The sequence below is a fragment of the Pistacia vera genome, unplaced genomic scaffold (assembly GCF_008641045.1).
Source record: "Pistacia vera cultivar Batoury unplaced genomic scaffold, PisVer_v2 Contig63, whole genome shotgun sequence".
In the NCBI taxonomy this organism is placed as follows: Eukaryota; Viridiplantae; Streptophyta; class Magnoliopsida; order Sapindales; family Anacardiaceae; genus Pistacia; species Pistacia vera.
In genome coordinates, this window is record NW_022196479.1 from 433,830 (window position 1) to 484,740 (window position 50,911).

Consider the following 50,911-nt stretch of genomic DNA (forward strand, 5'->3'; position numbering starts at 1 on the left):
AATCCATTTTATATCTACTAAGAATTTACTTTCAAATATATATAGGATTAAATGGAAATAATAATTTTAGGTATGAGAAATGTATAGTTTTAGAATAACAAATATATATTTTCTATTTATTAATTTACTAGAGATGTAAATTGTAGTTTAAATCAGATTATATTCTCATCTATTTGAATATGTAAAAATTAATTATTGGATTGAATTATGAATTTTTTTTTTAATCAAAACAAAAAATAAATCAATTTTAAGGTTTAAATATTATTTAAATTTTTCTAAGAATTTTATGGAAGTGTGAAATATAATAAGGAAAAAAAATTAAGTATAAACTATAAAAGGTATTTTCCATATTAAATAAATAAATAAGGTCTAAAAAGAAATTTAAAAACATAAATATAGTATTTAATAAATTGCACGGGGTTAAATTTTTTTTCCCAAAATCTAAACAAAACCCAAATGAAGAAAGCTAAAGATTTCGAAATATGGATGAGTTGGTAAGAAAATGTGCAAAGAGGGTAGGAGTAAAATTATTAATTTGTACAATTTTTTTTTTCCTCTAAGACAAAAATGCTAATAAAAGGAACAGTGCTCGTATAAAATGTGCTTCAGAATTCAATTTGTAGATTATTCTCAACTCATTTTCTCTCCTGCCAAACGCTTAGTTTTGCTACTTAAAGCTCTGAGAAATCAATTTGAAGAATTTTTAATCTTCACTACCCATTAAAATAAAACGCACTAAAAAAAAAAAAAAATTCAAAAATTCAAAAATTCAAAAACTTAAACATGATTCAAAATTCTAAATTATGTTAGAATATCTATAGTTAAGAGATTGATATGGTTAATACTCTTAGTTATAGGATATTTCCTGTAATATTATGTAATTAATTACTTTGTTATTTCCTTGTAAATATTCTTGTATCTAGCCTGTATATTGTAGAATTGCAATGAATGAAATTGTAAGTTATTTGTCAACTTATGAACCTAAAGTGGTAACTCTCAATCCTAGTATGATCACCTTACCTTGTCTTAGCACAATCAATTTTGTTTAAACTTCTAGTATGATCACCTATGTTTAAGGTGACCACCTTCTCTTGTGTTGGTTATATGCAGTATCGGGCTCTGAGTCAGAGTGATCACCTCGTATCTGACAGTTTTATTTGAGTTACACGTGCTATGCTTCTAGAATGCATGAGCTGTTTTATTCTCTTTTGAGATATTTTTGTGGTCCATAACACCTATCAAATTTATACTCAACATGCTAGAAAGTTTTATTCTCTTTGATAGGTGGCATCTTGATATTGAGATTAACTTTTATAAAGGTAAATTCAATAAAGGTTTTCTTGCTACCTGTCTTTGCATTGGCCGACTGTTTTCCTATATAAACTCTTCTCCATTGCACTTTTCTCAAGCTTGATATCTCTCTGAAAAGTACACTAAAAATTCTCTGATTTTTTACTTTGTTTTTGTCAGGTTTCTATGCTTAGGTAAAACTTTAAAATACCTCCTTCAAAGTACCCATAATACGTCCCTACTCACCTTGAGATGTAGCATGTTGAGCTTCCTCCATTAAAGTGCGTCTTTATTTCTGGTCCTTGGGAGAAGTTCAAGGCTAACCGTGTTGCTTGTGTGCTCCTGCAAGCTCACTATGGTTGTACGTTGTTTAACCAAAGGGTAGAGATTGAAGCGTTGCAAAACAAGGGTGTTTTGGTAACTGAGGCTTAATCTCTGACTTTGTAATTGAACTGAAAAGTAAACCTAGCAGATTGGCTTCATTCTGGACTTGGTCCCATGTTAGGCATTTTGCCAAACCATGTAAAAATCTTGTGCGTTTTTACTTTGTTTTATGTTTGTTGCTTTTTGTTTATGTTTAATGGACTCTTAAAATCAACATAGCAACCATTTCCGCTTAAGTTTTAATTCACTTGGTAAATTTAAAACTTTCATTTGATGTCAGAGTATGTTCTGGAAAGTTATTTCAGTTGATCATTGCTTGTTGATTTATTTTTATTGCTTTTGCTCCGCTTATTCTGGTTTATTTTTTGCATTTTTTTCTTCAAACCTTGTGTGACCCCCTTGGGGACTGTGTGATCACCCCGTGTTGTTTCTATTTCTTTTGCCTTCCGTTTTTCTTTGTAGGTGACCACCGTAATCTTATGTGATCACACTTATGGTATACCTTTGTTGAAGGGAACCAACTATACGTTTTGGAAGCCTAGGATGCGTGCTTTCCTAAAATCTATTGATGAGAGGGCTTGGCATGCGTGTTTGGTTGGTTGGCAAGAACCTAAAACTGATGAAGCTAGTGGGGGTCAAGAAAAGTCACTTGATAAATGGACTAAGGAAGAGTTAGAAGCATCTAATTTTAACTCTAAAGCACTTCGTGCCATTTTTAATGCTATTAGTATAGGAAAATGAAAAACATTGAAAATTGTGAAACAGCTAAAGATGCATGGGATAGACACCAAATTAAAAATCATGGAACTGACATTGTGAAAAAGACCAGACTAAAAAAATGAATCATGGATTATGAAAATATTGTTGTGCATGATAATGAAACCATTACTGATTTTCATGGTAGATTTTGTGATATCACTAATGAGTGGTTTGCTTTAAGATAAATCTTTTCTGATGCTAAACTTGTTAGGAAGGTGTTATGCTCCTTACCTCAAAGATTTATGTCCAAAGTAACCTCTATTGAAGAATGCTGCAACCTTGATGAATTGATTGGATCTTTGCAGACCTTCGAACATGACCTGAATCGATGGGAAAACAAATTAGGTAAAGGGCTTGCGTTAAAACATGAGGTAACTTCTGATTCTCCAGTTATTTGTGATGTTAGTGATAATTAAGATGATGAACTTGCCTTAATCACTAAAAACTTTTCAAAATTCTTGAAAAAGAACATGAGAAAGCTGAATGTGGCTAAAAAGGGAAAACAATCTTTTGTCAAAAGATTTTCTGACCAATCTGGTTAAGGAGGATTTTCGAAAAGATTTTTAAGGGAAAATGAAAAGAAAAATAAAGGAATTAGATGTTTTGAGTGTGAAGGCTATGGTCATATTCAATCTAAGTGTGCAAACACTCTTAAGAAAAAGGGAAAAGTCATGGCTGCCACATTGAGTGAAAGTGATGACTCTGAAAGTGAGGGTTATGACACTAGAAAATGAACAATTTCTAGACTTTAAAGCTATTCAAAAGGATAGTAACAGTGTGTCCTCGGATGATTCTAGTGATGTTTACAAAGAGCGACATGAGACTTATGACAAGATATATGAAGTTTGGTTAAAAGGCTTTAAGAGAATTAAATCTCTTGAATATGAAAAATCTCACTTTTTAGAAGATAATAAAATTTTGAATGACAAAATAAAAGTATTGTTTTCTGAGTTGTCCAATAAAGAAATTTTGTTGAATCAAGCTTTAAATGAACTAACTGAGGCCAAGGTCATCGTTGAAAGCTTAAATGTAGGTTTATACAAGCTTGATTTGATGAAGTTCTTGGACAAAGGAAGATGTTTGGTGATAAAACATGTTTGGGATTCTATCATGGTGCTAGCACTTCCAAACCTAGAGTGACCACCTTTGTGAACGCCACTGAATCAGTTTAGAAATCTGTTACTACCCCACATGATCAGACCTTGATGGTAAAACGTTTCATTCCTATTTGTCATTTTTGCCAAAAGAAAGGTCATATCAGACCAAACTATTTTAAACTCATTTCATATTTGAAAAGATGCATTGGAAATAATGATTTTAATACAGCAAGGTCATCACCTCAGTTTCTCGAGTCATCACATTAGAAAAATTTGTTCAAAAACAATAAAATGTGGAAACCCAAGCTTAGTGCTGATTGTCTTGTTGTCCATACTTCGTTACTTGCTTTTCAAAATGATTTATGGTACTTTGGCAGTGGATGTTCAAGACACATGACAGGTAACAAAGCCTTATTAATCAATCTTGAACTTGTGGAAAAAGGTCATGTTTCTTACGGTGATACGAAAAAGGGTAACATCCTTGGAAAAGTTTCTATTATTTTTCCTAGTTTCCCAATGTTAAATGATGTGTTTTATTTTGAAGGTCTAAAGGCAAATCTTATTGGCATTAGTCAAATATGTGACAAAGATTGTGTTGTTCAATTTTCAAAAAATAAGTGTCAAGTTTTCAATGCTAACGGTTCTTCTTTGCTTGAGGGAAAGAGATCAAATGATAATTGATATCTTTTGTCAAATAATAATTGATATCTTTTGTCAAATAATGTTTCTTGTTTAAGCACCAAATCAAATTATGTTGATCTTTGGCATAAGAAACTTGGACGTATGAACTTCAAAGATATTGTAAAATTTCCAAGAAGAATATTGTGAAAGGATTGCCAAAGTTTGTGTTTGCCAAAGGTAAAGTATGTGGACCTTGTCAACAAGGTAAGCAAACTAAGAGCTCTCACAAACCTTTGTCTCATTTGACTACCTCGTTTTTTAGAGCTTCTCCATATGGATCTCATGGGTCCAATGCAAACTGAAAGTTTAGGTGGTAAGAGATATGTCTATTGTGTGTTGATGATTTTTCTAGATTTTCATGGGTTGATTTCTTAAGAGAAAAATCTGATGCATTTGATGTTTTTAAGTGTCTTGTGAAAAGGTTGTAGGTCGAGTGAAATTGTCGTGTTAAGAAAGTGATAAGGATAAGAAGTGATCATAGGAAGGAGTTTGAAAAATCTGATTTTTCTAACTTCTATGATATGCAAGGCATTTGGCATGAATTTTCTACCCTTAAGACACCACAACAAATTGGTGTTGTGGAAAGAAAGAATAGAGTCCTTCAAGAGATGGCAAGAGTTATGTTAAATGCAAAGAAGTTGCCCCCAAGACTCTGGGCAGAGGCAATCAACACTGTGTGCCATATCTCGAACATAATTTTCTTAAGGAAAGGTACATCTCAAACTCCATAAGAGTTATGGAAAGGTAAGAAGTCAAATGTCTCGTATTTTCATGTTTTTTATTGCAAGTGTTATGTGTTGAATGATAGAGATCATCTAGGAAAGTTTGATGCTAAGAGTGATGAAAGAATTTTCCTCTGGTATTCATCTAATAGTAGGGCATATAGAGTTTTTGTCATAAGAACGGATCGTATCATTGAATCTTTTAACATGGTTTTTTTCTGATTCAAAAGATTTCTCATAGTCTTCATAGGATAAAGAACATGATGATATGATTGCTCCTACTAAAGTGACCACTGATAGTCATGAAGTGCCCATCGTGACTCCTTCTGGAACAAATTCCAAAGATGAAGTGACCACCCCTAAACCTGAAATGAGCACCACTGTTGCTTAGCATGAGTATGCTTCTTAAAGACAAGGAATTGACTTAGTTGTTAATCTATCTAACGAATCACTCAGAGAAGAACTCCCAAGACTAAAGATCCTCCCACCAGGATCAAGAAAGCTCATCCACCATTTTCTATCATTGGAAATCCTGAAGAGATAATGGTTACAAGGAGAAAAAGGTTTAATGAAATTAATCATCTCTGCTATGTTTCTCTTTCAAAACCAAAAAATGCAAAACAAACTCTAGAAGACGAGTGTTGGATTGTTGTCATGCATGAGGAGCTTGAATAAATAATCTATGAAGTTTGGTTTCTAGACCTAAAGGGATCAATATCATAGAAACGAAGTGGATCTTTAAGAACAACACTAACAAATTTGGAAATATTGTTCGGAACAAAGCAAGACTTGTTGCTCAAGGGTACACAGAAGTTGAGGGGATTGATTTTGATGAGACTTTTGCTCCAGTAGCAAGGTTGGAATCAATTTGATTGCTTTTGGGAGTTGCTTGTTGCTTAAAGTTGTAACTCTACCAAATGGATGTGAAAAGTGTATGAATGGCATACTTATGAAAGAAGTTTATATGAAGCAATTAGCTGGATTTCAAGATCCGTTCAAACTAGATCATGTGTTCAAACTAAAGAAAGCATTGTATGGATTGAAACAGGCTCCAAGAGCATGATATGAAAGACTCACATCGTTTTTATTTGAGCACAAATTTAGAAAAGGTAATGCTGATAAAACTCTTTTATTAAGCATGATAATGGTGAGTTTTTTTGTGCTCAAATTTATGTTGATGACATAATCTTTGGTTCCACTTCTCAGACTCAATTGCAAGAGTTCATAACCTTAATGAAAGAAGAGTTTGAAATGACCATGGTAGGAGAATTAAACAAGTTCTTAGGTCTTCAAATTAAGCAATTTGATAGTGGTTTGTTTGTATCACAATAAAAATATGCAAAGAACATGCTTAAATGTTTCAATCTTGAAAGTGCAAAACATGTTAAAACACCTATGAGTTCTACCTTAAAATTGTCTAAGGATGTGAATGGGAAAAAGGTAGATAACAAATTGTTTAGAGGCATGATAGGTAGCCTGTTGTATTTAACTGCAAATAGGTCTGACTTGTGCTTCAGTGTAGGTCTTCGTGCAAGATTTCAAGCTGATCCTACTGAACTTCATCTTACTGCAATAAAGAGAATCATGAAATGTGTTTCAAGAACAATTGACTTTGGATTATGGTTTGCATACGACACTTCTACCTTGGTTGGTTTTAGTGATGCAGATTGGGCTAGTAGCTTGGACGACAGAAAAAGGACTTCTGGAGGATGTTTTTTTCTTGGAAACAACGTGGTAACTTGGTACAGCAAGAAACATAACTCCATCTCTCTCTAAACATCCAAGGCAAAATACATTGTTACAGGAAGTTGCTGTACATAGGTTTTGTGGATCAAACAAATGTTGAGTGACTATAGTTTTGATCAAGAATATATTACTGTTTTTTGTGATAATACGAGTGCAATTAATATTTCAAAGAATCCAGTTCAACACTCTAGAACCAAGCACATTGATATTAGGCATCATTTCATTGGAGACTTAATTGAAGATAAGGTGATCACCCTAGCTCATGTGAACACTGAATCTCAACTTGTTAATTTATTTACAAAGGCTCTAGACATTCAAACTTTTGTGAATTTGAGAAAGTTCATAGGACTAACTCAACTTGAGTAGATTTTATTTTTAAATAAGTTATGAGAACATATTTTCCTTGCTTTTATAAATACAAGTCTATATGATCTATGTGGAGCATTAAAAGAATTGTTTCTGTCTTTGAAATATGTGTGGTAAGTGATGTGTCCACTTTGATTTTCACCTCAAGAAGTTTTACGACTTTCTTTCATTTTTGAGTTCTTAATGCATATTTCTTGTCACCGTGTGAAAGAGCTATCTTGTGTGTAGTGTGAAAGTCATACTTGAGTAATTTCTAGGATGTAGAGACTCCTATGTCCTTAGAAAATCTACCATGTAGAATGCTACCTACTTGCAAGTGTGAAAGCTACACTTGGTTACCTCTTGAGAGTTTTCCCATTAATCTCTTTTCTATGAAAAAGAAGCCAAAATGTTGAGATTAAGTTCAAAATAAAAAGATTGATTCGAATGAAAAAGGGCATGAGGGAAGGCGGAGTTGTTTTCTTTTCAATTTACCAATGAGTCAAACTCACCCCTTGAGGACATTTCACACACATATGATTAAGAATGCTTGCCTTTATGGCTCAATTTTTGAATTAAAGGCGTGATCACTTTGAGTTGTGATTTTTCTTTGATGAGATACTTGTTATGTATTTCTTTCATAGGTTGAGAAATGATTCTTGTGATTATATCAACATGACTTGTCTTCTTAAATCTTATGAAAATTTGGATTGAACTCATGACTATGTTGCTTTCATTTTTTTTAAGTTTAAAATTCTTTTTGTTTGTTGCCTTTGCATATAAGTCACCATCTTAAGGTTTCATGTGCTGACCTGCTAGTTCACAATTATCACTTTACCCTCTTCAGTCTTTATTTTGGCCAAGTTGTTTCTCTGATGCTCACTCTGTGTCACCACCTAATGAATGACATTGTTTACCTTTTATGTTGTGTACTCACCTCTCGAGTATGGTCATCACCTTAACATTGGTGATGCCAGTGAGTGCCCCTTGCACCTACAGTGCTCATTGTGCCTTTAAGTGACGACTTGTTTTAAAACCCCTGAATTTCTCTAAGGTTTTAATTTATAAAGAGTTACCATTTTAACTCTTTCACTTTCACTTGATCATTTGTGCCATCAATCCCTTCTCTTCAAAAACTTCCATTGCTATCATTTTTTTTTTTTTTTTTTTTTGGTGAACTAACCTATTGATTTCTCATGGCTTATTAAGAGGATTTTATTGTTGATATTCGACAAGCAGTCGAATCAAAGAAGAGATCAAGAACTGGGCAGACCTCATGAGTTGATGATGACCACTCTACATCGTCAAGTGACAACTCTCCAACTACAATGAAATCCATGTCTAGATCGTCATTTGCAATTCGACATCCTCTAATGAGCAACTGATCAAGCAATTGAATAAATCAAAGGCACCTCTAGTGAAATCCAAGGGCAAACTACCTCAATTGAAGGAATTCAAAGGCAAAGAGAAAGCTTCTCCTCAAATTGAGGGCATGAGTAAACGAAAAACTTTTAGCTCTCCCATTACTAAATCTAGATTTAGAGATAGCATTATTTTTAGGCCTTTCATTTGTGAATCTCATGTTGAGTTGTTTGATTTTCCTGAAATTGCCCATTTTGTGTCTAAAAGAAAATTGACAAAAATCGTTATTCACCTTGTTGCTCCATGTCAAGGATTCGTCCAAGAGTTTTACTCTAACTTTACGAAAGATCAGGACAAATTAAAGTTTAAGAAAAATAAAATTTGTGTTAGGGGAATCTGGATTGACTTTACTCTTGATGTTATTAGGATTTGCTTGAACTTGCCCCTTGCTAAATTGGTTGATGATTTATCTATCCCTGATAAGGAGTTAAGGACTTTAGCCAGTTAACTCACTGGTGGAGTTGTGATCACCTGGCCCAAGAGCGGTCACATTGCTGCAAACTTACTCACTCCTCTGTACAAGATTTTATTCAAATTTGCTCTTACCAACTGGTCACCCTCTCGGCACAACTCATCCATTAGGCAAGACAAAGCTCAATTTCTTTATGGTACTGTCAAAGGGAAAAACATTGACTTATCTTCCCTAATTTACCAATCCATTAAGTCTGCCACCGAGACTAAAGGCAAGACCTGAGCCTTAGTTTTTCCATCTCTAATTCATCGGATTGTTGATTCCTCTGGTCCCATTAAGCAACCAAATAAAGTGCATCTAAAAGTGAGGAATATCTCCTCCAAGACAATCAAAGGATCTTTACCCTCCATTATGTCGTGGATATTCCTTCATCTTCTCAAGCAGCCCCTATTATGATTAACACGTGGGAATCTAGGCTTTTTGACTTTTTGTAGGAAATGGAGAAGAAAATGGTTAAGTTCCATATTAACCTTTTTGCTTGTGTGGATTCTTTAGAAGATCTAGTTAAAGAAACAAGAATTGTGGCCTTGGGAAAAGAAGTAGGGAAGACTGCTTTTGACTCTACCCCTCAAGATCAAAATGATGTTGTCAATGATGTGCCTCCTGCTTCTCAAACTCAAGATGCAGATGCTTTAGCTGTACCCCTTATTTCTACTTCTCACGATCATGCCAAAGAATCTGCCACAATTCAAGAGAAGCCTCTGCCTGATCCCATTGAAAAATTGGAAGCTCTAAGAGTCTTTGCTTTTGATCCATCTAGTGTTGCTGATGAAGTTACAACTTCTACAAAGGATGGTGTTACTGATGCTGGCTCTTTTATCAAGGATGATGCTGATGCTGCTACCTTTGATTTGAATGTGCAGCTCAATGACAAAGAAGTTCTCCCTGATGTGACCACCCAATAGGTGCCAACCAATGTGGTCACACTAGTTGCCCCTCCTCCGATTGTTGACATTACTTCAACTCCTTTAGCTCAGCCTCAAGTCACTTCCCCAACAAAAAGACGCACAAAATCAACTGTTGGAAGGAATTTCTCCATCAAAAGATCAAACAGGCACAAGAAATGAAGAATTATGGACAAAGAGGGGGAGCAAAAACCTGAACAGTTGTCTCTGCATGATATGTGGTGGTCACTCTAAGTCTTGAAGTGATCACCTGCTTGTTCTTCTAAACTGAACTTTTATTTTTGTGTAGTGTTTAATTTTTGTTTAAGTTCTTGTTTAGAACTTCTTAAAGTTTTAGTTGTTGATACTCAGTTTTTTAATCACAGTATCTTTGATATTTTTTTGTCTAACGATTGTTCTTCCATGTGCAGAGAACATTTCTTTTCTAACCATTTCTTTTCTAACCATCTTTTGTGTTTTTTTATTATCTTTATTGTGTTTCATTTCAACTTTGTCTTGGTTAGTTACTCAGGGGGAATAGACTAATCGAGGGGGAGTATTTTTGTTCTTGTTCATATCTCAGTTTTAATTGTTTCTACCTTTTAATGAGCTTTATTTATTTATTTATTTTATTTTTTTTTTTTTTTTTTTTTTTGCTGCTCTTTAGATGATTGATGATTTTTTTTAGGCAGGTTCATGTTTAAATAGATTGTGTTTTGTTCATAAGTTTGACAAAAGGGGAGACTGTAAGTTATTTGTCAACTTATGAACCTAGAATGGTAACTCTTAATCCTGGTATGATCACCTTACATTGTCTTAGCACAATCAATTTTGTTTAAACTTCTAGTATGACCACCTCTGTTTAAGGTGACCACCTTCTCTTGTGTTGGTTATCTGCAGTATCGGGTGAGCACATCTGAGTCAGAGTGATCACCTCGTATCTAGCAGTTTTATTTGAGTTACACGTGTTATGCTTCTAGAATGCATGAGCTGTTTTATTCTCTTTTGAGATATTTTTGTGGTCCATAACACTTGTCAAGATTATATTCAACGTGCTAGAGAGTTTTATTCTCTTTGATAGGTGGCATCTTGATATTGGGATTAACTTTCATAAAGGTAAATTCAATAAAAGTTTTCTTGCTACCTGTCTTTGCATTGGTCGGCTGTTTTCCTATATACACTCTTCTCCATTGCACTTTCTCTCAAGCTTGATATCTCTCTGAAAAGTACACTGAAAATTCTCTGATTTTTTACTTTGTTTTTTTTTCAGGTTTCTATGCTTAGGTAAAACTTTAAAATACCTCCTTGAAAGTACCCATAATACGTCCCTCCTCAACTTGAGATGTTGAAGCATGTTGAGCTTGCTCTATTAAAGTGCATCTTTATTTCTGGTCCTTGAGAGAAGTTCAAGGCTAACTGTGTTGCTTATGTGTTCCTGCAAGCTCACTATGGTTGTACGTTGTTTAACCAAATGGTAGAGATTGAAGTGTTGCAAAACAAGGGTGTTTTGGAAACTGAGGCTTAATCTCTGACTTTTTAATTGAACTGAAAAGTAAACCTAGCGGATTGGCTTCATTCTGGACTTGGTCCGATGGATGTAGGCATTTTGCCGAACCATGTAAAAATCTTGTGTGTTTTTACTTTGGTTTATGTTTGTTGCTTTTTGTTTATGTTATTGCTTTATGTTTATGTTTAATGGACTCTTAAAATCAACATAGCAACCATTTCCGCTTAAGTTTTAATTCACTTGGTAAAATTAAAACTTTCAGAGAAACATAAAAAAAATTATTCTACAATTGTGTTTCTTGACAAATTATACCTTAAAAATTAATTATCTGAAGGTGCACTTGATATATATTCAAGGCAAAAACTATTGAAAACAGAGAATAATTTTTATTTTTTTTTTTTTTTTATAGAGTTAATGACAATAATCCCCTAAGGTATAATATAGTAGAAATCCCCATGTCATTAATAAATTGTTAGTGGACCGTTAAAATTTACACTGCTATGAGTTAGTAAGTATTATCAAAATGCCAACTTAATGTTTATTTTAATACTTAAAACTTAACGGCAATGAGTTAGTAAATATTATCAAAATGCCCTCTTAATGTTATTTTAATACTTAAAATTTAACGGCAAGGAGATGTCTATTAGAGTAAACGACATCTACCCACTCAAGGTTTGACAAATCTACAAGTTCTCACCCATGGTTTCATAAATTCAAAATTTTCATCCTTAAATTAACACCATTAGTGATTTTTGGGTTCTAACACAGTATAGAGTGTTATTACCAAACTGCCCTTGACAAATAAATTAATACATTACTTTTTAACCCCTAAATTAGTAGAATTAAAAAAATAACTATCTTACTTTCAAATTTATTTCAATAACACCCTCTTCTTCAACCTTCCTCTTCTCTGCGGCGGTTAGGTCCGCCTTTTTCTCTCTTCTCTCTCTCTCTTTTTCCTTATCTCCTCTCCACCTTTTTCTCTCTCTCTTTCTCCTTTCCAGATCTTGGTAGCCAGATCTGGTCATCGCCGCCTCTTTCTCTCTTCTCTTTTCTCTCTCTTTCTCCTTTCCTTTTCTTCACGACGACTAGATGTTCGTGTTGGTGGTAAAGTTGGAAGCGAAGAGGAAGGGTTGGCTTGGTGTGGTGTTTTGTGGTGGTTTTGGCTACTGCAACGGATCTAAGCTTTTTATGTTGTAAGGGTGTGATCAACAGATTTCAAACTTGTAGGAGTTGTTGGGCTATCTCTCAGGGGTATGTGAGAGAAATTTGAGATGTGGATGGTTATTTTGAAATTTTTATTTTCATTTCAAATTTAATACAATGCAAATAACCATTTTTCTCTTTGACCGTTACATTAAACAATTTTTTGTTAATTTAAGGGTGGGAATATGGAATTTATGAAACCTTGGGTGGGAACTGGGAGATTCACCAAACCTTGGGTGGGTAGATGTCGTTTACTCTTTCTATTATTTCAGAAACCTCATAGGGATTTTGTTATTATGTTATACCTTAGGGGGATTAATTCATTAACTTCTTTTTACAACAATTTTTAAGATTATATCAAAAATTGATAAAATTTCAACCATCTAAAAGTTTATCCTTGATTTGAATTTTTTTTTTTTTAAAGAAAGAATTGTATCTAAATTAAATAGGCTCTTACTTTCCCTTTTTCTACATTGGAAAAGTAAAATAATTGTTTTGACTACCATTTCCATTTGACGTTTTCATAATTCATTAAATCATTTTTATTAATTTTTCTAAAGTAATTGTAACGACAAAATTTTATAATAATTGTATATTAAAATCATAATTTTTCTACTTAGAAAAAGATTTACAAGAAACTTATCTTTATTTCACTATTTAAACTATGATTTTTGTAGATTGATACCTTTAACATTACAAAATATTAAAAAAAAAAAAAAAGGAGGATTTTAACCCACAACAAGAAAGCATAAGTGTTGGCTGAGGACTAAAGCTAAGAAATTTATTCTGGGGGGTCAAAATAATAATTCAATTAATGAAAGGCCAGAGAAAACAATTATTTCAGATTGTCACTAAGTTCAAAAACTGAGTGGGACAAACTGATAAATTTGTTGTAAAATAATGGTGGACATCCACCGCCTTAACTTTGAGGCGGTGAATGGTGGGAGGGGCTTCATTTTTCACTACAACAATGAAGTGAAAAGAATATAAACTTTTACAGCCCTCTTTTCGACTTTACTTTCTTAGCATTTTGTCTTCTTTAATCTATTAAACTTATATCACTAAGATTACAACACGTTATCAACACGAAGAGCTTAACAAGTGTAATGGCGTAAGCCTATTAAAAGATGGACTTCGAAACTGAGACATCGATATCCAGTAATGGTGGAGACATTTGTATAGTAGACAGTGCAACAACGCACACCATCCTTCGGGATAGAATATATTTCTCAGGTTTGACATTTACTGAGACTAAAATAAATACCACATCAGGATCTACAAACATAATTGAGGGGTCTAGAAGAGCAACACTCGTGTTACCAAGTGGAATTAAATTAAGTATCTGTGGAATATTCATATTTGTCAAACTTATGAGTTGTGTGCACACTGGTTGGCAATCTTTAGATTTGGCTTGTTTCCTTTGTTGTGTCTGTGCACATCAGTTCTGCGTGCACATTGGTTGCCAAACTTGTGTCTTGGCTTGTTTCGTTTCAAGTGTGTGTGCACAATAGTTTGTGCTTACACTCTCGCTTCAGACATTTGCAATCCAACACGAGTTACATGTTTGATAAAGTGAAAAAGATATTGTTTATCTTTGTCTCTTACTGTTTAGGACCTTTTTACATGTTTCATAGTATCCTTAAGTGGTCCTAGGAAATTAAGTTTCTTTTCCCAATTTGCTTTGTGGTCCAAACCAAAAGAAAGAACACTTTCCTTATTTGGACAAACATGGGTCAGCCCCTTGTTGGCTGATGTGGCACATATGTGTTGAGCAAGAAACCCTTCACTATATATCATCTCATCTTGCGTCTTTGATTCTAACCTTTTGATCTTTTATTTCTTTATACTCTGGAATTTCTTAGAGTATTTTTATCTCTTAAGGTTCACATGTTCATTTCCATTGTGTGCCAAAACCGCACCATATTAAACATAAACTTGATGGCCCTTGGAACATGGTTCCTTTGCTGATGATGGTGCGTGGCGTCAGTGCTTGAAGCTTGGTGGTTCACAAGCTGGTCTTGGGTGTGTTCCTAGCATGAAGAAGGTCCAAGGAGTTGCTACACGTTAAGGATTTAGAGTGTGGTGCTAAGTGTAAAGTTGAACATGAAGTCCGTTTTACTGTATCTTAGATCAACTTTGAACTATATCTTGTAATGTCTTTTTTAACTTAGTGAATTGCTTCGATCTAGACAAGGTCTCATGGATGTAGGCTAAAAGGGGATTTAGCCGAACCATGCATATGGCTGTGTTCTTTATTTACAGCATTTGTGTTTGATGTGGTTAAATTGGAATTATCTTAAACAACTTGGTAATATTTTCGCTGCACTTAAAATGGATAACCAATACTCTAATGAGTTAAACATACAACTCTCTCCCCAACAATACTTTATATTCTAGCAAATCCAGAAGAAATTCAATTAGTTTCAAAGATATACGACTCAATGGATACCACATTGAAACTTTAAGTGAAAAGGATGGACAGTTTATGTGCATCACTGCTAATATTTCATGCCATAAGCATGTACTAGAGAAACTCCATGCTTTCTCATCAGGGTTATATTACACATTCCTAACGAATGTTGAAGTCTATGCAGATATGAACCAGAAGTTCACTGACCCTGAACTTTTTAAAATTTGGCATGACCATCTTTGTCACCCGGGATCTACTATGATGCGTAGGATCATAGAAAACTCACATAAGCACCCATGAAATAACCTGAAGATTCTATCACTTAATGAGAGTGTTTGTATTGTTTACTCATAAAGCAAATTAGCACTTAAGCCATCCATTACTAAAGTTGGTGTAGAATCCCCATCATTTTTACAAAGAATTCATAGGGACATATGTGGACCTATTCATCCACCAAGTGGACCTTTTTGCTACTGTATGGTACTAATTTATGCATTGGCACGATGGTCACATGTTTGTCTACTATCTACCCGTAATGTTACCTTTGCTAGATTGTTGGCACAAATTATTAGATTACAAGCGCACTTTCCATATTACCCAATTAAAGCAATCTGTCTAGGCAATGCTAGTGAGTCTACCTCAAAGACATTTGATGACTATTGTACAGCAATAGGAATTCATGTTGAGCACCCAGTATCACAATGTACATACCCAGAGTGGTATGATAGAGTTATTTATAAAGTGTATCCAATTAATTACAAGAACTTTGCTATTACATACGCAATTATTGACTTTTGCCTGGGCTCATGCTGTTTTACATGTTGCAGCGTTAATTCGCCTAAGACCCACTGCATATCATCAATACTCTCTAATACAGCTTGTATTTGGACATTAGCCTAATATATCCCATTTAAGAACTTTTGGTTGTCCTGTGCAAGTTCCAATTGGACTCCATCAACATACCAAAATGGGACCCCAACGTCATTTGGGAATATATGTTGGCTATGACTCACCATCTATCATCAGATATCTTGAGCCCTTGACGGTCGATCTGTTTACTGCATGTTTTGCGGATTGCCATTTTGGTGAGATAACATTCCCATCTTTAGGGAAAAAGGTAAAGCTTGTTGAAGTAAGGCCTGAACTTTCCTAGAAAGTGAATTCTATGTCTCATTTAGATCCTCGTACATCTCAATATGAAATTGAAGTGCAAAGAATAACACATTTGCAAAATATTACCAACCAAATGTCTGATGCATTTACAGAAGCAGTAAAGATAAGGAGATCATATATTCTTGTTGTCAATACACTAGCAAGGATTGATGTTAACAATGAACAATCCATACAGGCAGTGATCGATTCATCTATTACACACCAGAAACGTGGTAGGTCTGTTGGAGCCAAGGATACTGTTCCTAGGAAACGAAAGGCACAGAATCAAATAGGTGCCAATATTGACAATACTGCAATAATTGATAATTCCACATTTTCTAAACTAACACCAGAAGAGTTAACAATCCCTGAAAGGACACAAGCCCCTAAAGAGGAAGAAATCCCTGAAGGAATACAAGAACATATAAATGAAGAAATTTCTATAAACTTTACTCATTCTAGAGAAATGTGGAACCGTGAGACAACTATTGTCGATAACATATTCTCATATGCAGTAGCTACTAAAATTATGAATGATGCGTTTGAGCCACGTTCTATTAATGAATGTCGACAAAGACATGATTGGCCAAAATAGGAAGAGGCAATTCAAGCAGAATTAACCTCCCTAGCAAAACGTAATGTATTTGGACCTATAGTCTAAATGCTTGAAAACGTGAAATCCGTAGAATACAAGTGGGTATTCACAAGGAAACGAAATGAGAAAAATGAGATTGCTAGGTATAAGGTCAGACTAATGGCTCAAGGTTTCCTACAAAGACCTGGAATTAACTTTGATGAGACGTATTCACCAATGATGGATGCTATCACATTTCGATATTTGATTAGTTTATCAGTCTCAGAAGGACTTGATATGCGTCTCATGGATGTTGTCACTACGTATTTGTATGGTATACTAGATATTGATATCTATATGAAAATCCCTGAAGGATTCAAAATACCAAAACCAAATAAAAGGAACATGTATTCAATAAAATTGCAAAGATAGTTATATGGGTTGAAACAATCAAGATGAATGTGGTATAATTATCTCAGTGAATATTTGATTAAGAAATGATACATCAATGATCCTGTATGCTCGTGTGTCTTTATAAGAAGGTCGGAATTAGGATTTGCAATTGTAGCAGTATATGTCGATGACATAAACTTAATAAGGACTCCTAAAGATGTCACAATAGTTGCTGAGTACTTAAAAAGAGAATATACAAAACAGATATTGGTTGCAACATCCTCCAATCATTCTGAGATTTTTGCGCTTCATGAAACCAGCCGAGAATGCGTATGATTAAGATCTGTCATCCATCATATAGTACATAGAAATTGTCACATACCTCATATGCTCCCACAATTATAAATGAAGACAATACAGCATGTATTGCTTAAGTCAGGGGGGGATATATCAAAGGAGACAGAACCAAGCATATTTCACCGAAGTTCTTTTACACTCACAAACTCCAGCAAAATCGTGAGATTGATGTCAAACAAATACGCTCCAATGATAATCTTGCAGATTTATTCATTAAGCCCTTACCGACATCAACATTTGAAAAGTTAGTGTTTAACATCGGTATGTGGCAGCTGAATAAGTTACAAAATTAATTCTACCATTATGAGGGGGAGCATTGATCAAGAAAAGCAACGATTAGGGGGAGTTTTTAGACAAATATATTGTGGGTGTGTTTGTTTTATTATTTTGAGTAGTATTTTTGAAATATTATTGTTAAGTTGAGTTAGGTTATTATTACGAGGTAAAATTTAAAAATTAACAAAAAAAACCCTAAGTTTGTTAATTTAGCTAAACACCCCTAACAATAAAAAGTTTATAAATTGACAAAAACACCCCCACCCACCCACAATTGCTAGATTTCGGCTACCACCGCCAGAGTCTGGCTGGAATCTTGTTTTATTGCACACAACCGGCCAGATCTGGCCGATCATGCACCATTATGACCTTTTCTAGCTAGATCCACCACAGACTACGATCGGATCTGGCCGTTGACGGCCATATCTGGCCGTCGTTGTTGACAGTCAACGACAGCCATATATTAGCCATCATTGACGACTAGATATGGCCAAAGATCTAGCTTCAATGGCTAGACCTTTGGTCGTAATCTAGTTGGTAATACACCAATCTAACAATTTCCGATCAGATCTACGATGGATCTAGCCAGAAAAGGTCAGATCGGTGCACTACCAGCTAGATCCAATCGGTAGTGCGCCATTACACCAGATTCCGGCCACCTTTTGGTGGTAGTTGCTGGAATCCGACAAATGTGGGTGGGTGGGTGGTGGTATTTTTGTCAATTTATAAAACTTTTTTGTTGGTGGTGTTTAATTAAATTAACAAACCTATAGGGGTTTAAATAGTTGAATATTATAGGATATGATTTTGAGAATAAGGAAACAAACATACATTTTTGTAAGGATAGGAATAGAGTATTTTGAAAAAAACGAAACAAACGCAGCCTGTACTGTTTATTGTACTAGGCATAAGTGCACTGTACTTTTTTTCCCTTGATCAAGTTTTGTCCCATTGGGTTTTCCTGACAATGTCAAGTTTTGTCCCATTGGGTTTTCCTGACAATGTTTTTAATGAGATAGTATGAAGCATGTCCAACTTCACGTTACAATTGTATTTCTTTACTTAGGTTTTTTCCCATATGGTTTTTCTTGAGTAAGGATAAATACACTTATATGTAACCGATGGATGTCTAAAAGGGGGGGGGCAGCCGCCTTTTCGACTTTACTTTCTTAGCATTTTATCTTCTTTAATCCATTACATTTATTTCACTAAAATTATAATAAAATTTATAAATTTTAAAAAATTTGGAAGGCCTACGGTGGCGGGCCTGAACATGGCTCCTCCCCTGATCCTGGGCCTTTGAATTGGATTAGCCACGTGGCATGGGCCTTCTCAATATTTTAGGCTGAGGTTATTGAGATAATAAAGAATTAAGAAGAGGGTTATTTTTTATTGAATGAAAAAGACATATACGGTAATTTAATTAATATCTATAGTACAACTCAAACTGAAAATATCTGCTGAAATATAAACAATATAAAGTTAACTCTTGTATTTTATTTTATTTTATCGTAATTTAATTAATTAATTAAAAATTATGCCATTTCCGGTCACTTTTCCTCTGCTTTTAACGGAAAATGAGCTTTTTCTTCTCCTTTTTTTTTTTTTTTTAGCGGGCAAATGTTCATTGTATACTGATAAATGATAATGAACTCTTGTAAATAAATAATTAATAAGAAAGCACCATATTGTATACAATTTTCCGGCATTGATCTTAGGATTAATATACATATGAGCAGGTCCAAGGACATTATTATATAGTAAGAAATTTAACAACAATGGTGTCGATACATAATTTATGGAAGTTCATATATGTACCATGGAATCTGAAAGTTGAGCATACTTATCAGTTGCTGAAGCGATTGAGAACGAAGAATATGTTAACCTTGACATTGTTTTTCAAATCAATTAATGAGAAATTCTCTGCAATCTTTGCGGTGAAATGGCTGAATATCTTATCTACAAACTCATTTCCGAAATGCTTCTTGACCAGTCCCTCGTAGGCAGCTCTAACAAGTGAGGTATAATATTTAACAGAGAATTTTATGTCTGTCAGATTCGGAGTGAATATGTTCATTCTCTCAATGCTGAATAATCCATTTTTCTTTATGATGGCTTCTACCTCCTTAGCCGTCGGATAATATACAGGGATGTTGAACAAGTCCACCTTTACTTCACTAATTAATCCCTGCAATAAAAAACAACACTTGGGATATACCATATATGACATGATTGTATTGAATCGGAAAACAAATTCTTACCAAATTGGCCATGTGAATTAGGGAAGGTCCTAGCAAATCATAGATTTTACCCTCAGCAGTCTCAGGCTTAGAGATCCCATTTGGCAAACCAGATAATACTATGACCATTAATCCTCCAGCCGCAAGTTCTTGAGCTCTAGCATTCAAAAAGGACTCCATGTCTGTCTTGAATTGGGCTGAATATGCCTTAGTTACTTCTTTCACAAGTCCCGTGCAATAGATACTGCCTTTATTCCATGCTGGAGAATTTCTATCCAAAATCTCTTCTGGAACTTTGGAGAGCCAATGCAATGCTGAGGAGGAGTGTATTAAATTGAGAGTGGACTTTGGAAACAAGCGGCTTTGAAAAGGACCTGAACTCCAGCGGCAAAGTATTTTCGTAAGGGAGGAAGGGTTTTAAAGAGAGTGTTGAAATCATTCTTATATTGATCATTAAAGAAGACTTGGAATTCCAAAGATGAAGGTTTTTGGTGTTCAACAAGACATTTTTGCTCCACAGCATCTATAATGTTTTGCACTGCAATGAAGGTGTTAGGTCCTGTGGAGCATCCAAAATCTGCTATTTGAAATGGTTTGCAAGCATGACATATTCCCAAGTCAAGCTTATTAGCTATGGCTTCATTAATCATTTCCTTTGCCACATCCAAAACTAACCTCTGTAGCCATAAACTCATGTTTAATCAGAAACAGAAACAGTATAGATTGATCATGATGTTACGTAAGACTGAAAACAGAAAATGAATGTGAGATTAATACTTTTAATAGTACTTCATATGCCATGAAATCATGATTGATTTCTGAGGGAAAAAAAAAAAAAACTTAATATTTTAGTTTATAGCTTGAGTTTCATGAGCAGAGATATATATGCTAAAATTTTATAGGTATAGTTGATCCATCACTTAACATCTCAGTTATCAGCACACTCCTGTTCAACATCTACCAACAAAACAAAAGGCTTCAGTGTACCTAAATTCGGACTCTTCTTCATCCCCTAAAAGATCAATATCATGGTAACTTAAGAAACAAAATTTATGGAAAAAGGGTATAAACACATATGTGTTTGTGTTATAATAATTATACCTGGTAGGAAGAATTCTTAGCATAGCTTTGAGCTCCATCTCCACCAACCATGGCATAGGATTCTGCAGTAGCCATTTCCCTTCTCACCAAGCTATAGAAATAGGTGTTCTTAAGGCTGCAAGCTTTGTATAACTGGATCACAACATATATAGTTGTTTAAATTTTAGTTTTTGTTGGCCCTCGTTTAGCCGCGTGTCAGTTGTGATGCTAAATGAAGAGTGGATGGATACTAATGTCCCAGATGGATTTATCTTTGAAAAGTATTTTATGAGAAGACCATAAGGGGTTTTGGTCATCTGGGAATGAAAGTAACATATTGTAGCCGGCTTTTATGTTAACAAGAACCAAAATTAGTGACATTATTGTAACATTATGAAAAGTACAATATTTTTGGCTGCGCCATTACACATTAATTCAAGTGTTTATTGGTATAACTTAATCAAACAATTACAACTCAAATACGAAATCTTGAGTAATTGCTCCTGAACTTCTGTCTGTCTAATTAAACTCCGATCACTCTTTCAAATTTCTAATAATGTTTACGCTTAAGAAGAACAAATAATCCATATGTTCGCTTGTAGGTTGGATCAATGAGAACAGCAGACTCCTCAATTTTCTCCTTGAATTTATCAAAAACTTGGTCAACGATCTCTGCTCCAAAATTTTCCCGGATGTTGCTCTCCATGCCGGCTCTCAAATGCATGACCATGGTGCCAGGATCAATCTCCTGGTGAGCCAATAATGGATCCATCTTCTTGATGATGAAATCGCCATTTTTCTCAATCAAAGAGGCTATTTCATCTGGGGATGGGATGTAGATTGACAGGTTGAAGTTGTCCACTTTATCTTCATCAACTAATCCCTGAAATTAAAGGAAGAAAAAGAAAACTTCATTAACATTTGAATACTATTTCTCCTATAAAGTAAACAAGAATTCTGTAGCATAATTTACCTGGCCGGCCAAATCCATGAGAGCAGATCCCAAGAGATCAAAAACTGAAGTTATAACACACTTGCGATGAGGATCCTGAGCACTTGGGATTAGAAGAGCCATAAGACCTCCAGAAACAATTTCAAGGGCCCTGGCATTCAAAAACGACTCCATGTCCTTTCCGAATTGTTTTCCGTAGGCTTCCACCACTTCCTTGGCGGAACTCGGATAATAAACTTTCCCTTTATTCCATGCCGGAGATTGTTTATCCACAAGCTCTTTTGGCAGCTTCGAGAGCCACTGAAGCGAGTAAGACGAGTGAAAAAAGTCAAGACTGGCCTTCGGAAACAAACGATTGTGGAAAGAACCAGGCACGCCAGCTGCATAGTATTCTTTATCTGAAGGCGTAGAAGTGAAAAGGGTGTTGAAATCATTGACAACATGATCGTTGAAGAAGACATGAAACTCAGTCGAGTCTGAATCGATCCCGTCAGATTGAAATTTCAGCTTCACGGAATCTATGATATGTTGTACTGCAATGAAAGTGTTAGGCCCCATAGCACATCCCAAGTCAGCGATGCTAAATTTTTTCTGACAACTTGGTGAAAGAAATCTCTCTGTCTCAAGATTTTCCACAATCCCTTCAGTGATCAAATCTTTAACACATTCTATTCCCTTTTTCTGCAAAATAAATAAACCCGTAAATAATTGCCTCTCCACAAGCATTTGCATATACATGATTTACAATTACAAAAAAAAGAAAAGAACCTGGAGGGTGGAATTTTGGGAGTAGCTGTACTGTCCATCTCCACCATTCATGGCCAGCGGTTCAACTGGGTTGTCTATCTGATCACTGCCCATCTCTGTGCTGTGATATGTGACTCCGGTTTCTTTGTTTCAGTGATCTGAAGTGAAATCTGGTCGCAGGGATGGGTTGAAGCTTAAAAAGGGAAATGATGTAAAGAATAAAGTTTGTTTTGACTGAGAGAAGGAATTAAAAGTGTTGAAATGTATTTGCAGTCAAGTTTGACGGGAGGATTCAATGATGATACTTCTGTTTTGAAGTATATTTTTTCCACACTTGGATGAGAGAGAAGAGACATCATCCAATCCAAGACATAAAAGCCGGCCGCCTTCTTGGATTAAAGACTACGACTGTATTTTGGGAAGTTTGATACAAGACAAAAATTCTTAAGAAAAAATAAAATATATATAAATTTATTTACCATTTATATATCTAATAATAAGAACAGAATAATCATCCTTCAAACAAATTCCATTTCATAAAAGACGAAGAAATTTTCATCGTCTCCCTACCATTGAAATTTACTCCCTTTTCCTTACGAACATGCTTAAATATTATTTTGTGTGTGATTCTGAGTTCTTATATTTATATATATATATAAAGGAATAAAAGTATTGGAATTTTTTGACAAACATAAAATTTTAAGATTATAATCCTAATTTCTTAATTTTTTTAAGAAAAGTCAGAAAGAAATTTATTCTTCTGGCAACCAACTTGCCCTGGATTTATAGAAAATTCATAAAGAAGTATGGTATATATGTGAAAAAATAATTTTTATATATAAAATTTGAAACTATATGTCGTCAATGGATCATGGAAACACACGACTGGAAGTGTGGAACAAATATTATTAACATAAATGTTCTTTAAAAAACAAAAAAATAATAATAAAAAACAAGTGGCGTTTTCCTGCCACTTGAAATTATCTTTAGCCATCTGATCAGAAACTGTCCTCGCTTGATGTTGGCGAGGACTTTGGGCCGCCATTGTTATAAAAGAATAATGTTACATTTACGTCCCTTTATATCATTTTCATTATATCATGATTTTTTTATATCATTTTTATTACATTATGACGTGATATATGTTATAATTATATAAATTTTTAATTATTTTAAATTTTTAATACTATAATAAAATTGGTATGGTTATAACATATATCACATCATGATGTTATAAAAATAATATAAAAGAGTGGTGTAAATGTTTATAAAAATCATCACTCGCTCAACTTATGAAACTTGACAATCATTTATAAATTATATATTTAAATTAATAATTTTAATTGGATTTATGATAAAACCCTTAATATCAGTCAAAATGCCAGTGGCATTTTTAATGGTAAACCATTCAAAAAGACCTTAAGATGTTATGAAGTCAATATCTTAGTAGGTATGAGGTTTGATTATTTTGGTGAAGAAGAAAGATTTTATCATCATTTTAACCATTTTATTTTAATTAAGCTTCCATTTAATGTCATATTGCATGTGAGTTATCATATTCGTTCACCTAAATCATAATTCACTGTTATTTGTTATCCTTAATATCTACATGTATCATAATAATAATAATAATAAAGTTATTATTAATCAGAGGATACTTTTATAAAAAAAATTATTGTTATAAATACGAATATTAGAAAAGACAATGAGAGGACACCTCTATTCTAAAACAGGCCCAACTCAACTAGTTTAACCAGTCACACCAGACCTAGGGCCTTCTTCAAGCCTGGTTACCACTTTCCACTGTTTCAAAAACCCTAACTTGACCTTCGACCATTTCTGGCCACTTTTTAGCGCCCTTTACCTCCTTCCACTCACCTGACCGCTGCCCACCCCCTGGTGTCAATAACGATCAGAATCTAAGTGGAAAAATCAATCCAATCGCAATGATATACAGGAGTTACGATAGGCGAATGAAGGGCTACCAAGTGTCAGGGTTATAGGGTTTTGTAGAGTTAATGTCGGTGGTTCAGGTGGCGACGTTGAATTTTAGACTTCAAAATCAGCCGGAATTTAGTTGGAAAAATCAACCCAATTGCAGCGATATATGCGAGTCATGGCTAGCAAACTAGAGGCTACCAAGTATCGATTATAGGGGTTTTATAGAGTGGAGGCCGATGGTTTAGGTGGTGGTGTTGGATTGAATTTTGACCATTATAATTAGCAAAATTTGCCTAGAAAAGCTAAACTCTAACTGTGTGATCATATCACAAGGATGTGTTTGCTAAATTTTAAACCTGTAAGGACTAATATGTACTTATCAGGTGTATTTGCTAGATTTCAAACTTGCTGGATCACCAGTCAAATTGCCTGTTTAACTAGCCGAATCGGTCAACCCAGGACTCGACCCCTTAGTCGCGTGACACCTTAGGTTGGGTTTCAGAATACTGAAGGACACTTAATGGTGCAAAACTGTTAACTTTTTAAATGATTGAATTATCCATGTGTGAATTATTTTATTGTTTTAAAAAAAAATAGAAATAAAACAGTATATACAACACTGAAATTAAAAAAAAATGAAAATACAAAAAATAAAGCAACATATATTAAAAAATTAAAACTAAAATATAAATTATAGTTTCAAAATTTTTTTGCTTTTGATTTCCACTTTTCTAATTTTTTTTTTCTATTGATATGTCTTCAGTTATTTTTATTTTGACACGTGTCATTTTTTAATTGATTTTTAAAAATTATTATAGTTTAAAAAATTTATATGAAACTATATTACATATTAAATTACCTTACTATCCTTAATAAAATTAAAGTTAACGGTTTGAAACCGTTAAACCTAGTGTTGTTTTTTCTAATANTTTGGGCGGCCATTGTTATAACAATCATCACTCACTCAACTTATTGAAACTTGACAATCATTTATAAATTATATATTTAAATTTCAGTCAAAGGATCAATAATTTTAATTGGATTTATGATAAAAACCCTTAATATCAATCAAAATGTAAGTGGCATTTTTGATGGTAAACCATTCAAAAAGACCTTAAGATGTTATGAAGTTAATATCTTAGTATGTAAGAGGTTTGATTATTTTGGTGAAGAAGAAAGATGTTATCATCATTTTAACCATTTTATTTTAATTAAGGTTCCATTTAATGTCATATTGCATGTGAGTTATCATATTCGTTCACCTAAATCATAATTCACTCTTATTTGTTATCCTTAATATCTACATGTATCATAATAATAATAAAGTTATTATTAATCAGAGGATACTTTTATAAAAAATTTATTGTTATAAATACGAATATGAGAAAAGACAATGAGAGGACACCTCTGTTCTACAACCAGCCCAACTTAACTAGTTTAACTAGTCACACCGGGATCTAGGGCCTTCTCCGAGTTTGGTTACTACTTTCTACTGTTTGAAAAACCCTAACTTGACCGTCGGCCACTTCTGGCCGCTTTTTGGCGCCCTTTGCCTCCTCCCACTCACCTGACCACTGCCCACCCCTTGGTGTCAATAACGATTGGAATCTAAGTGGAAAAATCAACCCAATCGCAATGATATACATGAGTCACGATCGGCGAATGAGGGGCTACTAAGTATCAGGGTTATAAGGGTTTTGTAGAGTGAAGGTTGATTGTTCAGGTGGCGATGTTGAATTTTGGATGCCAGAATCAGCCAGAATTTAGCTGGAAAAATCAACTCAATCGCAGCGATATACGCAAGTCACGGCTAATGAAATGGGGGCTACCAAGTGTCGGTTATAGGGGTTTTATAGAGTGGAGGCCAATGGTTTAGGTGGTGGTGTTGGATTGAATTTTAGCCTTTGGAATTAGCGAAATTTGGTCTAGAAAAGCGAAACACTAATTGTGCGGTCATATCACAAGGACGTGTTTGATGGATTTCAAACCTGTAAGGACTAATATGTATCTATCAAATGTATGTTTGCTAGATTTCAAACTTGTTGGATCAACAGTCAAACCGTCAATTTAACTAGTTGAATCGGTCAACCCAGGACTCGACCCCTTAGCTGGGTGACACCTCAGGTCGGGTTTCAGGATATTGGAGGCCACTTAACGGTGTAAAACTGTTAATTTTTTAAATGACTGAAATATCCATGTGTGAGTTACTTTATTGTTTTAAAAAAATAGAAATATACAGCACTGAAATTAAAAAAAAAAAAAATGAAGATATAAAAAATAAAGCAACATATATTAAAAAATTAAAACTAAAATATAAATTATAGTTTCAAAATTTTTTTGCTTTTGATTTCCACTTTTCTAATTTTTTTTTTCTATTGATATGTCTTCAGTTATTTTTATTTTGACACGTGTCATTTTTTAATTGATTTTTAAAAATTATTATAGTTTAAAAAATTTATATGAAACTATATTACATATTAAATTACCTTACTATCCTTAATAAAATTAAAGTTAACGGTTTGAAACCGTTAAACCTAGTGTTGTTTTTTCTAATATAACTGTAAGTTTATAATAAAACTATCATGTGGTTGATAACAAGCCCATCATATCTTGTTGGGCCGTAGGCCCAGTTTATGTACTAGCTGAGGTCCTTCAAATCATGCTTGGCCATGGGCATCACTAATAATAAATTAATTGGCCACTCCTTCAAATCATGCTTTTCTATTGATATATTTTTCCTATTTTACATTTTATTTGATATGTCTAAAAAAGTTTAGAAATCATCATAATACAAACTATTGAACTTTAATTGAATGGACTTAAAAGAGAAATTACAATTAGAGATATTTTAAGGTTAGTTTAAGTGACTTTAAAACGATTGAATTGCATTAAATTAGTATTAATATTAATTATTATTTTATTATTATACGTGATATTGTGATGTTCGTTAACATCAAACCTTGTAGTCATAGACATAACCGCCAATTTTCCCACCAAAAACTGTCCCCATGCGCACCCATCTCTACATATAAATACCTCCCTTCTGGATTTTGACAGATGGGTAACTCCCCTAACTCTTTGGGGGTGTTAGTGAAGCAAAGTTAGTGATTGTTGAGGATGACGAAGACGATGGGTAAGATGGAAGAAGGGTGTTGTTCGACTGGTTTAGACATGCAAGTGATTGGGAATTTCTTGAGTTTCGCGTCGAGAGGTGACAGAGTTGGGCTGAACCAGATGTTGAGGCAAGGTACTCCTCCTAATGTTCAAGACTATGACAAGAGAACCGCCTTACATCTTGCTGCGAGTGAAGGTCACGCTCCCATTGTTGAGCTTCTTCTTCATTACAAGGCTGATGTCAATCTCATTGATCGATGGCAACGCACTGTAAGCAAACCACGCCCTTTTAATATTTTATATGTATCAATTGTAGTTCATTTTGGTATGCTTCATTAAGATTTTGCGTGTGTAACATTAATCTATAGACTGTTGTGAGGGTTGAGTTATGTTACTTTAAGCTTGGAGTGATATGATCTGCAGAATTGAAATGTGATTTGCTACGTAGAACTCAACATGATCGGATGGCGAGTAGGTTGATTTTGAGGAAGAGCGTAATTTGTTAATGTGTAGTGTGGAACACCCTTTTCGATTCTTTATACATAGACTTGCTGAAGATCTATTATAAGCTCAAGTTGTTTAAGTAGATATATAGTTAATAAAAAGGGAGGTCTGCACTTTTAAGGTAGCTCCCAAAAAATTTCATAACAAACTATAATTTGATTCTCTTATTGAGATATAGTTTTAAGCTAGATGTTTAGTGTTTATGATAAGAATGCCAAAGAAAATTGAAATGAGCATTCAAAATTAAAAGGAATTCACATTTTAGTTGGAGTAATCCAAATTAAAAAAAAAAAAAAAAATAGTAAAAGGAGGAAGGGTTTAATGCTTTTCAAACTTGGCACTTTTGGAAGCTCATTAATTGACCGAATTCTTAGTCAATTTTTTTTCTTTTTTTCATAATTGATCATTTATAAAATGTAGATAAAAAAGATCTATTTTTTTTTTTTTTTTTTTAGAAATCACAGTATACAAAAATTGACCGAAGCTTCCAAATAGTGTAGCTTCTCTAACCATCGTATGGATTCTGCATCACACTCTTGTTCAAAAGGGATTTTTTTTCCACATTTCATTTTATGAAAGCAAGAGCATTTATTTCTATTTCACGCTATAATTTTGCAAAGGTTTGATCATAACTTGATTATGATTTATTTGTAAGTTTAATATCAATTAACTGTGTTTTTGGTTGTACTATGAAGCCCTTGACAGATGCAAGACTCTATGGACACCGAGACATATGCAGGATCCTGGAAGTAAATGGAGGCAAGGACTTCATCAATGATCAACCAATGGTAATTGAACTATTATCATATTCTAGTTTTTATTATAAGAGCTGAAGTATTGACATCCAGACATTAACATTCCATGAAGTAAAATATCTTATAATTCTGTAGAGTGAACTCAACCTAATAAAAGTTATCTAACTAATTGTGCTGTAAAGCTATTTACTGAAAGAATGGGCAGCAAGCTCCTCTGTTTTTTGTTTTTTCTTTTCTTTTGTTTTTTCCCCTCTTTCCCTTAACAAGTTGACCCGACTTTCTTTTTCCTCCACTTTTTCCTTGTGGTCTGTAAACAAGAACTAGTAAATTGAATTTGTAGGTTGTTACTTCGAGAAACAAATTATTCATGAAATGCATGTCCTAACATGAGGTGTTGAGATGATTATGTGAGAATGCTATAAAGATTAAGTTAAAGAGATGAATAACATTTGCCAGAAGGTAGAGGTGCAGTTTTCAAGATAAATTGTGGAAGGTTAGTTCATGGTTTCATCATGTCCACAATATTGACTGTTGGATGCCTTCATATAAAAGAGTAGTTCAGTAAAAGTGGTAGAGATAGAAAGTGGAAGCCTGGAAGGTGTAAAACAAAATTTGCATGGATTGGAATTTGGAGTGGTAAAAATCTATATAATTTCAAACCATGACCCTTTGTAGGACAGAAAAGGACAATGGGATTCATTTAGTTGATGCCAACTGAATTAAAACTTGATTGAGCTGAATAGTTAATTTGCCTGCATTTCATGAGATAAAATTATCACCAAAATTTGTCATTTGTTCACCTACTGGTACAACCTCTATGTCCGCTAGAATTCATTTTGCTAGTTATGTCCTTTATGCTGTTGTAACATATATTGTCATGTGTAATGTGATGTAGTTCTTTGTTATTTCTGTAGACAGTGCGGCATGAGCAAGATTCAAGTGCAGCAAAATTTGACATTAGGGAACTGGATACACAACACTCCTCAACAGTTAAACAGGTACACAATGAAAGAGAATGGTTTATCTGTTAACCTAAAGTTGCTTTTGTTGGTTTTTAATTGCAGAAGTATGCATAAATTGGATCTGCTCATGTTAAGACAGAGATAAACAATATTAACATGCTTAGTTATAGATATTTGAAAGACTAAAGTTCCTAGCACCAAAAATCATCCATGCAATCATCAAGAACTTGAGAAAACGAGTGTGTGGACACCTTAATCCACCAAAAGAACTAGAGAAAAATTAAGAAAGTAGGTCCAGTTTGTCTTAGGATGACTTGGCCACTATTTTTCTCACTGTTGATTTTCACAGATAGGATTTCTCTTTCTAGACCACCAAAAACTTTTGGTTGCATTGAATAAAAGTAACGCACAATGCCAAACCATTTGAAGAATTAGTAATTGGTAATTAATCTCTTACAAATGTAGAATGTTTAGTATTGGTTTAGATGTTAGTAAATGTAAGTAGCACAAAATTTGTCATCACTTTTTCAAAGCACACTATAACCTTTCAATTAAAAAGAAAACTATTTGAAAACCAAACTTGTACTTCATAAAACCTTACTTAATAATTTCTGAAAAACGATAGCTTGTAACTGATGCCTTATTAGACACATAGAACTCACGAATTCAATGGGACATGATCATCCTATTTTCCCTTAATGGTTAAGCCTACTAGTAGCTCTTAAAACATAATTGTGCTATATGGTGTTTCCTTCCTAAGATATATCCAGTGAATGTCTTTTTTGAATTCAATTGAGTAGAGAAATTCTCCTTTTCTTAGGGTGTATTTGGCGAATCTCAAATGGTCAAGTGGCGTGGAACGTGGGTGGTCAAAACTGTGATTAAGTGCGACAAGGATGATCATCCTGCACAAACGTAAATGAGATTGATTACATTTGTCATCTCATGTCCTTAACAATTTGGTAAAGTGGTGCCTGATGGAATGTTTCCTTTTCAAGCATATTGCAGGATACTGTCTGCCAAGGTTAATACATTGTTACAGGAACTCCGACATCCCAATATCTTGCAGTTTCTTGGTTCAATTGTTTGCGGAGAGGAGATAATTCTGATAACAGAGTACCTGCCAAAAGTATTTCTTATTACAAATATCTGAACTTTTTTTTTTTTTTAATAACAACTTGATGGGGTTGATTATAATTTTTATTGCTGCTAATAGCTTAGTATTCCTTACAACTTGGCTTAGAAGTCCAAAAATTTTCTCAAGCACATGATATGCCTAACACGAAACTTAGATGCACCGAGCAGAAATAAGGAAATATTACCATGCATGCGGTTTGCAGTTTGAAGCTTCAACAAAATCACAAAAATACATAGTTTGTATTTTATAAGATTTGAAGACAGAATTATTATCCTGTTTACTAGAATGACTATGGTAAAGTTTTCCATCATAATAATGCCTTTTGGTGTAACTTGTTTCTAGATTGTAAATATCTCTTTGGTGAAAATCCAAGCCTCTTAAGGCTTGTATTTATGTCAAGTTGCACTGAGATGTCATTGGAGTAAGTGTGTCATTTACAATAAGAGAACTATAATGCTTACAAGCTTCTAAGAAATGCTAAGTTTCATTTTGAAACAGTGTGGCATCAATTAGAAGAGGATGAACTTGCAGCTAAGTTACAATTGCTAAATTTTACATCTGTAAGCATGTGTAGTCTATCCAATCATGTAACTTTTACTTTAGCAAACCAGAAAAGAAAGGTGGAACCAAATCTAAGAGAATACTGACAAGCAAAAGAAAAAAGGCCAGCTAACCTGGCTCTCCCTTTTGTAATAGTATTTAAATTCCTAAGGGAAAACTGTTTTTTGTAATGCAAACAATGCAATGGACATACATTTCAATGCATACTTTCCTCTACCTGTAATGCAGAATTAATTATTCTTGTATTTTGTAGTACTTCTACGTCAAGAATGCAAAAGGGGAGGGCTATTTTCCATGATCAGTCCGTCTTTCAAAGGTTAATTTAATCTTATTAAATTTGATGCTTATATTCAGGGAAGCTTGGATTATATCTTGTCCAAGAAAGTTCGACTTGAACTTCACATCGCCCTGCGGTATGCACTTGATATTGCTAGGTAATGTACATTTGCTTCACTTGTTTTCTGTAGGGAAATGGCTCTGGTTGGCAAATAAAGAGGATTTCATTAGCAGTTGCATATCAGATGTTCTCTTTCTAAATTTAATAAGTGTAGCATCTAGAGTTTGGAAAATTTTGATATAAAATGATCTCAAATTTTCTGTTCTTTCCAACTAAATAGTTACTAACAAAGGACTTCTCTCAGTACCATTTTACTGTAATTTCTTTTGTCATATTATGCACTGCAGTTTGGTGGTTTACATTCTTCAAGCTTTCATTTTTCTGTTTATTTCTCCGCTCTCTTTCTCTCTCATTTTAAGATACCCAAATAAGTATGAGCCTTTTAGTAGAGATGGGAGCTTTTCAACAATGGATTTTCTTGTGTTATCACTGATGTTACTTCATTTTCAATTTCATTTCTTTTTCATGTGCCCATTATTTGTCCAATGGCATCTCAACTATTTGTTGTTCATACCATTGAAGAGTCAGTTTTTGGTCCCTTTATTAGAGAAACTGGTATCTATCTATCAGTTTTTTGTATATTCTGTATGAGGAAAATTTTTTAAATCTATGTCTGTGTATATATATGCTTGTATAACTGCATAAGTTTCCAGATTTAACGCTGTTTTGATTTTCCAAATATTGTAGTTCTTAAGGACCACATTTCTGGCTTATTTTCTTTCCCCGGTAAAAATAGATACTAACGCACTCTTAATTCTAAATCAATTGGCAGAGGCATGAATTATCTTCATGAGCACAAACCCTCACCCATAGTTCACAATTATTTGAATACCAAGTAAGTTTTGATACTTAACATTCAGCTAATTGGCTTTGAAAGGGATTGTAAAATTAGAGTTAATATTATAACTCACCTGTATGTTAGTTTAACACAGCTGGACTGGAGTAGTTTCATTTTTCTACATAAATCTCTCTCTGCCTTTGGTATCCATAAGTTAAATGAGCACGTTGATTAAGATGACCGATGTTATGATATGATTGTCCCCAAAGAATCCTCAAAAATGATTATGGATTGCCTTGATCCTCAAAAATATGAAAATATGTAGTGAATATAACATTAATATAAAGATAAATCTAGCTTGCTGGTTTGAAGAATGTTGTGCTTAAGTATTATTGCTTACGCATTAGCTTAATTTCTTGGACATAATGGCTTCTAAGCATAGTAGCAAAGGAAGAAAAAAGTTCATACAGGGCTTGTGTTCAAATACTGGAAAAAAAAATCTCTTGTTCTATTAGTCAAATTGTAAACCTAGTAAAATGAGAGTGAAAGACACTGCAGATTTTGTTTTTCAGCTTTGTTTGCAGAAAGTTGTTTTCTGATGCATCTCATTCTTTTACAAAAAAACAAAAAAAAGACCACCTTTTTATACTTGTTCTAATAACTGATAACAGTCCTAAAACTGGTTTAATCTACATCACACAACTTAATATTAGTTTATCTAACACAACTCAAGTTAAAAATAAAAACTGCGGTGACTTGGAAATTGCAGCACATTAACATTAACACCTAGCCTTGCATGTGATGATGTATGTTAGAGCTTAAAAATTATAGTTTGGTATCTTGTTAGTCTAAGCTTTTGGTACTTAACTGTTTCTCACCATGTTCTGCTGTCATGTTTCACCTAGTTTTGAGCATGTTGATTACTTTCATTCAGTTGAGAATGGTTGTGCACTAACAGATAATAATCTTATGAAGTTGTTTCGTATTTTGTGTATACAGAAATTTGTTGCAAGATGAAGGTGACCAATGGAAGATTGGAGAGTATTGGCTTCAAATTTTGTATAAACAAAGGCACCCTAATCAAGACAAAAGTGTGTATCATTACCCTAATGTTAACTCTATTCTTTCAACAATGGTTTTTAATCTGATGAATATATTTTGTATCACAGGCCAAAGAAATGATAATTCTAGCATTCCTATCAACCTGTCTGATGACACCAAGAAAGATATCCACTCATTTGGCTGCATATTGTATCAGGTATATATTTGGATATGATGGCTCACATAATATGGCTTCCATGACTTGCTTTCAAAACTTCTATTATGAATTCTCAAGGCTGAAGGCTCCTATAAAGAGAAATGTGTGGTTGTATCTTACAATCAAATGCAATGTTTAGAAAACTATATTAAGTTTTACAAATTCATTTTCGATTCATCATTGATGTCAACTAGCAAAACAGTAGCCAATCAAAACTCAACTCCTAAGAATCCTAATCCATAACCACTGCATTATTTATCGTCTAGCATCATTCTTTTGAGATCAGCCACTAATTTACTCATAACATGGACAAAATTGTTTACTATTCCACGTATAAAGTTTCTTGATAGAGACATACCACTGGTGTCGTTCGTTGATGATCATAAATACATTCTTCGTGTATAAATTCATGCAAACTACTGAGTACCTTAAGTGTTTACTGTTATAAAGAAGAACAAGCTGCATCAAATAAATGTGCACCTAAAATCAATATTTAAATAAAAAGTTTCAACTGAATCTTAATTGCCAACAGTGGCAAACCAATGAAGTTTGGAAATTGTACAAACTGTTATGTTATTGTAGTTTCTAATCACTTAACAGAACCTTAACTTCTTGAATTTGAAATATGATAGATGCTAGAAGGAAATCACGAGGAGACCAACACAATATCTGAGTTCATGCATTTTGAACCAAAATTTCAGCTAAGTCGATGCCCTAAAAGAATTCAAGAGTAAGTGAATATCATTTTCATCTCAAATTCTATGTTAATGGCATGTTTTCCGTTTTCTTGGATAGTTCTCTTTTTATTTCCTATGAAGCCTTAAATAACTATTCACTATGTTACACTTGCATATGATTTTCAAGTATTGATCACTTATAGTGTCTACTCTCTGTAGATTGATACAGTATTGCACAAGTAAAGATCCATCGGAAAGGCCATCATTTGCAGCCGTCATAGAAATCCTGGAAGAAGTCTCAGCAGGTGTGGGGAAACCTGCATGTCCTGTGTGTTGAGTGCATTATGCAATGTGAATGTGCATATATATACACAAATACTGCAACAGTAAGTTAAAAATCTCACGATATTGTGAGTACAAGTTACAGTAATATCCTGAACTTGCTTACTACTAGTAAGCTTGGATGTTGAAATTGGTGGATAATAATAAAACTTGCAGTACATAACATAAATGGAAGACTTGGTATCATGTATCCAGCCTTTCTGAAAATCTTGTTTGAAAATAATGGGTGTTAACTACATGAGGGTGCACAGCAGCACAGATTAGCAGCACCCTTTATAGTTTTACACCTTAACATAGAATTTCAATGCTTAACATACTTTTTGACCTAATTTTATGGACTTATCCAGCCAAACAAACGGTTTTAACGCTCAACTCATACAAAGTTAAATTTACTTTTGTATTAATAAATAAGTTTTAATCCCTTTTTGGTTTTGGGAGTATTAATTGTTTGTATATTTGTTTAAGGAGTAGACGACGTTTTCCCACCCAAGGTTTGCCTTAATGACATTTTTCCACCAAAAAAGTTTCTAAATACTACTTCCACCCAAAGTTTATATTTTATTAATACCTAAAATACATTTCACTTTCTTAGTCGGTATTCGGCAAGTTACCAAAAGTTAAGGTAAGAAATGTTTTGTAAAGTGGATGCCGATAGACTGAATGGTGGTGACTTGTTGAATATTCGCCACTACAATTAGCTGAAAATTAGCTAAGAACAGAAAATCCTAGATTTGCAATGGTCACCAATCGACGAGAAATCAGGTGTCGGAATGAGAGAGGTTTTGTAGAGAGGAAATTGGAGGTTCAAATAATGGTGATAGAGAGAATTTTCATCGCCAGAATTGGCTTTAAATAGTAACAGAATATAAACTTTTAGTGAAAGTGTTCATTAAGGCAAACCTAAAGTAAGAAAATGTCGTTTACTCTTTGATTAAGCAGTCAAACTTGTGTGCGCTATATCTATATGTATGGTTTGTACGAGTCAATTTTGCCACCCTTAGCTAAAGTCAAAAGGAACTTGTGTCAATTACCTTACCTAATTGAGAAATTAACTTCTGGTTTAATTGATTTTAACCAAACCCCCTTCAAATAAAATACCCACTTTTGGTCTTTTACTTTATTCTTTCTAACTCACGTATTGGGGATAACTTACGACTTTGGTTTGGTAATTATTTTATTTTAAAACATTATTTTTGGCATCAAAATATTACTATATTAGTTTTATAAATCACTAATATTCTTCAAATATACCTTAAATAAATATAGGTATTTTTATTAGGTGATTTCCAAATAGAAAGAGTTGGTTGGTTGGTATGACCTAACTTTTGTGTTTGGGCCTAAACAATCACTAATTTCGGTATAATCTCAATTATCTCTTGGTGCAACTGAAACAGATTTCTTGTGATTATAAAATTAATTTGACCTCCTCTGTATTTTTCCATAAATTCTAATTTCAGATTTACTTACTTATTACTACCACAAGATTATCAATTCAGCACCAGTTTTTTTAAATATGATAAATAAAAAAATAACTTTAAAATATAGTGAAATGACAACCTATCAGTCTAATTGATTGAAGGTGAGATCGTTTAATCTTAAATATCTTCAAAGTTTTTGAATATTATTAAAATTTCCATATAATTATTGAAAACTCCTTTCAATCATTAAGAGGAGTATTTAAAACAACCAATTTAATTTAAAATAATAGCACCCAACCCCGTACGGACTCCAATAATCATATAAAAATTTAACAAAATATAAATAAATAAAATAAAGCCTGCTTTGCCAGTGAGTGCACTCAAGCATGAATGAGATGTAATCCAATATCCAATTAGGCTTAGCCCAGATGAGGTGGGAAAGCAGCTTCTCATCAAATCATAGCACTATTATTAATTATTTATTTTTGTGTTTGAAGAATTAGAAAATGCACAGAAATTTAATGGAAGAATGTTGCTTGGGAGTGGCACCAACCATCCCGTGACGCAGCAGCATATGATGAGCTGCCTTTCAGCGTGAACCGACAGCGACACCGCCACCGCCACTGCCCTTCCTTCCTCTTTTATTGGCAACATATATAATTACGAATTTGTATTACGCAAAGGGAAAGCTGACCATTTCATTAAAAGTCAATTCCACATGCCTGATGCTTCCTAAACACATTTCTTTCTATTATTATAAAGAGTAAACAACTTTTTTCCACCCAAGGTTTACCTTAATGACACTTTCCACCCAAACAGTTTTAAACTACCACTTTCTTAACCCACATTTATATTCTATTAATACCCAAAGCTGACAACCGATTCCAGTGGCGAAAATTCTCTCTGTCATCACTATTTGAGTCTTCAATCTCTTCTTTACAAAACCCTTCTAACTCTGGGACCTAATTTTTGGTCGCTTGTCAGTCATAGCAAAATTAGGGTTTTCTGTTTTTAGTTGATTTTCGGCTGATTCCGGTGGCGAATATTCAATCGATTATCACCATTCGATCCACCGATCTCCGCTCTACAAAACCTCTCTTACTCTGACTCCTGGTAATTCGTCGAACACCAGCTAAGAAAGTGAACTGTATTTTAATTATTAGAAGAATATAAACTTTGGGTGAGAAAGTAGTATTTTGAAACTTTTTGGATGGAAAGGGTAGGGTGGAAAGGGTAGCCAAGGCAAACCTTGGGTAGTGAAAAGTTGCTTACTCTATTATAAAATATATAAACACAGTAATTTTTGTCCACGAGTTGAAAATTTATCAAGAGTTTATAATAATATCCCTTTAATTACTTGGTTGGGCAAAAGAGCTTCAGGCTAATTTTCAACAACGAAGGCCATCTGGCCAGTGGCCATGTAATTGAAAAGGACCCACACGTCATTTAACAAAATAATATATTAATTGATTAATTAATTAATTAATTAATACAACAGTTAGACCTCTTCGTTGCTTTTCCATTCCATTTCTAGAAACGCGGAGTCGCGGACTCAGCTCAGCTCCATTGTCAAGTGTCAACTCAACCCCTCCTTCATCCAACTGCCTCCCCCTTAGAATCTTCTTCAACCTCTCCTTTTCTCCTTTCTATATATTTCTCTCAAACCCCCCTTCTCCCTCCCATAACTAAACTTCTCCATTCAACTCTCACATTAATTATCAATAACTTCCTTCTTCTTCTTCTTCCTTCTTCCTCTCAATTCAACTCTCATACTTCAGTCATGGGAAATTACGTTTCATGCACGCTTTCGACTCCATTGGCCAGGCAATCAAGATCGGTAAAAGTTGTGTTTCCAGGCGGAGAAGTCAAACAAATCCTAACGCCCACAAAAGCGGCGGAGCTCATGCTGGAGATGCCGAACTTCTTCCTTGTAAACTCTCAGTCTCTGAAAATAGGGCGGAGGTTTTCTCCTCTCAGCGCGGATGAAGACCTAGAAGCGAGAAACGTGTACGTTATGTTTCCGATGAAGAAAGTGAACTCCAAGGTGACGTCCGGGGACATGGGCACTTTGTTTATGGCTGCCAAGCGGAGTTCTTCTGGGAAAGTGAGGATTTCTCCGGCGGATCAGGGTGGGGAGGTAATGAATAATAAGATTGATGAAGAGACGGCGGTACCGAAGCTGAATTTGGATGATGTTGAGGAATTTTCGAAGCCGGAGTTTATGCTTATGCGTAGATTGTCCATGTCGAGGTCGAAGAAGCCATTGTTGGAGACCATAGCAGAAGAACCCGTTTGCGTACGACGATGAATGAATGATTTTTGCTTTTGTTTTTGAAAGGGAGATATATAGCATAGATTGATGTAGAATTAAGGAAAATTAATTGTGTGTATAAATAATTAATGTATGATATATATGGAGAAACAAGGTGTTCACCATTTTAATTTCTCATTCCTTTTCATGCAATGTGATCTTCATTACTCTTATTATTTCTTTCCCGAAATATTTCCTTCTTAATTAGATAATTTTATATTAAAACAAAATTAATGAATTATATATGAGAATTGAGATGTAAGATTATTGCATATATTTGCAGGGAATGATTTATATGTGTAGCATTATATTACTTTTAATTTATTATAAAGCGCTTATCAGAAGTTACAAAGACTATGTAAATAATATTTTATCATTAATTATTATAAATCAATTATTAATAATTAATATTTCAATTAAGTTAATTTTTTTCTAACCATTAGAGAATCATAAACCATTACTGGATGGCTTAGCGGTTCACTAGAACTCTTGGGCAACGTTTTAAAACCCAACCTGAGGGACAACCCAGCCAAGCTATCAGGTCATGAGTTTTACGGATCAAACAGTCCGCCTGGCGGGTCGGACCGTGACATCATCATGTTGACGTTAGCATGACATCAACAAAAAAAACACATTTAAAAAAAAAGATGCAGATTTTAATTTTTAATGGTTTTTTTTTTTAAATTTTTCTTCTCTACTAGGTTGGTTTTGTCGAATAAAAATGGGGAAGAGAGAAGAAAAAAGCTAAAAAGGGTTAATTTTAATTTTATTATTTTTTAATATTTTATTGTAGCAACCTGGGTTATACCGGTGGTTCTTTGGAAAAAAAACCAGTTCAACCACCGGTGGAAGTAGGGATGAGACACGAGCCGAGTAGCTTGCGAGCTACTTGAGCTCGGCTCGTCGTAAGCTCGAGTTTGACTCGAAACCAGTTGAGTCGAGCTCGAGCTCGAACAGCTCGTGAACAGTAGCGAGCCGAGTTCGATCCGATCTGAGCTCGCGAGCTTAAACGAGCTTCGGGTGCCAATTTGCAAGATTCCAAAAGTTGTTTTATTTTTAAGTTGTCAAAATTACAAACAACAGCCATGACCCATTCAAGACAAAAACGATAAACCCATTTCAAAGCTCAAACAAAAACTCAAAACCCATTTGGGATTTTTTCATTCAACCCTAAGTCCTAAGTCTTAACTCTCCGTTTAAATAGTAGCAGATTGATGGTCAAACCAGACTGGACATAAAACTAGTCAAACTAATATGTTTCTTTTTTTTTCTTTCGGCTTCAAAAATCCAACTTCATTCATCTTCTCTTTCACCTTCATTTATGTTATGCTTGAAAAAGTAGGGCTAAAGCAAAGCCCGATCAGCGTAAATGATCAGAGTTTAGGCAGATCCTATAGCCGTTTAGACGCAACCACGTCACATGCTGGCGTGAGCAGCATGCTCTTAGCAGTGTGGTGGGTGCGTGCCAGAATGACGAAAGGCTGGAGGCCATCCATGTGTCCAACCCCTGCGTTGAACGAGGAAATCACTTGAGTGGGTGAGCAACGGGACGCAAAGAAGGATTTGCACGATATCTGCCCCCTTTTTACGGATTCTGTAATCATTACTCCAATTCATTCCACTATAAATAGAGAGCTCATCTCCCGTTTGTGGGATTGGCTCATTTTACCCTGTAATAGCTAATTTATCTCTGTAATAGCTTATTCTCTCTCTTGTAATCACTTGCAAGTCAGCTCGCTGAACACAACCTGACCCTCCATATTAATACAATATTAGTGGACGTAGGAGTCACTTGCTTAAGCATCCGAACCAATTTAAAACATTGTTTCTCCACCTCTTACTTATTTCATTAACCCCCATCCGCGTGTGTTTTCTAGGCCAGCTCAACACTTCACACATGCGTTTAGTTGGTGTCAAAATCACGCATCAACAGTTTGGTGCTAGAAGGAGGGCCTGATTTAGTATTTGTCCTTCATCAGGAGAATCTCTAACTAACTGGTTTTACAACAACAAATGGCTCACCGATTCGAATCTGAGCGAACCAATCATGGTGATGAGGAGATCCCCTAGGTACAAGAGGACACTTCTCCCAAGGTGCCCTCAGTTCCACAATGCCGTGGGGGACATTCTTTCAAGCTCATAACTGGACCCAATCGTCATAAACTACTTGGAGAGGTTCAACAATACTTTCCAAACGGTCAGCCAAAGGCCGGACCATTTGGACCGGGTCATGCCACTCGAATCAAATAAGGCGATGCAACTGCTAAAAAAGCCTGCACGTCACGTAAAAGCGCAGAAAAGGGTGATAGCTCATGCCATGCGCACTACAGCGCATCAAAGGAAGGGTAAATAAGTGGCGAACAGCGGGCCCAAAGGCTCCAAAAGACTGGTAAACACCGACCACGTCCTAGGTAGAATACCCGTGGCGTTAAGGCTCGGTGGTAGGTCGCATCCCGAGCTGTCCCATGCCACATCGCACAAGCACTCCCACAAAAGTGCTGGGTAAGGCGATTCTTATCACTACCAGAATGGCGATCCCGATTGTCATCATGAGGGAGGTTCGCACACTCCGCGGGGCTGTTCGTACCACCGCGGAGGTTGTGAAAATTTCCCGCACCATTTATCGCCATCACACAACTCTAGCTAGCGTGTGTCGAGATTGGTCAGAACTACCTGCAGAGGAGAGGAAGAATCCGACCTACGGTCAATCCTCAACCGTAACCATGAGGGTCGAACCCACGTTGCGAAAAGTAATCCATGGGTAGTGCCGCTACCTCAGATCGAAGAGCTGCAGCGAGCTCTAGATCAGCTAAAGGCTTAGCAAAATGAGCAAGGGCAGGTCGCGAAGGCGTCCCCTTTTTCTCCGGTGGTATTAGTCGCCCCTCTCCCATTAAGATTTAGAATGCCTGATATGCGAGCGTTCGATGGAAATTCTGATCCGCAGGATCACTTGTATGAATTCAACGACCTGATGGAGCTTCACCAGGTTTCAGACTTGGCAAAGTGTCGTTGTTTAGCAGTAACTCTAACCTCTCATGCCAAACGGTGGTTCAGGTCACTCCCAGCGGGATCGATTAGTTTGTGGCCTCAGATGAGCATGACGTTCCTAAGACACTTTTAAGCGAACAAGAAGTTCTCAATGCCTTTAAGCTATCTCAGCAACATAAGGCAAGAGAGGGATGAATCCCTCCAGTCTTACATCGACCGATTCCACAAAAAGTTTCATAAGGTAGCTCACACTCTCGAAGAGTCTATTCGGACTCTCATCATCGCGAAAGTTCACCCACAGACCGACCTATGGAAAGAATTACAGGCTGAGGATGATGTTTCCCTCACCCCCTTCTACAGCCTTGCGGAGAAATACCTCCGTATTGAAAACTCCGTGGCAGCGCTCCACCGCCACGACCCCGACACTTCAAGTAGTGCACCTGGCCGAGGGGAAAATAGGAGGGTTGATAGCAGATGGGCTAATGATGATCAACGAAAAGGAAAGAAATTGCGGTTCGAGCCCAAGAAGTCTTATGCTCTGGTTCCTCGTCGCGATTGCGACAAGAGTCAATATACCCCTTTAAATACATTCGTCTCGGCCATCCTTGACAAGTCAGAAGAGGCCAGTCTGCTCGGAGAGCCCGAGCCCATGAAAGGTCCTTCTTCATCCAGAAACAACAAAAAATACTGTCGTTATCATCGGGACAATGGGCATCACACTGATGAGTGTCGAGCTCTCAAGTAGGCAATCGAGAACCTTATCAAGCAGGAGCATTTCAAAGAGTACATTGATGACTCTGCTCCCGTGAGGGAGAAAAATCAAGAGGAACCAGGAAAAAAGTGTCGTGATCGCAAGAGTATCTGCAGCGTCGGAGTAATCTTTGGAGGACCGCACCTCGTGGCAAATTCGCGAGGTGCCCAAGAAAGATATGCTCACACAACCCATCACGACCCCATCAGTGTGATGAACACGAAGCAGCGACTACCAAAGGTTCACAAGGAGGAGGAAATCACCTTCTCTGAAAAGAACATAGTCTGATTGCACCATCCCCATGATGATGCTCTTGTCATCACGCCCCAAATAGGGCGCTTTGACGTCCACAGAATGTTGGTGGACAATGGAAGTGCTATGAACATCCTATTCCAGACAGCTTTCGAAAGAATAAATTTGGACGAGGCCGACCTGAAGCCAGGCTCGATCCCCCTATATGGTTTTACAGGGGACCACCTGATCTCCAAAGGAACGATGTCGCTTTCAGTCACGCTGGGTGACTCTAACAAGGTGACCAAAATAACTAAATTCTTAGTAGTGGATTGCCCATCCGCTTTTAATGGTATCCTAGGGCGACCTCTACTGAGAAACTTCAAGGCGGTCACTTCGATATACTATCTCAAGATGAAGTTTCCCAGCTCGACGCGGATAGGGGAAGTAAGCAGATCTCAACGCATATCTCACGACTGTTATGTAAGGGCAGTGCAGATGGCGTGCAAAGAGAAAGGCATCCCGCGCAGCATTCCCCGACAGGCAATGGCAATCAGCTAGATCAAACCGTAACCTGGCCCAGCCTGACCAAAGATAATATGGATCCTCGTATTCAGGAATGCCCTTCCAATAGGCTAGTCAAGTCGCCACGACCGTAGATGAAGGTCTATGTAGATGACATGCTAGTCAAGTCGCATGTTGCTTCAGATCACATAGCGCATCTCGCTGAGATGTTCGATATCCTTCGGAAATATAGAATGAAGCTGAACCCTCTCAAGTGCTCATTCGGAGTGTCCTCGGGAAAATTCCTGGGATACATGGTTTACCAGAGGGGAATAGAGATCAACCCTGAGAAAATCCAAGCTCTCATCGATATGAAAAGCCCGACCACCAAGAAGTAGGTTATGAGCCTCAATTGGTGAATTGCGGCACCAAGTCGCTTCATATCGAGAGCAACAGACCATTGCTTGCCATCCTTCAATGTACTAAGGGCCAACAAAAAGTTTAAGTGGACTCCCGAATGCGAACAGGCATTCCAGAGCATTAAAGAACATCTTGGAAAACCTCATTTTCTGTCCAAACCTCTCCCGCAAGAGATTCTCCTCTTGTACCTGTCCGTCTCTCAGTTCGCGGTCAGTGCAGCTTTAGTTCGGAAAAAGAACAAGGTCCAATGACCAGTGTATTACGTGAGCAAGCGTCTGTTGGATGTCGAGATGTGGTATTCGAAAATGGAGTGATTAGCTTATGCCCTACTGATTGCTTCCCGAAAGTTGCGACCTTACTTCCACGCCCATACGATCCGTGTAATGACTAATTACCCGCTCAGACAGGTCCTCCAGAAACTAGAGGCGTCGGGTAAATTGCTTAAATGGGCCATGGAATTAAGTTAGTTTGATCTGAAGTACAGACCGAAAGTAACCATCAAAGGGCAGGCCATTGCTGACTTCATATCATCAAACGAATAAGTCAGAGCAACAGCCCAGCGAAGCCATTCAGGAAACTGCCTAAAATCTATCGACTTGGAGCCTCTATGTCGATGGATCATCGAACAAAAAGAGGGCCGGGGCATGTCTTCTCCTTTTGAGTCTCGAAGGGGCTCGTATTCATGACATCCTCTGGTTTGGGTTCAAAGCGACCAATAATAAAGCCAAATATGAAGCTCTGCTCGTTGGATTGCGGTTAGCCGCTCGACCGTGATCAACATCCACAGCGACTCTATGCTAGTTGTCAACCAGATTTTGGGGGAGTACCAGTCCAAGGAAGAAAATATGATCAACTATCTGAAGAAAGCTAAGGCCATACTCGAGCCGTTCAAGCACTTCACGATTACACAGATCTCTAGAGATAGCAATTTTGTGGCAGATGCCTTGGCAAAGATAGCCTCATCACTAGACTCAGACGCATCGAAAAGCATTCCTATTCGGTTCATAGAAGCCCCTAGTGTTAGCTCAACCGAACAGGCCGTGAATACTACAAAATAAGTTTCCTGGATGACCCCCATCATTTAGTATCTCCAAGATGGGATTTTGCCCAACGACAAGGTCGAGGCAAGGACCTTGCGAACAAGATCTGCTCGTTACACACTCATCGGAGACCAGCTGTACAGGCGAGGGTTTAGCGCCCATCTCCTTCGATGTGTAACCAGTGAAGAAATAGACTACATCATGAGGGAGACACATGAAGGGATCTGCGGTAATCACACAGCCGCACGATCTCTCACCAACAAAGTTGTTCATCAAGGGTATTATTGGCTCATGATCCAAGAAGATACCTACAACTTTGTCAAAAAGTTTGACAAGTGCCCGCGGTTCGCAAACATACCGCGAGCTCCTTTCCACCAGCTGATAACCATGACCAGCCCCTGGCCATTCTCCATGTAGGGAATTGATCTCATTGGTCCCATGTCAGTTGGTAAAGGGGGAGTCAAATATGCGGTGGTCACGGTAGACTACTTCACCAAGTGGGTTGAAGCAAAGCCATTAGCCGTAATCACCATCAAAAAGCTCAAGGACTTCGTCTTCAAGAACATTATGTGCCGCTACGGGATTCTTCATACCCTCATCTCAGATAATGGCAAACAGTTCGACAACGAGGAGTTCAAGCAGTTTTGCGACGAGCTGGGTATCCATAAAAAGTTTGCCTCTGTCGCAAGACCATAAGCGAATGGTCAAGTTAAAGCTGTCAACAAAACCATCAAGCACACTCTGAAGGCCAAACTTGGTACAGCCAAGGGGAATTGGGCCAATGACCTTCTCGAAGTCCTATGGGCATATAAGACAACTCCGAGAACCTCAACCTCAGAAACCCCTTTTTCGTTAGTATATGGTTGCGAAGCGATGATCCCTGTGGAGGTAGGGACCGATTTACTTCAAAGGGACCTGTTCAACAAAGCCGACAATGAAGCGCTTATGCACGCAAGTCTGGATCTAATTAAAGAACATCGCAACAAGGCTTAACTAAGAATAGCAGCCTATCAGCAACGAACAAAAAAGTTATTTGTCTCTAAGGTCAGAAGAAGAGACTTCCAGGTCGGCGACCTTGTCTTGAAGGAATTTCTTCTCAATACTAGAGAACCAAGTGCGAGAGTTTTGGGACCAAACTGGGAAGGCCCATACCACATCACCAAAGTGATAAGACCGGGGACTTACCATCTCAAAAGGATGAATGGTTCCGTAGTGTCACGAGCTTGGAATGCTGAACATCTACGACCATATTATCAGTAATTCTGAACTTAATTTTTCCTTGTAAAGATTTTACCTTTAAGTCTTTGTAAATAGCAATTGTACAATTCAGTAATTCTGTTCGTTTGTAATTATTATCTTCCCATGTGTATAATTTTGTTCGCATAAACTTGTTCCATTGTAATTGTAAAACAGTTAGAGTACGACCTCATGTGCAACATTACGAAAATTGCAAATATTCATAACAGATTAAGAAAGTCTTGTCTTTATTCATAAAAAGAATACAAAAAGCAAGCATGGGAAGAGCAATACAAAAGTAAAGGCAGTCAGTGGCCTTCATCCCCAATTCCTGAGGCGTGACCTCGTCATCCCCAGGCTGATCGCCAATCACCTGGCCAGCTGCGGGCTCCTCGGGGACATACCCCGAATGCTCCCCCCGGTAAAATCCTCGGGCGGCCTCCGCTGCATCCTCATCGTAGAGTCACGCTATGGATCTAAGGATTTCCTAGTATTCCTCCGGGAGGTCGGACATGTTCAATTCGGGATTCTTAGGCTGTAGGGCATAGATGGACTGAATTGCCCATTCAGCAGCCTTCGACTCGATCTTCGCCCATTGACGCTGCATCTCTTCAGTCAGCGAAGTGACTCTTCCCTAACTAGCTTGCAGCTCGGCCTCAAGCGCCCGCTTTTGCTTTTCGGTGGCCTCCCACAACTCGCTCCTCTCCCGCTCTGCTTGCAAGGCCCGCTCAGACGTCGTTTTCAGCTCTTGGTCTTTCTCGCCAACCTCCCTGGTGAGTCTAGCCACTATCTTGTGAAGCTCTTTCATCTCCTCTCCATACTTCTATAGCTTGACTTTCTGGAAGTCCACCGTGCGAAGAGCAGCGTTCCTCTCATTCAGGTACTGGTTTGCCGAAGCAGTGGATAAGTCTTTCTCTGCTTCAGTGGCCTCCAAGTCCTGTTTGAGCCGAGTGTTCTCTTCTTTCAGCGCGACCATCCCCTTGGCGACTCCCAGTTGGACCTTTTGTAGGGAAAGTTGCATGGAGAGCAAGGCCTACAAACAAAAGAAATAACAAGTTAGTTTCTTTGCTACTGAAACGAAGCAAAGTCCTCGTCGAGGACAGCTCGTCCTACCTTGCTCAAGTACTGAATGGATGTGGACATCAGGTCCACATAACCAGAAGCCACGAACTCCTCAAAAGCCTTCGCGAACCCGCACTCCAGCAAGGTAAAAACCACCGATTGCAGATGGTCCAGAAGTTGTCCCATTGAGTCAAGCACAGGAGTGTCCATGCCCGCCCTCCAGCAAGAGTCGTGCTGCCTTCTGGTTCCTTGCCCGGTCTCCTCCTAGGGTTTGCGACCTTGCTCTGTCTTGTTCGGGTGCCCCTGGGCAATGGAGATGCCAGTCGCACCCTTGGCAGGCCCCCCCGAGCAGAATGTTTGGTAGGCCTATGACCTCTCGGGCTGAATGCCCAGGTCCTTCGGTTCGGACTCTGATTCTTCGGTCTGAATTTGTCGTCTCTTCTTGGGCTATTGAACCATTGTCTTCTGCCTCGGGTGAACATCCGGGGGCTGGGGAGCGCTCGCAGGTCAAACCAAAGCACCAGTCGGCGCCTTTCCGGCGGGGGGATTGGTGGGGGCACCTCCAGTTGGTCCGGTGGCCCCCACTCTAGGGAAGGTGAACTTCCTCGGTCGTGGCGATTTGGACACCTTTGGAGGCATGGTCGCTGCATGTGAACGTCGTTAGCAAAATAGTTCGCTACACATACAATCAAAAAATAAACCAAGGTTACAAAGCTTACTCGGTAGGGGCTCTAGGGTTGCTTCCGAGTTGAAGAAGCCATATTTTCGCAAGTTTGAGGTTGTCACGAGCAACCTAGCGTCGCGACTTTCTTTGGGCAAAAAGCCGAAGGCAGTAATCCTGTCCGGATCCACGAGGACCTCTAAACTAGTCGTTTTTTTAACCACAAAGAAAATAAGAGCTCGTTACTGAAGACCAAAAGAGTTCGCTAAGCTATAAAAAAGGAAAACCTACTCGGATCTTGGAAATAGCAAAGGCTGTCGTAACAAAAGAAAAAGAACTTCGTCTCATACGTCCCTGCATTGCTCGGGTAACTGTGCATTCCCGCTCCAATGGTAGTTCGCCTAGAAAGGTAGTAGGAATCTTTGTCCTTACTCTTTTTCAGGATATACGAGCAACCGAGCTCTAGCGCGATTAGCTCACCTAATGTGTTTTCACGACACGCGATGTACATGGCCACGGCTATCATGTACGCGTTCGTTGTGAGCTGCAAGGGTGCGATCCTGAAATGGTCAAGGATCGACCTGACAAAGGGGTGGAAAGGGATCAACCCCCTACCCTTGAAAATATCCTCGGAAATCGTGGCCAACCCTCGTGGTGGATTCCGAGCTGCGCGTGTCCTGTCTCGAAAGACCTCCACGTTGATAATGTATTGGTCTATCACCCTTTGAAGCTCTTCGTTGGTAAGCACCGACAGGATCTCTTGAGGGGGACCCGCAGGAGCATCCTGCGCAGATGAACTAGTCCTTTCCTCAGCTCTGGTCGTTAGGGGGTCCATTCTACTGTGGTCTGCAAAAGCGACAAGCAGGGAATCGTTCAGTCCTCGTACACTATTCTGTACAATGATGTGGAAGGAAACAATAAATATTTCCTCCCTTAAACCCTAGAAAAACCCTAACAGAATACTTTTAGAGCCACCATTGATGGCTTAATCCCAAAGAGAATATTTCATCTCCGGTCAACTACCGACGGATTATCGTCTCATGACGACTACCGAAAGCAATAATAAAAGCAGCAGAGGGACAATCCTTACCTCCTTAAATGAGAAGATCAATCCTTCTGCTTCACATATCAAATGCGCACCGGTTTGAAAGGCAAAGAATCAGAGTTCACGAAAATCTCTTGCTCTCTCTGAGAAGATGAATATTATGACATTGCCTGAAGTGAACCTGGGTTTTATAGTGAAGGAAAAGGCGCTTTGGTTTCCTAGAGTCAAACGACGTTTGGGTGGAAAATGCATCTGATCGTTGATCGCGACCACGTGTCGCGAATCAGCAAAGAAGAGTGACCATCGTGCCCCAAGAAACCAAATCATCGTTCTTTTCTGTTGAAAAACTCAAGCGACGACACGTTCTCCCTCCTCCACATTAAATGCGCCCACGTCCGCATTTAATAATCTGATAGGGAATGTCGTTTCAGCATGACTTGCATTTAATGTGCATGGCTGGCATTTATTGCGCATAAGGCACGTCTGTCAGAATAGAAGGTATTTCATTAAATGCACCTACAGCAAAAGCACAACGGAAAACATCTGAAGAGGTCGTTATGAAAAAGACTCTTCGTCTTGTAAGTAGCGAAGCGACGTGACCCCTCGACCTCAACGAACATCAGTTGCGGAGCAACGTAATTCTTTGTTCTTAACGAAACTAGCCAAGTGTAATTAGGTCGCGGAAATTAGTCCAGGTCAGCATCATCGTTATGGCAATGAGTACGATCTAAAGTCAGGTTGTTGACCTTACAGCGAAGATCATTTCAGGTCGCCTATGTTGAAATATGTTCTCGACCTCTTTGCAAGCAAGTCGAGTCAACCATCACCTTTTCGAAGTCATCAAATCAAGGCATAATTATGTAGTTTCCAAGGTTTGATCTTTAAACCTTAAAAACTAGGGGATTTCTGTTATGCCTGAAAAAGTAGGGGTGACGTAGAGCCCGGTCAGCATAAATGATCAGAGTCTAGGCAGATCCTACAGCCGTTCAGACGCATCCATGTCACATGTTGGCGTGAGCAACATGCTCCTGCCAGTGTGGTGGGTGCTTGTTAGATTAACGAAAGGCTGGAGGCCGTCAACGTGTCCAACCCCTATGCTGAACGAGGAAATCACTCGAGTGGGTGAGCAACGGGACGCAAAGAAGGATTTGCACGATATCTACCCTCTTTTTACGAATTCTGTAATCATTACTCCAATTCATCCCACTATAAATAGAGAGCTCCTCTCCCGTTTGTGGTATTGGCTCATTTTACTCTGTAATAGCTTATTCTCTCTCTTGTAATCACTTGCAAGTCAGCTCGCTAAACACGACCTGACCCTCCATATTAATACAATATCAGTGGACGTAGGAGTCGCTTGCTTAAGCATCCGAACCACTTTAAAACATTGTTTCTCCACCTCTTACTTATTTCATTACCCCCATCTGCGTGTGTCTTCTGAGCCAGCTCAGCACTTCACATGTGCGTTTAGTTGGTGTCAAAATCATGCATCAACAATTCATCTTTGGTTCCATTCGAGCTTACAATGTGAAAGAAAAATAATGAAGGAGAAAATCTGAAGAAGCAGAAGAAGAAAGAGAAGAGGAGGTGATAATAGAGAAGAGAATATGGAAGAAGTAAAGAAGAAAGAGAAGAGGATGGGGAGAAAGAAAAAAAAAAAAAAAGATGAAGAAGAAGATCTGAAGAAGTAAGAAAGAGAAGAGAATAAGGCAGAAAGAGAAGAGGACAGGGAGAAAGAGAGAAAAAAAAGATGAGGTGACAGGTGAGAAGAAGAAAGAGAAAATGAGGGGAGAAAGAGAAAATAAAAAAAATGAGGTGATAGGTGAAAAGAAGAAAGAGAAAATGAGATGACAAGTGATATATATGTATATATATTGCTGACATACAGTAATTTATAACTATACCGAGCTTGATTAGGCTCGAGCTTGTTTGAGCTCAAGCTCGAGTGCAACTTCATACTCGCGAGCTAGAGCTTGAACACGAATATTGAAGCTCGACTAAGCTCAGCTCGAGCTCGAGCTCGAGCTCGCTACTGTTCATCACAAGCCGAGCTCGAGTATCGAGATATTCGGCTTGGCTCGGCTCGTATACATCCGTAGGTGGAAGCAGGTCAAATGCTAT

General features: G+C 36.8%; 3 protein-coding genes and 1 pseudogene across 3 annotated transcripts; 2 read left to right on the plus strand and 2 right to left on the minus strand.

Moving 5' to 3' along the window:
* Positions 1 to 19,374: 19,374 nt before the first annotated feature.
* On the minus strand, positions 19,375 to 21,213 carry LOC116111227 (annotated as a pseudogene).
* Positions 21,214 to 21,395: 182 nt separating this feature from the next.
* Positions 21,396 to 22,978, minus strand: LOC116111225 (loganic acid O-methyltransferase-like). The gene is made up of 3 exons (XM_031397424.1): positions 22,718 to 22,978; positions 21,971 to 22,630; positions 21,396 to 21,880 (listed from the first exon to the last, which is right to left on the minus strand). Exons 1-3 carry the CDS (start codon positions 22,808 to 22,810, stop codon positions 21,548 to 21,550), a joined length of 1,086 nt encoding a protein of 361 aa, XP_031253284.1. The 5' UTR covers positions 22,811 to 22,978; the 3' UTR covers positions 21,396 to 21,547.
* A 4,721-nt stretch (positions 22,979 to 27,699) lies between these two features.
* Positions 27,700 to 35,283, plus strand: LOC116111241 (integrin-linked protein kinase 1-like). Its single transcript, XM_031397437.1, has 11 exons — positions 27,700 to 28,021; positions 28,951 to 29,043; positions 29,925 to 30,008; positions 30,793 to 30,887; positions 30,981 to 31,101; positions 32,026 to 32,105; positions 32,841 to 32,903; positions 33,846 to 33,937; positions 34,016 to 34,104; positions 34,737 to 34,834; positions 35,001 to 35,283. The coding sequence occupies exons 1-11, from the start codon at positions 27,755 to 27,757 to the stop codon at positions 35,116 to 35,118; spliced, it is 1,200 nt and encodes a 399-aa protein (XP_031253297.1). The 5' UTR covers positions 27,700 to 27,754; the 3' UTR covers positions 35,119 to 35,283.
* Positions 35,284 to 38,121: 2,838 nt separating this feature from the next.
* On the plus strand, positions 38,122 to 38,974 carry LOC116111235. Its single transcript, XM_031397433.1, has one exon. The coding sequence runs from the start codon at positions 38,322 to 38,324 to the stop codon at positions 38,847 to 38,849; it is 528 nt and encodes a 175-aa protein (XP_031253293.1). The 5' UTR covers positions 38,122 to 38,321; the 3' UTR covers positions 38,850 to 38,974.
* The last annotated feature ends 11,937 nt before the right edge of the window (positions 38,975 to 50,911 follow it).

Excerpts from the sequence above, each read along its gene's own strand:
- LOC116111241 (XM_031397437.1), top strand. The coding sequence starts at position 27,755 with ATGACGAAGACGATGGGTAAGATGGAAGAAGGGTGTTGTTCGACTGGT. Across the intron at positions 30,888-30,980 it reads GATGATCATCCTGCACAAAC|GATACTGTCTGCCAAGGTTA; the intron begins GTAAATGAGATT and ends AGCATATTGCAG. Across the intron at positions 34,835-35,000 it reads TGCCCTAAAAGAATTCAAGA|ATTGATACAGTATTGCACAA; the intron begins GTAAGTGAATAT and ends TACTCTCTGTAG.
- LOC116111235 (XM_031397433.1), top strand. The coding sequence starts at position 38,322 with ATGGGAAATTACGTTTCATGCACGCTTTCGACTCCATTGGCCAGGCAA.
- LOC116111225 (XM_031397424.1), bottom strand. The coding sequence starts at position 22,810 with ATGGGCAGTGATCAGATAGACAACCCAGTTGAACCGCTGGCCATGAAT. Across the intron at positions 22,631-22,717 it reads CCCAAAATTCCACCCTCCAG|AAAAAGGGAATAGAATGTGT; the intron begins GTTCTTTTCTTT and ends TTTATTTTGCAG. Across the intron at positions 21,881-21,970 it reads TCATGGATTTGGCCGGCCAG|GGATTAGTTGATGAAGATAA; the intron begins GTAAATTATGCT and ends CTTTAATTTCAG.